Here is a 72,089-nt window from a genome sequence, read left to right as displayed (position 1 = left end):
AAGTACTCTCCTTCACACATAGAAGCTTGTGGTTGTGAATGTTTTCTATCAAAGGTGGGCAGCAGTGGCTGCATGTGACAGGTACAATTTTGGATCAGCCTGTCACACTGAAAACTTTACAGTGACTTTTATGGACGTACCAAAGTTTTATCCCCCACCCACACCAAATATAGAGACATAGCAAAGAAATTATTTTACTATAGTCAAGAAATATTTGGGCTTAGAAATGAAAAGGTTCCTTTATGACAAACAACTTCAATGAACAAACTTCACTGAAAGCATGGGGCATGACTCACTTAATAATAGCTGTTACTATATTGATGTCTGTGGTTGGTGTACTTTCTGAGTGGAACTACATTGAAAACCATGTAATCAAGAATATTGTTTGGAAAACATGGGTTCTGAATATAATTATCGTTTGTGCTTTGAAGAGTTATTAGCAGCAAATTTAAATCACCCAATATTGATTCACAGTTGAACTGGAGTCTAACAAAATGAAGACCCTCCTTCATCTTGGAGCCATGCTCAAATAACTTATTCTATATGCCTTCTGCTTTTCATTTATCTACTTCTGTGGCTACTAGTTCCTCGGTGGGGAGGCTAATGCCTCCAATTAACTTAATTCAAATCTTGTAGCTGAAAAATTAACCTGTTCTCCAAAGACAGCTTTTCACATGTTTATGCTGGTCTATTTTGTGTTGATGTTGAATTTCAGCAATAAAAAAAGTCTCATCTTGTGGGGTTTTTATTTAGATTTCTTGCTGATGCCTCTAGCCATAAAAACTGAAAAAAAATCACCAAGTGTGATGCTACATGCCTTTAATTCCAGCACTAGGGAGGCAGAGACTGACAGATCTCTGTGACTATTTAGTGAGTTCTAGGCCAGCCAGAAATATAGAGTCTCAAAATTTAAAATATCTCAGATATCTGTGAGAAATAAGCATAACTAATAGCAGCTGTTTCCTCCCAGTTAGGATAGGCCCTTGGGTTAATCATAGGTACCAAGGACTGAACCTAGGGCCATACCCACTTTAGGGACACAGCCTGGCACTTCCCTACATCCCTAGCCCTAGTCAATCATTTAATCACATACATCTTGATTGCTATAATAAAGCTCTACAAATCCCTTCTATGAGAAGAGTTATTTCATAATTGTACAAGTCCTATCCCAAGCAAGAACTGCTGGTCTGGAAAAAGAGAGAGAGGGAGAGAGAGAGAGAGAGAGAGAGAGAGAGAGAGAGAGAGAGAGAGAGAGACCCAGAAAAAAATATAAGCTTGCATACAGCATAAGGAAATGGTGTTGTGCCTGTGCTCCCCATGAGTGACAGAGCTATGTTTTCAGGTGTGTGTGTGTTACAAGCACAAAGCCCAGAACTGCAATACCTTTGGTTCTCTTTTCCAGCTAGACAAACACCAAGAGTAGTATTGACCCCACACAAAACCTGTGTTGTCAAGAGGCAGCAAACACACTGAGCAGGTGAATTTGTCCAGTGCAGTTTTCCAGGCTTGGACTGAGTAAGCCAAACCTCAATTGATTCGCTAAGACCAAAACAACTTTATTCATTTATTATTATTTTATCTTTATGTATAGAAATAGAAGATACGAAGATGACCAAGAATTCAGGCATGGAAGAGCTCTGAATGCACATAAAGTTTTATCTTGTTATTCTGAAACTGGAGGATACTGGGATCGAAGAATGATGAAGCAGTCTTCTCCGGAGACATATAATGAGTACAGGGAGTGTTGCTTTAAACTTGGAAATTTCTGCTTGGTGTAAGCACGCTGGCGGTTGGACATCCTCTGATGTGAAGTGGATGATCATGCCAGCCTTCCTTGTACCAAGCTCTGAAAATAATAGCATAGGAAGAACAAGACAATAGACGATCAGTACAGAAAAAGCAGAGGTTCTTAATAAAAACAAGATTACACAAGCGAAAATGGTTTTAAGGGTATAGTAATACTGTATTTGGAAAATATTAATTTCCCATGGAACTTTGTTGTTACATTATGATTCACAAACTTAAGAAACCTTACTCTCTAAATCTGACGACTAATTTATTTAATCCTTAAATACAAGGATTAAGTTTTTTTATGTTTAATTACACACAAATAGTTGCCCTATGTGTTCTGGGGTTTTATGTATTTTTCCACGTTTTAGTGAATTTTCCTCATTGCTTATCAATTAAATTATTTCTATGAATGAAGCAGTATTTGTGAAATACAATGTAGCTACCCTGAGAAACAGTGAGAGAATGATTCTTGATGAAATGTGCTACAGGTCCTAAAAATTCAGTTATTCTACTGTAAATGATCAAGTGTCAGCAAACCAAACTCATCAGCTGGCATATAGTATCATGTAATATTTTTCCATTTTCTGATCATTAGTAACAAACTGAACCATAATCAGAGAGAATTCAGAAGAAATAAAAATAAGTATATATATATACACATTCCAAAAGAAACAATCTTAAGAAATATTCAATATTCTAAGTAAGAGGTAATTACTATCTGGTAGAATGAATGAATGAATGAATGAATGAATGAATGAATGGGAGAAAGTCAAGAATAAAAACTTACTTATATATCCACTACTACCTACAGGTTTGGATACCAGTCCAAATGACACACATTTAGACAATGTTCAGTTAGTGAGTTTAAAAAAAAAAACAAAACACCAAAACCTAGTAGTGCATATATAAAAAAAGTAAACAATAGACCATTAATTGTTTCCTAGAACTCATAAAATAACAATAAACTTCAAGAAATAAGCTCAAGCTTGACTATAACAATACAAGAAGTGTTCATCTCAGAGTTCATCTTATTAGCCCTATGTAGTCAAATTCTGAGAAAAAAACGATTTGACCTCTAAGCCCTAAAATGTATTATAACCAGATTCTAAATCACTTATGTAACTGAAATTGTGACTGTGATTTTCCAAAACTAGAAAATCAAAAAGGAAACTGAAGTACACCAAACTTACTGTCTTGCTTTAAAGTTACTGGAAATGCTGTATTTATGGGTCATTATTTCAGTGAAGTATTTGTCTTGTTTTGTCTGCAACAATTATATGGATTAATACACAAAGACGAAGACCCATCCAAGTTCTTTTTCATTTTTTGATATGCAAAAAAAAAAATCTTAGATCTGAGAATTACCTTTCTTGTTTTACAGGGCGCACCTGTACTCCTGCTACGCATCTGTGGAGCATGGTATCAGCCAACAGTTAATCAAGGATCGCTTCCTTTCAAAGTGACTGATGAGCCACTGTTACAGCAATTTACAAAAATAACTTTTTAAAAAGGTGATTCAAGAGTTTCAGACACCTCTCACTTGTCCTGAAAGTTCCATGCTTGAAAGTTCATGTTTCAATAATAAGTAGATAGAAATTTTTAAAGGGTCTGCTAAATTTTAGAAATAAAATGTCAGTGGCAATATTTTTACTTAGATTACAAGCAGTGACAATGCCCAAGATTGGCTTTTAAAACTGTTAACGAGCCCTGGCAATGTGAAAAAGATACAGATTCGGTAGATGCGATGAAGGATGATTCAAGAGTGCAAACACTGAAAGGTGCTGCAGAAACGCCTTTCAGGAAGAGTGTAATTAGTGTCTGATAAAAGTACCTGGCAGGTAAGATTTCTGAAGAAGAAAGGTTAAGACAAACAAATATTTTATGACAAAGCTGTTTAATTTTTCCCCTTTGGTTTTCTTAATAGCCTCAACATTACACTGAAGCTCCATACATAAATGATGTTTGTGGGGTACTTGATGCAAATCTACCAGACAACCGAGTGTTTTCATTGCTAGACACGGCGTGCAGAAAATGTGCTAAAACATCTTCTTCCATTTTTGGTGTACATTTCTTTGTTGATTTATGTAATGTGGCTAATAATATGCAGCATATCCTGGTTTTAAACAAACAAATGAACTTTTTAAAAAGCTTTCCATAAGTTGCTAAGCAACTCCAAAGACACATTTTATTAATTTAACAAATAGCATTTGGATGACAAGTCCCTAAAGATGATTTCTACCTCTGCGGTTATAAAAAGGAGAAAATCCAAGCAGATTCCTTTCTGAGTTTCCCCTTTGAAGGCCTTGGGGCAAGTTAAAGATGCTGCCTTCTTCAAATAAATGTCTCTTAGTATTTTTTCCAATTGAAAATGTTACTATAATAAAAGTTAGATCCAAGGACCTATAGCTGTCCAAAGTATTTTCAGGCCTGAAGATTATTTAACCTGGGTTCCTGACAAGTTGGATAGGAGAATTTGAGGTTGTAGGGGAGTAAGCTATGAATCCTAGGGTGCTTAGTAGCACAACTCTACCCACAAGATGCCAATGATGCCCTCCAGTAGTGCTATAATTAAAATTTTCTGTAGGCAAAACCAAGATAACTGGAGAAGGTGGATACAGCAGAAGGGCCACTCATTTACAGTTGAAAAACACTTCAAATAAGTGTGGATATAAATGCTAAATGTAGAATACATCTTGAGCATCGCTGGTGATGGGGATATCTCAAGATTTATCACCACTCATCAATACCTATCATCTCCATCACCACTGGCAATGAAGAGTAAGTGGGTGTGTAACAGTGACTCTGGGGTGCACAGCTTTCCTTGTACTCAAGGCTTATGGTCGAGTTTATCATTTCAGTGTAATTTCCATTGTACAAACTGAAGTAAGAAGCTCAAAGGTTATTGTAGTAATAATCCTTTTCTAGCAACATCTTGTTTCAGAATTTCACCCAAATCTTTTCTTACTCTTACATTTTCTCTGCATTCAGTATTTAGCTAGAATGATTTCAAAGTAAGTAGCAAGGGGTTGAAGAGATGGCCCAGCAGTTAAGAGCAAATGCTGTTCTTCCAGAGAACCCAAGTTCGGTTCTCAGCACTCCTGTTGTTTGTAGGTGGCTCACAGCTGCCTCTACCCGCAACGTCTGAGGATCTGATGCTTCTGGCTTCCTCAGACACTCCCAGTTACATGCACATACCCCCCACCCCCCCACACACACATATACATAATTGTTTAAGCTGTATAAAAATGTATCTTGTAATAGTCTTGTAAGGTTCCCCACACTTTCGTCAGGCGTTTTTGATATCTTCTACTTAATACCATCTTTATCCCTCACACACAAACCGCTTGTATGCTCCCAACTTTACAAGTGATTTACGAAAGACAATTTCATTTTCCCCATGTAAGTTTTCCTAATTAATCCTTCATTTATGAACAATATCATATTTCTCTTAAAAGAATGGCATGACTACAAATTAATGTGAGGCAATCATTTTCTGACTGTCTTCAATATGCCAGACACTGAACATTGCTTAGTAGCTATTTCTATCAATTTACATTTCATTATTTATGCCCAACTAGATTGTAAGTTCCCAGAGGATAGGAACAGGTTTTATCTGTATCCCTCTGGCACCTTTTAATAATGATGCTAATAAATATGCTTTACATTTGATTAGCAATTATAACCTTTCAAATTAGTTTCATGGTTATTAGCTCATCGGTTATATAATTTCACTATTTTACAATCAATGAGAGTGGGGCATAAAATTCTCTAGGGAACAGTGCTTGGAATACACAACTGGTACTCAGTAGAATATGTATTCAATAAATAAAGACTGAGTGAATTCAGTCTCACAAACCTAAAATGGCTTGCCTGATTATTAAAAAATGTTTATGACATTCAAAAATTAAAAGTTGTTGTAAAGAATAAGTGCAGAAGACACAGCAAAGCAGTGAATCAGGTTAAAAAGTGTTCAAATATAATAAGGCAGCAGGAGAACGTGAGAAATCTTGTAATTCTTACAAGAGATTAACTTCACTTTTGTAAGCTCTTCCTTCTTAAAAAGGTAAGGTTGTTTTTAAAAGACAATAGAAATGTAAAGGAAAAAGCCTTAAGTTTAACTTCCACATTCTGAAAGTCACAGCATTTTACCTCATGTATATGAATAAAACCACACACAAAAAAATATTTCTACAACTTTACCCACACACACACTGAGGGGGGAGGGGGTCACAGCTAGATAAATAACACCAGTGTAAAACATACGTGTTTATTTGCCTTTCAGCCAAGTAGAGGGAAAAAAAAATAATACCCTATGCTAAAGTCAGCTGATCTGAGGGCATCCAAGCCTAAGGAAGCCATCCTTTATTCAGCCACCGTGCCTTTTACTGCGTGCCTGCTAAGTGCAGACACTGGTCTAGGCTCTGGAGGGAGAGGTCCAAACTTCAGTTGCTGGTGTGAATCTGTGCCCACGGTGCAGAAAGGGGGCAAGGGAAAAAGATCTGAAAAACCGGAAATGATTTCCTTTTCATTGGGTCTTTTCTTTCAGCTTTTAGCTCCTTCCGCTCCCGAATTCAAGAAGTGAAGGCATTAAAGAGAAACGAAAATAAAGAGAAGAGGAAAGGTTATGACATCCCCAGCCAGGAAGAAGATGCTACCCGGCATCCAAGCCATCCTTCAACCACGTGACTGGCGTGAAAGGAGAGCCTGGGGCGACCCCCTATGCCTGGGAAGGCGCTGGCTGAGGGTCGGATGAGGGCCTGCGGAGGAGGTGGGGACCCGCTCGGCGACTGGGAAGAGGGCCCAGGTCCGGGGCGCCGCTGCAGGCCTGCAGGGGACTGACTCCTCCAAGCTCTCCAGCGGTTCCCCAAGGCCAAGCAGGGCGAGCGCCCGAGCATCCCCTGGCACTTCCTTCGCAGACAGCGCTGGTCTGGCGAGCTGCGTCCGAGCTCGGGGAGCCGGCACTAGAGAGGTTGTTTGAGCCGGGCCCGAGGGACCTCGGACAGCACAGCGCCAACCGGTCCGGGTGGTATCCCAGCCCCCGCGAGCAGAGCGCAGAGGCCAGGCGCTGGTAGTGGAGTCCGCGCCCTCCTTCATGAAGCACCATGGAGCGCAGCAGCGCGCGGGCTCGGGCCGCGCCAGGCTTTTAAATCTAAAGCCGGGAAGAATAAGATTGTTTCCAAGATTTTGTTATCCAGAGAGTGAAAACGGAGAAACTCACGTCTGATGGCATCTTCTCTCGCCCCACCCTACCCCGAACTAGTTCTGAAAAGCCTGCCTCGGCTGCTGGAGGGGATGGAGGGAGCATCCCCTTTCCACCCCGCTACCCTCTTCCCCTGACTGCAAGGTCTCCACACGCCCTTCCCTAGCCCAGCTCAGGAGTTAGCACAAAATCCGTAGAGAAACCTCAAGAGCCCTTACACGGGCTTATCAAAATGGAAGTAGAAAATATATATTTTTGCAGTATAATGCAAATTCACCACTCTTCCTAGTCCGTGTTTGTTCCCAAAGGCCTAGGGAGGAGGGTTTCGTCTTGACAGACACTGATGATCAGGACATCCCTACCTCATTGTTTATAAGATCACTTCTAAGCTCTGCTAGGTCTAAAGCGGGCACAGTCCAGACAAAGTTGAGCCTCCTGACCCTCTGCCTCCGTGCCACAGAAACTTTATTCTTAGTCCCAAAGGCCTAATGACCTAGAGGGCCCCTAAATCAGGACCCTGACTATGAACCTGCTCCCTCCCATCCTGGAAATGAGAAGTAGTCGGGGTTCAGAGGCTGAACTGAGTATCCTAACTACGCGTGGTTGTTGACAAAGGGAGGGGGAGTGGAGGAGGGGAATGGAAAGGAAAAATGGTGTGTGTGGGGGGATGTGTTCATTTACACATTTCCTGTGCAGAACAAAAAAGTCCCACCATCAGCAAAAGAAGTCTTTTCCTCCAAAATAGCAGCCAGAGAGGGAGAATTAGAATATGCATAAAATTCCTTCATTTTCATTTGCACAGAGCATGATTTCCGGCACATTCGTATGTAAGCTGCGCGATTAATACTAACGCTTAAACAGTAATTCACTTTGCATCTTTCCAGAACTCACCTAAAGAAAATTACTGTCTCCCCAAGACCCTATTTTGGAGCTACCCTTTTCCTTTATTCTGTCTGCCAATGATAATTCCATTGAGAGAGCTATAAGTTGGCTTTTCCTGGCCATCCTTTTGTCTTTAACTGCACTGATACACCGAACCACACTTCTCTGAAAGCTAGCTGCCGGATGTGAAGCCAGGATTGCAAGCTACAGCCAAATGGAAAGTAGGTTTCAGAAATGTGCATAAAAGACAATAAACATGTGAGAGTAGATGGATGTTTCCACATACTCTTGTGTCATGAAAATCTTTCCTGGTCTACTCTAGGTAGCAGCAACTAAAATGTTTGCACATAGAAACCTCTGAGAAACAGTCGTCTTCAGAGTGAAAGAGAACTGTGCAGCCTTACTCAGAGTAAAGCTGTTCTTCGCAAAGAGTCAGCCTGAGCCCACCAAATCCCAACAGCATAACCCGATTGTCTCCTTTTGCCACTAGTTCAACTGATCTGGTTGCAATCTTCCCTGAAATATTCTGTGTTGGGAAAAACTGTTAGCATCATTTGAAACAACTTGTTCTTTTTGATATGGGCACACTTCTGCCTGTGAAAACAGTTGTTTTTTTTTTTTTTTATTTAATACATGCGGATAATGGAAAAAATTGTATGTATTGGTTTATGCTAAAAGAGACTCTTCATTCCAGAAAACTCAACTCTAATTCCTCATTACTCTCTATCCCAGTATGGAAAGAAAATCTATTTATGCTCGCAATATAAAGAAGCATCTTCAATGATTTCCTTCAGTATTTGCAGATTTCAAGTAAATCTCAACTACTGGTACTAAAAAAGCAATGCTAATATTTGACTTTTAGTTTTCATAGAACTAGAAATACTTAATACATTTGGTTTGACATATATGTAGTACATAAATAAGTATATAAATATATGGTTTCTGTTGGCTAAGGATTTATTCAAATATTAGGTTATAGAAATTATTTATTTAATTAAATGGGCTTTTAAACTTTACAGGCGCAAGAGTTTCTGCACAGCTGTTACTTCCGTGAGATAATTGCTTTCAGTTTTTATTGACATCAAATATCATCACTATAGAATCACTAAATGTAATTTCTCTTGGTTGCTCATATCTGTGTTGCTTCTGAAGGTCTCAGTCAAGTAAAATAAAATACAACACATTAGAAAGTAAGTTCCCCCAAAGCCATATTTAGGGAGTGCATGTAACAGAATTGGGAGCCAAGTTTTCTGTGATACTGACTTCCCTTAATTTTCTTACTAAAATAAATGGTACTTTGTTTCTTAATGAAAGAAACAACTCAAACAAGAATCATGGTAACAGAATATCTTCCTTCAAACATCATTTTGATTATAATTAAGTTGAAGATGGGATGTTCTCTTTTAAGTTTTACAGAAGTACACTTGGAGAAGTTTTGGGATGAACTTTGTGGGCGCTATTGAACTCCAAGCATGGAAAAATTCTGAGATGCCATTGAAGGGTAGATCAACAGAGCTACCTCCCACTGCAAACTTATGAAGGTGGGTGAGACCTCAGCACCTCTTCTGGGAATTGATCCTCTGAAATGAAAACTTCTCTTCATTTGCTGATCTTTAATGAAATAATGTTCTTACAGACTGGAAGTGTTTCCATTAAAATGAAAAGGCTAGAAGGAAATTTTAAAAAGTTCTCAGGCTCCTTCCCACAAGAAGAAATGGAAGCTGTGCCTTTCCCCTCTCTTGCTTCCTTCTGTTAATGTTTCTGATGTGGACTGGGGGTGCATTTGAGTTTGAAGGAAATCTCCCACACAAAAAAGTTTCCCTCAGCTCAGACTGGCTAGTGATATTTATGTCTCTGTTTCTGACCTTTACAAGAGTCCATGTTCTGCTTTCTTGTACATGTCCAGGGCCACATCAGTGCAGTAAGGTTACCCTCCCCTTATCCCCAAACACCATGTTGCTAAGGTCTCTCTTCATGGGGCCATAGGTGCTGAACTGACAAGGAATTTCTACCTTAGTCTCTCTTCTCCTCTCCGACAACTGCCCTTCCTTGCCCTTCCTTTCCTAACCAGCTTCTCTATCTTCCTCACAAAAGGAGGCAATTATCAACCACCTGCTTCAGGGCTAACATCTGCCCGATAAACATCAAGTCTAACTCCATACCTTTTCATTCTTTTCATTTTATTTCATTTCCCTTTTTGTGGGGGGTGAAACTGGGGCTAGGTGTTCAGGAGACAAGTAGAATGCTGGACTGAAAAGATGTTAGAGTACTACTGGTAGAGACCTACTGACAGACTCTTCCCATCTAGACCCAGTACCTAGGAGCCATTTGCTCACCTAGCATGTATACACTTCATAGAAGCATCTCTTGTACCTGAAGAAATGGGTTTTGCTTTCCTAGCTAGACTACCACCACTGAAGGCCACCACCACTAAATCTACTTCCTTAGCTACACTGTCTTTACATCTGCCTGCTCCTACATTCACTGGAAACTCAAAACCCGCTATTCTCAACTTCCTTGGCTTTTTGTTTTTAATATGGTGAGTTGCCTATGCAGCAGAAGCAATCTAGGCAGCAGGTACCCCAGTTCTCTAATCAAGAACCCTTTACATGTCTATCTCTGTTCCAGGTTCCCTCCTGCGCTGACTGCTTTGAGAATGAGAACATGCCTATAGCCTCGATGGATCAAGCATGAATACAAAAGTTCTCAATGCCATTTACAAGGCTGTCCTACAGTAGACCAAGGGAGTCTTTCTTCAGAAACCAGAGCATAGCAGGACAGGAATCATTCAGTTAACCAGTAAAACATGAAATTGGAGGAATGTCCAACTGCAGCCATGAAACTCAAATTTCAGTCTAAAATAGGTTCTGTTTTCTTCCTGTTGGCCTTAGAAATGTTTTAAAGTTATTTCTGCTACTATTACTTACATTGTTATTATTAATAGTTTATTTAGCATTATTGTTGCAGTTTTGTTATTTTTGTTGTTGTTGTTGTAGCTATTATACTATTCACCAGAAGTTTAGGAAGATTAGTCAGATTAATTAGTTTATTGGTAATTTAAAGCTGAAAACCAGTAAATAAGCCAAAAACTATAAATGATCAGGGATGATTCATACTGATGTAGGATTTGGAAGGAAAATAATCTCAATTTTGGATACTAAATTTTGCAGCTGTGAAATAAGTAGGACTTGGGAATTAAGAATATGATAGCTGATATTTTTTAGCCACCCATCCAACCACTCTCTCTCCTCTAAATTCATCTGTGATCTGTTTGTTAGACTTGTTTTTGTTTTTTTTTTTTTTTTTAAATTAAGCAGAGAACAAAGATTCCCACGAATGACCCTCACGTCATCAGATTTTTCACGTGGAATCTGTGCTCAGGACCATCCTAGCATATACGATCTCTCACCTTCAAATAGGCCCTTTCATCTCTTTGCTCTTCCTATGAGGCTTTCTGAAAAGGAAGCATCACATAAGAAAGGAGATGACTTCATCCCTCTCAGACACATTCTGGAGCATAAACTCAGCATTGCAATTCTCTCTACAACAAGCTCCTGCTCTTTCTAATACAACAAATGTTTTGATAGTATAGTTCTTTAACCACATACATACACATAAAAACAGACGCACCCTCTAGCTTTGCTGTTTGTGCATCTAAAACCAAAGTGGATGCATTCTTTCAGTGGCTCCTAAAATTATTTTACTGTCAGCACACAGACGATAACTACAGCCCAAATATTGTCGATTCTTGATACAGTTCATTTAAAAACAAGGATATTCTGAATTGGTAGTCTAGTACAGAAGTTTACTGTGTACACGGCAAAATGGTCAAACTCTAGTTTATCTTTAAAAAAAATATAGAGAAGCAGCATAACAGTATCTTTATTTTATCCAGGTGAGGCTAAATTGACACATAGGTGTAAAAACTAGTAACTATAATAACAAAAGTATAGTGACTTAGCTAAGAACTGCTTACCTTGTTTTAGGTCAAGTAGTTCACACAGTTGCTATTAGTTATAAATAAACATATGTGACATAAATGGTCAGAAAAACAGACATATAGATATGTGGCTAACAACATAGGGGTGAAGTGAACAAATCTGAGCTTCCATATTTATGTCTTCTAACTACTATGCTTTTCACATTTCAGTTTTACATACTTATTGAAATGTTAAGAACTGATAACTACACAGACTGTGGACTATGACATGCTTGCCATCTTCAGCAGAGAAAAGCATAACATCGAATCCAATACAAATATCAGGACTCATCTCCCTGCAACATCATGGAGAAGAGAAATTAGATATGATATCTGAATGTATCTAAGGTACTGGCAAGGGAAAGAAACACCTTATACATTTCTCTGCTCTGCTGACTTGTTAGAAAGAAGGTGCCGAAGACTCTGCTTTTCATAAACATTTTGAAGCTTACTTTCTTATTTAATATTCTAAATTATGATAGAAGATAAAAGGAACAAGGGAGTCCATGAAGGCAATGTTACGTGAATCTTTTCAAGAACCGGAGAGAAACAAAACTGTTTTTGACTGGAGAGTGATTCTTGAGAACCCCTAATCTTTGTCGTTGTTCTAGATGAGGCCCATTAGAATTCCTTTTTATTACTTTCCCCCAAACATAGGTGTGGGATTGACACTCCTTCACACTGATTAACATGCGGATATTAAATATTAGTTAATTTTTCCAACAGAAAAGCCCTCACAGGTGTACAGACTTAATATTAGCATGGGAATAAACCACTATCCCAGTTGTTTGGCTGCAGAAGGAAGAGTTTCTACACTTCTGATCACCACAGACGTGCGAAATATGATGCACAAGCTCTCCCCCCCGAATCCCTGATGCCCCTCATTTCTCCCCTTGTATCTCCCTTTTTGTTTTGCTTTTTCGGTTAGAAAAGACTGTGATTCTCAAATGAGGTTTTGTTTGGCTCTGGTTAATATTAAAGAAGATCACACACGGTTGAAAAAATATTGTTATTTTTCTTTAATGGGGAAAATTGGACTCCCGCGTGTCAGATCTGTGGATTTCCGAAAGGCAGTGGGAATGCTACTGACATCACTTTGCACTTTAACAATCCGATTTGGTCAGAGGACAAGTTGTTTGTTTAACCCGACAACTCGGTGCACCCGCCGTACACTTTGCACACTCATTAAAACGATTATTCACGACCTGTCGAGTGTTTTCGGGTTCATTCACAGGAAAGGCTTGCATCCAGAGAGCAATTCAAGCCAACACTGTCCACTACACCACGCACGTGAGGACTAGCTGGTGCCTGCGTGAACGACTAGGGGAGGGCTTGCTGAGGAGTGCCTTGGCTGGAAAGGCCTGCTCAACACGGGATACTCGGGAATCTCAACCTCCTAGGAAAGCTTAGAGCGCTAGCTTCCACTCCAGCCACACCACCCCCTAGCTTCAAAGACTTGACAAGGAACCGGAAAGGAAACAAACAAAGGTAGCTCTCCCTCCCTGCTCTTTTTCCCTTTCAACCTTCTGCAAAACTTTAGATCCTAGGATGGCCCACCTTCTTTCTGTCTGTGGTCCCTTTTCGCTCCATGGACAACTACTGAAGAAAAAGGGATTCCCTTTCCATCTCCCAAGGTCCCTTTGATCCCAAGAAGAAGTTGGAATACATTTGTTTTCTGTATACCTTGCATTCACTGGGAGAGAAGTGGGGTATAGCAAATGAATAAGAAAATCAAGGTCCCTGTATGCTTTTGGTAGTTGTACTCCCAAATGGTAACGACGAAGGACTAGTCCTCCATACTGAGAAAAGTCCTGCAGATTAAATATTAAATAGCCCTCAATAAGGAAGGCCACTTTTTGTTTTGTTTTGTTTTGTTTTGTTTTGTTTTTTTAAATTTTCAAGCAAAACTTTTCAATGTTTTGGAATAGCTACAGGGGACCACAAACATCTCAACTCCTTCTCCTGCCTTATACTTATAATGAACACACTGATTCAAGTTTTCCTATTTTGTTCTGAGATGAATTCTGGTACATACTATTTATGTGCTGTAATAGTGTAAGGGGTATGGCTATCTTCAAAGGATGCAATAACACATGCACACTAAGAGAATATATGTGTGTACACGTATTTAATATATAAGGATTCATAATGGTATCTTCTGCATAAGGACCCCTGGCATATTTAGGAGTTAGCACTGTTTTAAAATTCATGTCCAATATCTATATTGAAATGATTCCTCCTTGATTTTTCATAAAAGCACTGCTAAAACCTCATGGCTAGCTTATTTTTGTAAGGCTAACTCAGCCATGCCAATTGAAAATGATATCTTATTCATAAGTTTCCTTCTATTAAACCTAACATCACCAAATCATGTTTTCTGCCTTATCAAAACACATCAATACAATGTGTGAAGAGAGGAATGGTAGCTTTCAAGCAGCATGAGGTTTTAAGCAGAAGCGAGTTTCTAATTGCTAACAGTCAAGTATGAATAAACAATTTCGTAAACTGGTGACACTCCCAAAATTGAAGTATACCTTATAGGTGTACTGAAAAATGGACCGGTTACATGTGTTTCGCTTCCTACAATAAACTCTTTCATTAAAAGCAATGTGTGTTAAAAATAAAGAGGGGCACGCTGAAATATGGAAGCAAAGAGCTGAAACTTCTGCATAAATAAACACAAATCAATGTAGTAATACATAACACTATTGATGCAGAAACGATCGATTTTAGTCTTCCAGCCTGCAATCAGAGTTCGCCATGTTTAATTAACAGTATTTATTCTCAGAAAAAAATAGATAAATAAACAAGAAATACCTACTGTCAATTCTATCTAATTCTGCTTGATTATTCTCAGAATATTTTTGATAAGGTCGGCAGAGTACTCTTTTTTTTCTAAGAAAGCTTTGCCAACCTTTAAGATCACATCATTAATTATAGAAATTATCAAAGTATTAAATAATAAAATTACCACATTATTCTTGCTCTGGATTTCTCAACCTTCACCCCAGTCTTTAATTATTCATTCAGAACATTTTAATAGCACAAACACAATAGTACTTATTTTCAAAGATTTCTCAGATACTTGAATACTATTGGGTTTAAAGATTCTTTAGCTACCTCTTATAGTAAAGGAGAAAGGTGTTGATCTCTCAATATGCCATGAAAATCCTCTCCCCTGAGCCTAAGTCTATATAAGCTTTATAGAAAAAAAAAGGGGGGGGGGATCTGCACTATTTTGAGATTGTTTCTTACCATAAATGTAGAGTGAACATATGTCAGATTCAAAGAAATAGCTAGCTATACTTTAAATTCCTAGAATTTACATCTAAAACAATATTGCAGGTTTTCCTGCAGTCAATTTTTCTTCTGTGAGAAATTATAAGCCTCCAGGGGTATGTAATCCCTTTCAGATTTTGCCTCTGGACAGTAATATATTTTTTATGTTTTTAATCTACAGAAATGCTCATTCACATTCATGCTTAAGTCTAGCTTTCTCAAGCATATGTTCTAAGAATCTCCAATTTATAAAGCACAATTAATCTTGAAAAAAATTTATCTCTAACATCACTGTACATAAACCTTGAGTCTGATTATTTTTATAATAGTGCACAATCAAGAATTTTCCTTGACTCCTGTTATACCCATCTATGGCCAAGAATTCAGGGGCAACCAGACCCAAAAGGAAAATATCATCAGTTATTGTTTAGGGCTAATTTAACAGATAATTTAACTTCAAACAACAATGATTAGGTCATTAAATTTCAGAGTCATGAGAAAATGAAAGAACCAACCGAGACACAATTCTCTCTAACCCCATTCAGTTCTCAGTCTTCCTCTTCAATCAAAGGAATTAAAACAAACAAGCAAATAAACAAAATCCGCCTGTGCAGGGAGATACCATTGCTCCTTAACGCACACAAAGAGTGAAGCAGCAAGAGGAAGATGGAAAGCTATTTCAACCGCGAGATGCTAGCAAATAGGAAAATTCAACTCTAGCCGAAAATGAATATCCAAACGTGTAGTTATTGACCATGCCCTTTCATACCCACCAGAAGTTACAAATCTCGCCAAGAGCTACAGGCTCTTTGCTCCTGTGCGGCTTTTCCGCAATGCCAAAGACGGTTAAACGCTGTAGGTCACAGCGGTGTGGAGCATTCCATCTCTCCTGTCAGCTTCCCATACAGAATTCTGAGTTATTTGTTATGATCTTAAGTGACTCCTCCGATCAGTCTTGGAATTTCTGCCTATGTTAAGTTTTGCTAAAGGGCCGGAATGTAGCAGTGTGAAGGCTTAACAACTAAACGTGACTGTTGGAAGAGGGAGGTGGGAGGTGCAGGTGGAAGCATCCCTCCACGTCTTTTCGGTCCTGTTCTTCCGAAAGGAAGATAATTCCTAGCAAATCTCCGTGTTTCTGCGGGAATCTTCTCCCCAACCCGGCTTTTGTCTCCCCAACTCCTGGCTGCTCCTAGCGTTCAGAAAATTCCTACCCGGAGGGCTCTGTCCGAAACACCCGGAGGCGTGGGCAGAAACGGAGAACCAGACCGAAGTGATAGAGGGCTATTGTAAAAATCAGTTTTACCAACCACCGGGTGAGTGCTGAGATCTGAAACCGCACCTGGCAAACAAAGACTAACAACTTCTAGGGAGAGGGGGAGCGATCAAAGAAGTCTAAGAAAGAAGGGAAAGGTTTGGGACGCACGCGGCCTGGGCTCTGGAGGCCGGTTCCCCCCCGCGGCGCCCGTGCGCTGGACTAGAGCGCCCTCGCGTTGCGGCTCGCTGGCAGCGCGGCTCCCTAGGCAGGGAGGCAGGCGGCGGTGAGCCGAGCCGGGGGCCCACACCCAAAAGCCTAGCTGCCCAGCGGCCCCAGCTAGCCCGGCAGCACCGGTTCAGGCTCTGCAGTTAGCCCCAACCCTGAGACCACAACGCCGCCGGCCGACCCCTGCCTCTCTACTGGGTGTCCAGCCCGGCTCCTCCTCCAAAGTCAGTCGGAGCCCCGAGGCACGGGGCAGGCCACCCCTACACTGCAGCCCGGCCTCTCGGGAGCTCCGGGAGGAGCCAGCCAGAGTCTGGCGCGCTCGCAGCCACCCTGGGACAGCCAGACTCTGGAGCATAGAGCGCCGGCTCCTAAGTGTGTATTAAAAATCAATTATTTGCCTGAGATTTCCAAAGCCGGGAACTGAGCTATTCCCAGCAGGGACAGAGTCAAGCCCAGAACGGTGCTCATTTCCCTAGTTTTTCCAAGAGACCAAGAAGTCTCCTGCCCTTAAACTGGCGCTGAACTCGACCTGGAGCAGATAGATCCTCTTAGTGCAGCCTACCCTGACTTGACCGAGAGGGCCGTACGGGAGTGAGGCCGGCAAGGCCAGTGTGAAAAATAGGAGCGAGGACAGAATCAGAGAGAGACAGAGAGACAGAGAGACAGAGAGAGAGAGAGACAGAGAGAGAGAGAGAGAGAGACTGAGTGATGTTTCTGATTATAAAGAGCTTCATCTCGTTGCCGAGGGTAAACAATCCTGGGTTTGAACATGAAATTTCCTCGTTCTCCAAAGCAGCCATGACATTCAGAAATCTTATTTCCATTAAACGAATAACCTTACATCTTCTGAACCTGTTACAGTCTCCTGTTGCCTTTTCCATATACATTTATCTTCTTTCCTTCCACCTTTGAAATAGCTAAATCCTTTTTACCTAGGCATCCACCATGATTCCTGCCCACGTGGACAAATCATGCATTCTTCCACCTATGGCTGTTGGAATCCACTCACCAAGAACAATTTCCAAGTGAGGAAAAAAAAAAAAAAAGAAAGAAAGAAAGAGAAAAAAAAAAAAAGAACACTTAAGCGTACAAGAGCCTGGACTAAGGGTCGGTCCACAGCAGCCTGTGGGACACACTAACCACCCACCAGCACCACGTGAGGCAAAGAGGACTCTGACTTACCGATGCCGGGTGAGAGTGTTCACGGTTCTCAAGTCCTTCGCCTCCGCAGTCTCCCAACAACACCAAGCAGAACCTTGGATTGGGGGGGGGGGGGGGGGGGGGGGCACCAAATCGGGAGGGAGGAAGACAAAACATAACACTACGTCATATGTTCGCAGCCCAGAGCCCCTGGGCCTACCTCCCCAGGACAAGGTCTCCAAGAACCGACCGATGGAGTGAGGAAAAGGGTCAACTGAGGAGCCGAAAACTAAAAGATGGTTTGTTTTTAAACTATTGGTGGTTGGGGGAGGGGTTCGTGGAGGAATGGTAAGGCAGGACAATTGGGGTGAGAAAAAACGCGGGAAATCGGAAGCAAAAAAAAAAAAAAAAAAATCGAAAATGGAGTTTTCAGCGAACTGAAAGATCGCTAACACCTTTTAACTCTTACCGGTAGGAAGAATTCGGGCACATTTTTGTGAAAGAGAATCTAGATGACCCTTATTCTTTCTGTAACTCCAGGATCCGGCCTTGAGTAGAAGCATAATTCGAGGGAAATGTAAAATGCAATGTTCACCTACCCTGCTTCTTGGAAGGGCTGCGCAGAATTTCCTTTGGAGCTTTCCATCTGTCTGGCAGGAATTGGAGCGGTGCTGGGGGTAGGTTGTCTGCTGAAGTAGGAACGTACAGGAACCCCGCCCTCTAGGCACAGTTACACAACCTCAGCAGCCGGGTCTCAGCCAGCCCTAAAAGCTCTAGTGATCACCACCTTCACCCTTTGTTAACCTCACTCTCCAGCAGGCTTCCAGCCTTCAAAACAACCAACTACGTTAGCTGTTGACAAAACTAGTTCATCAAAATTAAAATTATCTCAATGCATGCAAATTTCTCAGTGAAAAGTAGAAAATACACGTTGTAAAAAAATCATACTTTCATATAGAATTCTAATGTATTTGGTTTACTCATCTGTTGGAGTAAAATATGGACCAACTTGAATAAATATTATAATCAATACACTTCAAGACATTTCCCCCCTCTCTGCCCTTGCTGTGATTCCAGGCATAGAAGACTCTGGAGGAGTACTTTGACCAGAAGGACACTTATTTTGAAAATAGTTTCAGAGTTACCCGATTCCCAATTTTGCAACTAGATGAAGAAACTCCTTCACTGCTGTATTTTTTTTATCATTCTTCTGTGTTTATGTAGTAACAATTGTGTTAACTTTCAATTAATGTCAATTGAAGTAAAATACTAAATCTGTAATATTATCATTTGGAGTTTCAATTTTTAAATTGTGATCATTTCCTTTTCCAAAATTTCAAAAAGGGCAGCCTCCATTTCTTCTTAAGCAATTGTAAGTTTGCAAGAAAATGCTCATCAAAAAGTTTTAAAGATGTCGGTCTGGAATGAACTAACTGTAACCTACAACCGTTGGTGACAACACAGTAAAACACTGTAACCACCAGTCGGAAGCAAAACTAAATGTGCCAATGACAGACCAGACTGTGGTTTTTAAAAGAGGGTATCAAGAGGGAGGGGAGCCTAGATCAGGATAAATGAAATAAGTGTTCACACACTGGGCTTCAGGAGGCCGTTACCAACTTCTCTTTCCAGATATTCTTTTTCACGTCTTAGGAAGCCTAATAAACTAATATCCAATCACATCCACTACATATGCAAATTAGACATGTGCTAAAGCACTACTCCAATACTTAGTTCCCTGAATGTAAGAAGTCTTTAAAAAGACTTGAAAGTACAAAAGGTTGCCATTGAAATTATATTTCTCTATTTTCTAGATAAACATTTCATAAAATCACCAATAAATATAGATAGTTAATTTACTTTGGCCAGAGGGAAAATACACATAAAAATGTTTCTTCAGTATCTATCTTCTAGCTTTCCTATGTGAATTCAGTTTCTTTTCAGCTTGTGCATTACTGCATTTCCTCTGTGATAGTATATAGGCATTCCATACATAAAACCTATAACAGAAGCAAGCAATAAATCATCATCTTCGCCCCCCCCCCCAGCCTAAAAGGCCTTTCTCCAAGCTAGTTTGCCTCTCAATGAAGATTTCCTGTGCCTAAGCCCACACTGGCCTTCTCCTTTTTTATTTTTTAAGCAGTAATTTGTGGTACTTTCTTTTGTAATTCACTTTAAACAACTGTTATATTTCAAGAAACATATCTAAGGTGACTCTATTCTCACATTAAGAAAACAAAATCTTGTCTCCCTAAAGTCATCTCAGTCTATTTTTGCCTATCCCTCTCTTCTAAATTTGATTCCAGCTTTTCAAAATTTCCTGGGATCTCTCTCTCTCCCCCTCTCTCTCCCTCTCCCTCTCCCTCTCTATCCCTCTCCCTCTCCACGCTCCCTTTCTTCCTCTTTCCATTTACAGCCCAGCCACCCCCATTTTCCAACATCAGCTATTCTGAATTTCAAATCAATTTTAGCCAACCTGCTTCTCCACTAGCCACCCCCCAACACCCCACTTCCCTGAGCAACTCTCTAAGTGTTTGCTGATAACATCTTAGGGACAGATTATTTTTCACTGGGCCCATTGTAAGAAGTGGCCAGCTTATTGCATTACTGCAGAACACATTTCAGACTATACAAATGTAACAAATGAACAACTTGTCTTCCACAGAATCACCACAGGATCCAATTAATTACTAAACCTTTAACTCCGGTTTTCTAATTATTTTCTGGAATTATAGCAAGTGGGCTGTCTGAAACAACTGAAAAAGTTCCCATTTTGTTTCATATATCTGCATATATATACACATGCAATGTACCTCATATATATGCATACTTCACTTAAAGCAAAAAATGATTCAATTTAAGCAAAAGAAACATGTCTGGAAATTAAATTGTACAAATATATTGAAAAGAGAATCAAACAAATACCTCTGTGTTGTAAAAATGGAGAAGGAAGATGGGGTATTTTACTCTGAATAACTAGAATTTTAAATTGTTGTAATTAAAAATTTAAATATCAATATCCGTCTGTGAGTCATTACAACAGGTGATCACTTCAGCAAGCTCTACATTGCAACTCAGCACATCTTTATTAGAATTCGTTCATTGTGGGTAAACAGCCACAAAAATAAATGCTGACTTAGAAAGTATAAATACAAATATTTAACAAAAATGTTTGCAGCATTCATAGCGCAAATTGTACCTGAACTGAAGGGATATATATATACACATATATACATACATATACATATGTATCTATGTGTACATATACACACATATATAATGTGTTCATTATTCACTTCTAACTATATACATATATTATAATTTGCCAAGTTCCATGAACAAGATACCTGGAACAATATATATAAAGGGCATTCTATCAACTGAATTTAAAGTAAGCACAGAATAAACAGCTATACACATAAAATTGAATGTCTTTTTGCTGTATATCTACAAAAACAAAGATATCAGCTGAAAAGCCTATATTTCATTTAAAGCTAGCATTAATTAAGTAGCCTGCTCCTGGTAAAATTGGTTCACAAAGCCGGGGGAAAAAAGGATACTATTCTCAGTTTTGGTCTCAGTTGAAATTAAAGGAGCAGTTTAAACTCCAACTCGGCTGAAAAAGCTTTCAAATTACCTATAAGTTGAATGGTATCTGGCAAATTAGCTCTACTTAATAAAAGAGACAAAAATATCAAGATCTATATGAATTTAGCCTATTTTTTATTTCTGTGTGTTCATAGTAAACATTTTTGTAAGTGACAAACACGGGCATACGACCACAGCATCACAATCAAGAAATTTTAAGACAACATTAACAATCACTCAAATTGATGCGGCGTTTGCGCAACACAGGTTACATATTTGCAAGGTTTACCTATAAGTACAATAGGCATTAACATTTCACTACATTTAGAAAAAAATAAAAGTGACCTGTTAGTGACCACATACATCGAAATATACACAACACAAACTGAAGGCAATCCTTAATTTTGTCCCCTTCCGATTCAATTGAATGGGCAGTGTTGCCAACTAAACAACTTTGCTTTTTCGTTTGTTTGTTTGTTTGTTTTTAATACTTAGTATACCAAGTGCATTTGCTAAAATCCAATCTTTGGTCTAAAAGTAAACAAAAGGTAAAAACAGTTCTTTAAAGAAAAGGACAAAACAATAAATGGCCAATATAATTTCTTGGGCACCTTTACTACAAATTCTTAAATACAAATTACAAGTTTAACATTTTTTTAAAAAATTCTCTCCATAATTTAGGTTGATCTCAAGGCCTACGTCCACCAGATAGCTCCATGATAACTTATAATACTGCACACATGGAAATCTGGCAGCCTTTTGAGATAGGCTTGTCAGGTTTGAATGAAATGGCGAAGCAGTCACTATTTAGATACACATTCTACTATAATTTGACGTCCAAACCTTATATTCTACAATGTATTCTCCCACATTGCACCTCGCTGACACTCCACACCTTGTTAGAATAGTAAACAACCCTAAAGACTGAACAAACGTACAGAAATGGGGGGGGGCTTAATAAAAAATACCTGGACTTATTTTTTTAATTATCATTTACAATGCAAATGTGTGTAAAACGTTCACTTACAGTCTGGTCCCCGGGATGTTAATGTATTAAAGGGTTGGAAGAAGACCCCTGATTTTGATGTGTGAAATAATCAGACAGTCCCCCGGACAGTCCTGTCGTAAAACTTGGCAAAGAGGGTCTTAAGGACTCACAGGGCAGGGTCGAGGGGGCCTGCGGCGACGTCGAGGAGGATGCGGCCCGGGCGCTCATGGACGTGCTGGTCTGCGAAGTCATTGACGGGTGCGGGACGTGGGGGAAAAAGTAACTCGTCTGGCCCGCGAGCAGGTTGACGGAGCAGGGGTTGAGGGAGTAGGTCCCGGAGCAGGGCACCGACAGGCCGCAGGGCACCGAGGCGGCGAGCGCAGCGGCCGTGAGGTGGTGTGTGGCGTACGGGATCTCCCCGTTGACCAGCCGGTCCACGCTCAGCCCGTTGGCGGTGGAGAAGGAGTGGTTGTTGCCCAGCGAGTTCTGAGTCAACACGGAGCTGTAGGGCATGGGGTGGCTGGGGTAGGCCGACGTGGTGCCGTTGTAACTCAAAGTGCTGCTGGCGCGGGGGTGGTGCAGGGACAAGAAGGGCGACATGGGCCAGTAGAGGGAGCCGGCGCGGTCCATGAAGGTGAGGCCGGTGGAGGTGAGGCGAGCCCCGCGCTTGAAGGCCAGCTTGGCCCGAGACGTGGTGGAGCGGCGCCGCAGCTTGCCGGTCGTGCCGCCGATGAACACGTCGTCGCTGGACGGGTCCAGCATCCAGTAGTTGCCCTTGCCCGGGTCGTCGTAGTGGCGGGGCACCTTCACGAAGCACTTGTTGAGGGACAGGTTGTGGCGGATGGAGTTCTGCCAGCCCTGCTTGTTCTCGCGGTAGTAGGGGAAGTTCTTCATGATGAACTCGTAGATGCCGTTGAGCGTCAGGCGCTTCTCCGGGCTCTGCCTGATGGCCATCATGATGAGCGCGTTGTAGCTGAACGGCGGCTTCTCGTACTTGCCGTTCTTCTTGTCGCCCTCCTTGCCCCCCTCCCCGTCCTTGCCGCCCTCGCCCGCCCCCTTCTTCTCCTCCCCCCCGGCACCCGCGCCTTTCTCCTTCTCGTCCGGCCCGACGGGCGCCAGCTCGGCCGGCCCACCGCCCGGCTCGCCTTTGGCTCCCAGCGCGTCGGCCTTGGCCCCGTCCAGGGCGGCGGGTGGCGGGAGCAGAAGCGGTTGTGGGCCCTTGTCGTCGTCGGCGGCCGGGGCTCCTCGTGCCTGCGGGGGCTGCGGGGCCGGGGGTGGCTGCTGCTGCTGCTGCTGGGGCGGCGGTGGCGGCTGGGGCGCGGGCGGCGGCGGGTGGTGGTGGTGATGGTGGTGGTGGTGGTGCTGGGGGTGGTGGCTGTTGTGGTGGCCGTGGCTCGCGTGGTGGTTGTCGTTCTGGACGGCCTCGGGGACCAGGCTGTTGATGCTGAACGAGGACTTGGGAATCATTTTCACCTCTTTCCTATCTCCCATGTCCAGCATCACCCAGGCGTCGGGGGGCGGCGGCGGCGGCGGAGGCGCGGTAGCCGGGTAGCGGCGCGGCGGGCGGCCGGTAGGTTCGAAGCGGGGCGCGGGGGGAGCGGGTGGCGGCGGCGGCGGCGGCGGCGGCGGCACCGAGCGCTCCGGCAGCAGCGCAGTTGGACCGCAGGCTCCGGCGCTGGCAAGGCATGTAGCAAAAGCTGCAACCACCCCTCAAGAATTAGAGAGAGCGAGAGTAGAGAGAGACGAGAGAGAGAGAGGGAGAGAGAGAGGGAGAGAGAGCTAGAGAGAGAGAAGCAAGAGGCAGAAGCAACCCGCCGCCCGGGGTGCAGCGCCCCGCTCCGTTCCGCGCCCGGCCTCCCCCTCCCCCGCTGCCTCCTCCTCCTCCTCGCGCCGCAGCAGTCACAGCAGCAGCAGCGGCAGCCCGAAGGGGGGGAGAGCCGGGCGGCGGGCGGGCGCGTCCCGGAGCGGCCGCGGCGAGGCTGGGAGACAGCGATCGAGGCGGCTATAGCCACAATTAATTTTCCGAGCTACAGGCGCACACTAGGGCTGTAAAAAAATTTTTGGTTTAACCTTTCCTACCGCTGCACCAATCAGAGCCGGCGGCGTGCGGGAGCGTCTGGCTGGCCGTCGACCAATCGGCGTCCCAGGGCCCGCCCACCCCCGCCCCGCCCCGGCCCCGCCCCCCGTGCCTGCCCCCCTCCGGGTGGCGGGGCCCGGACCCCGGAGCCGCGCGGGGATCGGCGGGAGCTCGCCCACCCGGCCAGGATTAGCGCGGGGCGTGCGCCCCGGGCCCCGGCCGCTCGCCCGCGGCCTCCTCCCTGTATGGGATTATTTTCCTTTGCGCGTCAATATTTATCCTTATTGATTAAAGTTTGTATCCAATTTTGTCTCTAAGAGCGGGGGCGCGGCGGAGGGGCGAGCTGTGAGGGTGCGGGAGAGGGCGTGAACCTCAGAGACGCCGCAGCCGGGGCGGGGGTGGGGGGAGCGCCCTCGGAGCGGCCGGGCCAGCGGCCGGGGAGAGCCGGCTTTCGGGGGAGCCTGGCCTGGGAAATGGGGCGGGGGCGGCCGCGGCCAGGCCGGTACTTACTGGTTTCTGAGGCCCTGGGCGAGCTCGGCCGCGAAGCGGGGCCGAGGGCGGCGTGCGGGGGCGGCCTTCCGGGCGGAGAGCTGCCCAGCGCGAACACAGTACCAAACAGTCCCGAAATAAAGCAGGTAACACGTGCGCGCTCCGTATGTCTCTCTTCACTCCAAGATTCGCGCTCGCGCGCGGGTGACCGGGCGGCGTTTTCGCCTCGGCACCCCACCTCCTCTTCAGCTTCTAGGCAGTACTGGAAGCTGGTAGCCGCGATCGATCACCCTGGAAATATTTTCATTTTGCTTAACATTCAAGAAAATATAACAGTGGGCGTCTACTTCCTTCCTTCCTTCTTTCTTTTTTTTTAATCCTATGTTTGCTCCTTTACCCCCATTTCACAAATGGTTTATTTCTTTAAAACCTCAATCTTGAATCATCAGTATGTCGAAATCAGCCCTTGCCCTTCCTGGATGCGTCTGGAATGCTCTTGGGAACCCGGGGAACGTGGAGTTGACCGTCCGGGCTTCTGGGGATTAGGGATGGTTTGGAGAGGAGGTTGAAATGAGTGGATAGCTTGGGATTCAAGGGCTTGAAAAGGACCGCGCGGCCAGGGCCAGGGCTAAGGCCCAGCATTTCCCAGGGATTGGAATTTAGTGCGGAGCACAGACACCGGGAGCGGCTCAGCCCTCACAGGCTCGAAGCACGCCACGCTGTAAGGAGGTATTAGCCCAAGAAAAGAGGGAGGTGGAGACGCATAGGTCACGAGTACCTTTCCCCTCCTCTTTAAGGTAAAATACTCCAGCCATGCAAGCATTCTTCACTTTGATGAGCTCTTAGCTAAATGATCTGGCAGACTTGATTTTTTTTTTTTAATGGAGGGAGAAAAAGCAGAGCCTATGTGTGACGTTAAAATCTAGCATAAAAATGTAATAGATGAATACTCAGAATAATAGGGAGCTATTCCACTGTTTCCATGCCCAACTTTGAAACGGGGCGCGGGGAGAGGGCAAGAAAGGAGAGAGAAACTTTGGAGAGAATAATATACACAATTATAAACAGGAATGTTGTAAGGGATCTTTGAACATTTGTCTCCGAATATCCTTCCACTGGTTGGTTTCTACATATCCGCTTACTTTAAAACAAGCTGTGCATGAAGAAAAATCCCAGGGTTCTAGCAGTCAACTTTGCACCCACATCCTCAGCGGCGCCAAAGGTTGATTTCTAAGCTTGGGGTTTCTCACAGAAGCCTGGCGAGGCAGTGGGCTTTGCCAACCCAGCTAGAGATCTGTGAGCCTGAGTCGTCCGGTTCACTTCCCCTGCCACCCTGTCTCCTACTCAGGCCCATTCTTCACAGTGGTTCCTCAACTGGCTGGCTTTCCTTCCTCCTCCCCTCTTCCTTCTCCGCTTTTCACTAACCCACCCCTCCTCCCTCCCTCCTTTCCTCTCCCCTCCACTCCTCCACCTACTCCTCCCCATCCCCCCAGCCCCCCTTCTCACCACCGCTTATAATGGCTCTCGGGGCTCCCTCTGAGGTGGACGGCCCGGTACGTTTTCGTAGTCGGTCTAGCGTGAAATGATTCGGTGTAACCGGATTCTTGGGAAAGGACAGGTTACGTAAACATTTACTGATGTGGAGTAACTATACTATTTGTACTCTGATATGCAGGAAGGAAAGTGTTGATTAACACAGAAGAAAAAAAAAGCGAAATTAGCTGATTGCATGCTCATAAGTGCAAGCTGTCATTGAACTGCTTTTAAAATAGACACAGCTGGGTGTTTGTGTTGAAAAATTTCTTGTGTTTTTGCTAATACTGAAATAAGCATGATTTTGTATACCAAACATTTTCAGATCATTAAAATTTGTAATCTGTGCTGGTTTTAAACACAAAGAAAAGAAACAGAATCATTTCGATGTAAAATTTGCTGATATTATATTAACTCAATCAGGTCTGTACAAATTGTGCATTGTGTCTCCTAAAATCTGTTTGATCAATTTAATACACAAAGTGCCAAACGTGGGTATTGTTTGTTAACATTGGACATTTTATTCCAATCTGAGCTCAGCAGTGAACTGGAGGAGTGTTCCTTGAATACAACACCAGCTCTGACTGATGAATTTTTAATGTTTTGAGGTGCTTCTTAGGTTAAAGCTAAGTGTGCATTGTTTTGTTACCCTGTCGAAGAAATTAGCAGTCGAAGTAAGGTTTTCTTCTGTTTACTTTCAAAAAGCAAAAACTGGGTTTTGTGAAGTAAGAGCTGCAATAATCTGATTTTATATGTCAGTGCTTATAGTGGCCTGGAAAATGTTTTTGCATGCAAATTAAGGATGTGCTGTGTTATTTTAAGGTTGCATGAATGCAAATCTCTCAAAATAGGGTGTTTTACAGTAAAAATATAGAATACAGTTTGATATAATATTAAAACTAGTTTCCTGATGCAAAGGTCATTTGTAATTTCCAAAAAAGTAAGTTTGAATCCCTTTAAATAATTTTAATTGCTCTTTATGATGAGATGGGACTATATATCAGAATGCACACAGATATATTTATATCAGCCTTCTTCAACAAAACATGCACTGTTTACTCAGCGGCTTATATTTGTATCAGCAATGGTTTCTTTTTAGATCTGCTGTTAGCTGTAACAGAGGGGGAAGGGGCTTCTGGACAAAGTATGGTGAGGCTGAAAGTCTCTGGATGGGGCTTTGTATATCCTACCAACCAATTTGGGTGCAAATTGGATTTGAAGTCCTGCCCACGTCCACCATGGGCCTCTTCTCTCAGCACATAAAGGCCTCCTCAGCCTCTGTGATTACCTTCAGAAGACAGGGCAGGCAGCCAGTGGTATCAGACCGGAAACAAAGTCCTCCATCAGGACAAGTTTCCCTCCTAATCAATTTAACCTCACACTTATGAATCTGCAAATGTGTAGTGTTCCTGAAGTAGTGGATATAACAGCATATCAGAGCAAATGCGACTTGTTGGTTTACATAGTGGTGAACTTGTAGGCCTCAGCTTTCATTCACCACCCACCTACCCCCAAAAGAGGACAAGAATTGTATGGTGAGCAATTCCAATGGAAGAGTGTCTTGGGAAATGAATTAGATTATTTCTTCTAGATTTTTAATTAACTTCCAAGACTCCACAGTGTACTTCATCTGAGCAGGGAGCAGCTCATTTTCCTTTCTGAGAGTGGATGTTACATTGTCTTCCTTGGGGACAATTCTTTGCTTTGGGCCTTCCTTGCCTTCTAGCAACCAGGGTGGGCCATATTATCTATCTCCACCTTTCCCTCGGGAGCAGGGACAAACTCTAGCTAAAGTTCTCTTCTTACAAATGCACAGGACCGTCTGTGACCCCTTGACATGTGGGAGTCAGCAGATACCATGCTGAGACATCCAGGTATTTTCCAGAGAGTCTGTAACAAATGAAGTCCGCCCTCCCTACAGCCAACTTGTCTGTAATCGCTTCCTAACAGCAGGTAATGGTGCTAACATTGAGTGATTAGAAGTTACTCTTTAGCGTGTTGTAGCCCTGTTCTGTGGGTTTTGGTTACAGGTTATACGATTAGGTTTGCGAGAACAGTAGTGAACTAAACTTCTCAGTAAGAGGTCTTCACACCAGGGAAGTGTTACTTTTCCTCAGCAGCCCTGCCTCGTTGCTTGTTAGGGAGCTGCAGGTTGTCAGAGGCTGCTCTCTGCAGGCTCATGCGCACACCCTTAATGTCCTCGAGGGCGCGCATATGTGCGGGGAGTGGGTACACACACACACACACACACACACACACACACACACACACAGCTCTAAAACTAAATTAAGAAGCCGATGATTAAGACAAGCGTCTTCTAGGCCTGTCATTTCAGCATCTTTCCATCATAACATTGTGGCACGGGCAATTTTGCTTGAGAACCTTGAGAAAAAAAAAATCTATGGGAGAGCCTCATATTTGAGAGTGGAAATGTTTAACTTCTATAAGCTAGGGAACCGCTTCATAAACCAGAAAGTTAAAAGGAGGAGGAAGAAGGGGAGGGAAGTAGACTTCATGGAAACCCATGGAGTTCTCTGGGCACATCTCATTGACATAGCCATGTGTCCCATGTGTGGTGAAGCTAGATCCACCAACACCCCAAAACTCCTGGTACCAACAACCCCAGAGAGACTCTCAGCATGTCATCATCCTAGAGCCAAGGCCCCCGTGAGTTCCTCTGAACAACTTCTCTGTAGAATACCCTGAGCACCTCTGGTGAATAGGTAAGACCTGCTGCCCCTTCGTGTGTTTTCTGTTCTTTGCCAGCAGCTTGGGACTTTTGGGAGTGGGTAGTTTAAGAAGTTGGAGCCCCTGGTAAGTAAGAAGGGAGGCTTTGCTCCACTTGCAGATCAGATCCAATTCAGAGAAATTCTCTCACACAGCCCTGAAAAGTGAGTGTCTGTATTTTCTCCTAGTTGACCAAGGAACCAGTGCCGTCTACTGTGCCAAGAGGACAGGGAAGACTGAAGAGAGATGAAAGAGAGGGCAAAGTAGTATGGTCCCAGAACTGGAAGTGGAAGACAAGGCTGTGTTTCCTAGTTCTTCCCCACCCCATCCCAGTCTTTCTGAAAAGGAAGCAAATAGACTTACAAGATCCAGCATGTATGACTATGCTGTCTTTCCTGGTTTGTCCATCAATGCATCTTGAAAGGAAAAGAAAGAAAATGATTTCATAAACACACACACACACACACACACACACACACACACACACACAAACAAACAAAAGCTTGCAGGCTGGAAAGAGTGCAGAGCTCCTATGACCCAGAGGCCTTAACTATCCCGTCACTGGTCTTAGTTTTTCGGAGCATCAGTGTGATTTTTCAGTGGGAGCCTGAATCACCTTCCTGAGAACACAAACATCAAATCCCCTGTGTTTGAAGCACCCTTCCAGAAGGTCCCCCAAACTGCAGCTGTGAAAGAAAACTTGGGTGTGTGTGTGTGTGACGAAGTTGCAACTATTAGGTGGTCAGCTCAGAAACGGCCAGCCCTCAACAGTAAACGCACACAGAATGTGTAGGGCACCCAAGGGCTGTGCGAGAGATGCATATATAATACAGAGAATAGCTAATGCCCATTGTAAGTCTGGAGAGAAATAAGGAGAGGGAAAACTGCATGCTTAAGGGTCCCAAAGCCTCCCTTAGTCCAGGAGAGAATGTACTAATAAAATGCCTGCTTTCTTACCAAAAATTAATAGCAAGCCCCCAGAACAAGACAAACAAAAATGCAATCAAACGAACACAAAAACTTCCAGGACAAACCAATGCGCACAGTTCATACCCACCTGCCTCTTCTCTCTCTAGTGCTGGTTCTTCTAGGTCCCACGCCCCACCCTACCCAACCCAAAGCGGAACAAAACCTGTGGCACCAGTGTGTGCCAAAGGTCCCGTCTGCCCACCCTCTTGGGGTGACAATGGCCGTGGGGCCGCGGTTCCTGGCGACTGAGCTTCGCCGACGGACTCGCTAGTCAGCACGCCTCTGCTCTCCTCTCCTCCCTCCGCTCTCACCCTGAGCTCCTTTGTCGTCCACGCCTGCCAAGTGCAATCCAGCGGGAGAGAGGCCTTGCTTTTAGGTTTCATCTCCAGATCCCCCCTCCCCTTCTGAAAAGGCAACTTTCAGCTTAGATGTCTGGTTTTTGCACATCAGACTGGAAGTACGCACCAACAGATCAATATTTTTGGGCTTTATAGGTCATCCGCCGTGGTGAACGCGGGGGGGGGGGTGCGGGGAGGAAACCAGTTAAAGGTTGTGAGCTTGTATTGATAGAGTGCACAACTCTGAGCTGAAATACCAGTGCTTGGTGCTGAAGTTAATTCGAATATTCAATAACAACTAAGGAGTATTGAACCCAGTGGGGGAGCGCAGTTATACACCACTTCTCTCCGGATCTTCCGGAGAAGCCACATGCAGGAAGGATTCATCCGACAGAGCAAGCTAGGTGCAGCAGGGCACAGAAGCAAGCTGCTACCGGTCACCAAATGAAAACTAAAACAGCCCAATTCCTTTTCAGAACTGACAGCGGAGGTGGAGGGGCATTTTTATACTAAACAATCCCGGGTGGATCTATTTCGCCAAGTTCGGTGTCTCCCTCCTGGGTTTGTCCTAAGACTTGTAGGGGGAAAGAAAGCCATGTCTGGGATGAAAGCTCAGTCGGGCAAGTTTGGCTCTGAGCTTGTGACAAACCGTCACAGCAAAGAGGCTCTCTGGCTGTCTCTTTCTGTCTTTCTTTCTCCCTCCTCTCTCTCTCCCTCCTTCCCTTTCTCCCTCCTCCTCCCTCCCTCTCTCCTTCCTTCCTTCTTTCCATTTCTTCTTTTCTCCTAGAACGCGAACTTGTTAGACAAGAAAGAAGAGAGACACCTAGGAAAAGGAAACTCAGAGGAAGCCCAGCCCTTGCCAGAGCAGGCGGTGTGGCTGGCCAAAGGCGGCCGCGTGGTCTCCGAGCAAGCGAGCCTGGGTAGAAAGGTTCACCCCAGTGCTTTCTCGGCCTAAGGCTTTCCGGCCGCCTGCAGGGCCAGGCGCTCTGCTCGCTCGGATTTCAGCCCAAGCAACCCACCCTCTGGCCTTAGAATAAACACCCCCAAAGAAGAGAGAAAGGCCCCCAATTAAGCTAAGTATACGCTACTAACTTTCTCACATCACAAAACTGGGCCTGAAGGTTTTCATAGAGGGAGTTCTAGGTCCCGATCACAAAATAACTCGTGAGTGAGAGAATCTGGGTATTGAGGAGGTCTGGAATTGTGCATGAAACATTATTTCCTAATTAATTAAAGTAATTCGCTTTCTCTCTTTATATTCATGTACATGCTATTGATTACACGCCCCTATTTGCTTGAAAAAGTGCTCAGAGTATCTTTAGAGCACACTGCTCTTTCTTTGTCCCCTCGAACATTTACAGCTGATCTTGCGGCTGGTTGAGATCAATTAGCACTGGATTTTGCCCCGGGATTGCTCCCCAGGGCGGACAAATGGAGCCAACTGGTCTCCAGAGACTTTATTCGCCCGTGTGTATCCGCCAGGGCTTCGTAGTCAGTTCAAAATCCCAAGCCTTGGTTTCGCTTGATTTTGTTGTTGTTGTTATTGATAAATATTGGGTCATACACAAGCCACTTGTCAGAGCCTTTGGCTCCATCTCACAGCGGCAGCTCCTAGCGGGGCGTTTAAAGATTTCCTGGGAAGAGAACTGCACATTCTCTGCTCCTACAGTTTCGGAGATGGCCCTTTGAGATTATAGTCCTGCCCGTGTGCTGTCAGGTTTGTTCCTTAATTTGCTCCAAAATATGGACACTGAGTAGAAGGGTGTGTTTCATCCATTTAAAAAAAAAAAAGTGATGATTTAAAGCAGGGTGTAAATTGATGCTACTCCTTTAAGTATGTCTGAAGCCCAAAGAAAAGCCCAAATACATCATGGTTGTAATTGTGGGGAGGTGGAGGATGAGTTGGTAGGTAGGGCACTTGAGGGTTGTGTAATTACAGTGGTGTATACAGTTTATCTTTCAGCTGTGCTGTGTATATCCCATCCCCTTGATACATACTGCATATGAACAGAATCCATGGTCGGCTTGCCTCGGCATGTTTGAAGCCCCAGACATCCAACAGTATCATTACCGGAAAGAGATAAAGCCCCAAAGACTCCATCAGGCAAGGAGGTGACTGCCTTGGGGGGAATAGGGAGTTTCCTCGGCATTGAACTTGTCAGGAAAGCACAGCCACTGCCCGGACTCCCTTGATAGAGTTCAAGTCTTCCCGATGCTGAAGTAGGTGTGTGTGTGTGTGTGTGTGTGTAACCAACTGATTTCTGACATTTCAAAGAGATTCTTTTTATTTCTCGGCATTACCGAAATGTACGTTACGGGGGGGAAAAACAGTAAAAACAAGCATAGAACTGCAATTTTCAAGAAAATAGGATCTCCAAATATAAAAATAAAAAAGTAGCAGATAAGATGTATAATTCAATCAAATTACACAAAATTGCTTGAAAATCCAGAACAGTAGCGATCCATTATGCCTCTGTTTTATTAGTGACAAGTACAATCACGCTAAAATAAAGAACACTGGTGAATATATAATTGGCTGTAATCATGTTAGTGTTTGAATAAAAATGACGGGAACATTTAACACTTTGACAACAAAATGTTCAGAAATAACTTATTTATTCAAACAGTTTTTTATTTTCCACCAAGCGAAGGAGAAACACAGTTTGCTTAGGAAAATCAATGACTTTTCCCTGCAATAAATAAATACCCCAAAGGGGAAAAACAGCCCCACACCTCTATATTATTACTACTATTATTTTTAACCACCAAGAAGCTTAATCCTATTTGAAGTCAACACTTCGCCTAGTGGTTGTTTGGTACTAAAGTCCGCCATCTAGAGGAACAGCTGTGTAGCGCAATGCCAACCCTTTTACCCCCGCGGTGACCCGGAGAATTAAAGTTAATATTCCTTTGCAAATTGCTGTCCAAACTAACTCCCCCACTCCACCCCCTCATATCCCCTTACGCCCTGCAACATCGTCACAATATTTTCTTAGTAATTGTTATGCGCAGTTGACAAAAGCACAGACTTCCTCGGTTAGTGTAAGAACTCCCGGGAAAGTGTCAGGGAGTGCGCTTGGGGAAGCGGGTCAGGGCTCGGAAGATTCTGGAGAGATGATCCACTTTCACCCGGGGTTCATCTAGAGCCGCCGATTTCAGGTCCTTTAAAGGGACAGCTTACGAGGGAATCACCACATGCCCGCTTTCTCCGGTTTTGCATAGAGAAAGCAGCCAGAACCCTGGTCCTGCTTCACCTCACCGGCTCCGCCCGCACACAAAGATCTGAGCTCCTGCCTTTACGTGATTACCCCAGTAAGTCCTTCATCGACCCAGCTAGGCTGTTGGAAATACCTATAATGCAGACTTTGGTTGTGCGGCTGAAGTCAGACCCACCCAAGAGAAAAATCTAGATTTCTGCACAGTGGTGGAGTTTCAAGAAACGTCTGGAGTGCGCGGGAGAATTTGGGGCTGGGCTTGGTGGGACTCTGAACCTTTAGCCTTTTAGTCTGGTTAGATCTCCCAGATCTTCAAGGGGGCGGAGAAGTCACTCTTCCTTCCCATCTTCTTTAATTTAAGCTTTAGGCAGGGATGCGCTAAATCCGGGCGAAGGAGGCTAGATGGAGAATTCCCTTGTGTGCGGTGCATTTTCAGTTAGCGGCCGCCTCTGCCGCCTCTGCCGCCTCTGCCGTCCCGGTGGTGATCCAGACCAGCCTTTCATTCAGTTGTCTCTGCTTCACCCCAAAGTTTGATTTCATCTGCCCCAAGTTATCTCGAATACTGTTCACGCTATAGTTCACGAGCAGGGCGACTGAATTCATTTTCAGAAATAACTGTAACAAACACTTGAATTTCAGCTGGGTTTCATCTCTCCTATGTGCCTGGCTCCTTCTCACTGTTTCTTCCTCTCTTTTAGATTCCTCACCATTCATTCACTCTCTCGTTTTCTCTCTTTTTCCTAGTCTATATCTACCGAAAATTTCCCAAGAGGAAAATGAAGGAACAGAGTGAAGGTGGTGCAGGGACTTTTTTTTTTTTTTTTTTTTTTTTTTTTTTTTTTTGTTAACTCGGGGTCTCAGATGCTCCACTCTGGAGTTTCGATACCTCTAAGACATTATTCTTCCTTTTCTTCTGGCCCAATAGAACCTGAGTCATGAACCAAGAAACCATGTTCATGGTGTATGTTTAAGTTATGTTTAAGGTAGTTAAATATGCATTTTAAAAATCACAGAGTCTAAATTGATGCTCCATAGGAACCCTGTGGCCTGAGGCCTGAGTGTACTAAACTCATGCCGCCCGCCCAACAGCCCTAAAAACTCAAGTCCTCAGAAATGTGTGTGTGTGTGTGTGTGTGTGTGTGTGTGTGTGTGTGTGTGTGTGATGCAAAACCAGCTCTTCCATTCTACACTCCCAGGTCTATCATGCCTCTCCTGCATTATATTAATGGCGTGCTAGCCTTCCTCTACGTGTGTTGGCTGCTAATGCGAGCCACTTAATGCTCATCTGTGGAGATTTTCCCAAGGCTAGTTGCAATGTTGGCTCTTTTTTTTTTCTTCTTGTTTTCTTTTCAGGGCACGTTCATCTCTCCCTCCCTCTTCTTCTTTTCTTGAGATGGGGTCTGAAAAGGGGGTCCAACAACTTTCAGGGAGTGTGTGAAGCTCCCTCCGGTTTCTGTGGCTTGTCAGTTACCCTGGGATGGACTGGGCAGCTTCTTCGGTGCTCTCTGGAAAGCCGGAGTGTCGAAGGTATAGCTCCCAATTGCATCTAACAGTAAACCTGATGTCACCCTTTCTTCAGTCCTGCTTTTCCTCTCTCCTTACCTAAGTCTGTCACCAAAGGTCAGGATGGTCCCCACTGAAACTCTACAGTATTCTCCACTCTAATACTCTGAAGAAAATGTCCCTAGAAATTGCCACGGAGATGCTCTGCACCTGTGCACGGACGGCCTCCTGTGTAGGGTACGCTTCTCTAGTTTAAAGAACTTCTCAGGGATACTTTTTGGGGGCTTGCAGGTACCCCCTCCATGAAGAGATGCACCCCGGAGATAGAAATCACCCTGTTAAACCTTACTCTCTCATATAATGCCGGCCAAAGTCATGAGTCCGCATGATTCATGTATCTAGTTTCCAAGGAGAAGATCATCAGCAAAAAGCCAAGTAAAATTAGATGTGTAATAAATGTTATATAGTGGGTTTGGTGATGGGTTTATGATTCACAGATGAAATGTTCTTGCCACTTAGAAGTTGGTGACGCGCAGACGCAGGAACTGTTTCCCAATTCTGGCTTTACCGTTCTTTCCCCAAGAATCCTTAGGAAGTTATATCACCTTTGTAGGGTTTCTTCTTCATCTGAAAAAATTGTAGTTGTTAATATATGAAGTGCCAGGTATATTCTGTTTGTACAAACTCCGGAGAAATGACACCCCAAATCATTTCCAAACCACATTTTTTTTTTTAAAGTTGGAAATGAAATCCCATTCAAATAACAGCAGTGCCATCTAGTGGCCATGAGGCTAAATAACAGCAAGGAAGTGAGAGAGTTTACTATTTTAAGGGCACAGTGGGTTTTTTCACTTTAATTGTCTGTCTTGCAAAGAGAACTCTATAATATCAAATTTTATACTATGACATAAACACAGATAAATGAAACTATGTTTTACCATGTTAAGTTTTCATCCAAGTCAGTTTGTGCTTTACTAAATTTATTTTTTGAATTATCATCAAGAATTGATAAGTTACAAACATATAATTAAAATCAAAACAAGTAGACATGTCTGGTATTTCTTTCTGGCAGTCATTTATTATTATGTAAGATAATTTAGTCCGTATCAGGAAAACATTAAATATTGGACCATATTTTAAATAACTACCTCTGTGCTTTCTCTATACCACCATTGATCAAATGTTTTGAAATTCAAAGTAACAGAATTCTTATGCCTGGACGGACTCCATTTTTTTTTTGTTTTTTGTAGAAAAGATTATAAATGGACTTGGTGGGCACAGGTGCAGTCTCAGTGATGGCAAGTTAGAGAATCCAAGGATTTTCAGAATAACAACTTTAGCATTTGCTTGGCATTTAACACTTTCGACTGAAGTAGTAGAAAAATTCATCTCATTCCCATGACTTTGTAAGCTGGCCATATGTGTGGGTGTGGTTTGTGCATGCACTCACTGAAGTGTGTTTCATATCAGCCAGGTAGCTGATGACTTCTGGAGTATAAGGACCCATGCTTTATGGTTATTAGTTTTGTATCACATTTTACTTTTGCCAACTTCCCACAATTATCCTGTAGAATGTGGCTGTCCACTGGCTTAAGAACAAGTGGATAGTCTTAAACGTAAAAGCTAGAGTACTCGCTAGCATAACGGAGAATGTGAGCTAGCCATGTTGCTTTTCCTGACCCTTGTTTCTTTTTACACAAAGTGAAAAGGATGAGCCTATTTACTACACCATATAATTCAGAAGATCCATGAGCTTATGAGCCATAAATTCAAGAATTTACCAACTTTTTTGTGTCTTCCAAGCTGAATGGCCTAAGATAAGAGGTTCAGTCTCTTGGTCTGGTTTACCTGCTATTTCCTGGGGGAAACATGCCTTGTTAATCTTATATAGCACCAGCACCTTTAAATCCCAAGTCCTAAATCTGAAACACTCTCAAGTCTAAAAGTTTTAAATGCCAATGTTCCATTTTATGTTTTGGACTTTAGAGCATTGGGGATTTCTGATTTCTCAGATTAGGGATCTTCAACCAGCAATGTTGACGATCTTTTCAAGATGCTTTTCTGATGCCAGCAATGTTGCTTGTAAGCCCTCTTTCCCTGAGATGGGGACATGGAGATTCAGTATTAATTCTGAATTCATCCAACAAGCATTTTTTGCCAAGAATAAGAATTGATAAGCCTCACTTTTCTTCCTGTTTCTACCATACCCTCCGTTTCTTTCATTTTTTAAATAGCAAAAACAATTTTTCTACTTCCCCAATCAATATTTACAAAGTCATTGGCATGCACTCGACTCCATCTTGCTGTCCATCATAAAACTCATGTGAGGATGCTGATGTGACTGAACACACAGCTGAGGCAGCTGTATCTGAGTTCTTCTACCATATTGTCAACATGATGATAAATTAATATTAATATTCTTAGATACCAGATCCAAAGTAGTCTGACTGTAAACAGCCTACATCTCTCCTGGCTTCTATGGCCCTTTGAATGAATTTCTTCAGAAACTGACAGTCAGATGTTTCCAGCTTCCATCTGACTAGGAAGGTTATTGAACAAATTTAACAAGGAGAGGACTGTTTGCAGAAGGGACACATCACTCAGGATATACATATGCTCTGCCGCAAGAGGCTGCACACAGACACAAGGAATGTCATTTCCATACTGCCTGGGGTTGATAGAAAGCATAGGGTTTTGTGAAGAAATTACAAGGAAAAATTAAGAGGAAAACTTGGGGTCTTTCAAAGGGTTCTTCCTCAGGTGCTGTTCTGTTTCCTAGATATCCTTCTGCTCCTCTAGTCCTGGGAATGGCAACCAAAATACCTTGTGCCCCTGCGCTTGTGCAGGGTGTATTTATCCCAAATGCTTGGGACATGAAATGTCACACATCTTTGGAAAATTTATATAGACCTTACTGGTTGAAGATCCCCAATCTGAGAAATCAGAAATCCCCAATGCTCTAAAGTCCAAAACATAAAATGGCATGTTGGCATTGAAAAGTTTTGGGCTTGAGAGTGTTTCAGAGTTAGGACTTAGGGTTTAGAGATGCTGGTGCTGTATAAGATTAATAAGGCATGTTTTCTCCTGGGAAATTTTAGGTAAAACAGACCAAGAGACTGAACATCTTCCCTTAGGCCATTCAACTTGGAAGACACAAAAGAAGGTTGGTAAATCCTGGTAGTCCACACTACTGTCTTCACTTACCCATTTGGGATTGGAGCCAGCACATTAGGAAGTGGGACCATTTCACCATGGGGAGTACTTCCTGATGTGCCCCTCAGTAGGATTCTACCTCATATATTTGAGGACTCAATTTTTAAAGTGTTGGAACCCCTTGCAATGTGATAGACTCTGTGCTATGTTTTTTTTCCTCTTTTACTTCAAGTTTTTATTTTTTCAGATTATAATAACAATCATTTTCTTCTTTCCTTTCTTCCCCCCAACACCCCTCAACCTTCTTGTCTTCAAGATTTATGGCCTCTTTAATTTTTATTGTTATGTGTATGTGTATTCCTAATACATAAAGACAACCAGTCCAGTCTGTATGATACTTGTATGTAGATTTTCTCCCTTTCAGGCTAATGATTAAATACTCTATTTACAGGAGGTGTCACCATTACAGAGAGATTGTCACCACAACGTCTTTGCTAGTCAACCTGGGAGGTAAAACTTTGGAGATGAAAGGAATCTTAGACATCATTCAATTTAGCACTTCAGGAGAGGGGTGACTGAATCAAGGACTTCTTGGAACTATGCTAAATTGAGTCCAGAATATTCTGAGTTTCCTGCCATTGTTTCTTGTCTCCATTGATACTTAATGTCCTTTATTGATGTATTTGGTTACTCGTTTCTTTCTGGCTGTCTTGTTGACTTGTTTTACAAATGGGCTATATCTTTAGCTGCATACAATGGCAGAGTTGTGACTGATCTTGGATTCATTTTCTTCCAAATTGCTCTCTGGTGCCCTCAATTGGTAGTTAGCCACCAATGCAGACACGCTATCTGCCTTCATGTTAAGCCACAGCATTTTTGACTCCAGAGGAGATATTGGAAGATTATTAATCATATTACAGAAGATTTTTTTTTTTGCACAGGACAAATGGAACCAAGGGGTTTTTTGTGTCCACCTATTATTCTCCATTTCCTTACTCCAAACACATTTGCTTAAGATACATGAAGAAAAGTATTTGGCTTTTTCCATTTTCAAATATTTGTAACAGAGTATTTGGAAAGACTACTTAATTATCAAATCTAGATGCATTTCAGCTGCTGTAATATCTAGCATATACTTCTATAATTACCCATAAGTGAGATTAAGTATTTTATCTCTAATGATATAAAGAAACAGAGAATTATATAAGGACCAGAAATGGTGGGTAAGTGTTCTCTTTGTTTTGACAAATTTATATTGTGCATATGCTGTATGTCAGACAGCATTATAAGTGCCGAGAATATAGTACTGATAACAGGACACAAGAAACCCATATGCTTTTGTTTTTTATTTCAGTTTTTATTAAACATTACATGGACACAGTGTGCTACATAATATACCACAAAACCTTCCAGAAGGAGCCAGTGACCATTAGTACTTTCTTATCCTTCCAGAAAATGTCTTCTTAAACTGTATTCTCCAAGCCCTGGGACACATAGTAATTACTGAATCCAGAGATGTACCCATCCTTTCCCATTAAGTCCATTGATATAGAAATAGGGATATAGAAACAGGCATCCCTGCCCTGTATCTCCACTAGTGAACTTGTGGATGTATGTAGTGGCTACTCCAGGAATGAGCAAGCACACTCCCATGACACCAAATCCAGAGAGAATCTTTAACTAAATCTACATATGATTATGTAAATTAAACCCCCACATGAATGCAAACTTGTACAGCCACTATGGAAGTCAGTGTGGCAGTTGCTCAGAAAGATGGGAATTGATCTTCCCCAAGATCCAGCTATACCACTCTTGGCCATAGACCAAAAGGATGCTTCACTCTACCACAGGGTACTTGCTCAACTATGTTCATTGCTGCTCCATCCTTAATAGCCAGAAATTGGAAACAGCCTAGATGTCCCTCAAAAGAAAAAATAGATAAGAAAAATGTGACACATCTAAATAGTGGAGTATTACATAACCATTACAAAAATGAAATCACGAAATTTTCAGGTAAATGGATGAAACTAGAAAAATTCGTACTGAGTTAGTTAATCCAGATACAGAAAGATAAATATGGTATATATTTGCTTATATGTGAATAATAGCCATTAAGTAAATGATAAGCAAACTACAATTCTTAGACCCAGAAAGGTTATATGTAGGGGAGGAACTGGAGGAGGACACATGGGTCTCCCTGGGAGAGGGGCATGGAATAGCTCTTGTTGGTGGCTGGGGGTGGGGGTCTTGAGTGCGTTATTGATGTGATAAGACACATCCTAAAACTGGGTAGCACCGTTTCCATGGGTTTGGATCCTGAAGAGTAGAGAAAGAGAGCTGGGATACTTTAATTTTTTCTTTGCTCTTGATTATGCATATAATTTAACTGTTTCAAATTCCTGCTGTTTCGACTTCCCCAACTATAACCTGGAAATGTGAAGAAAAATAGAATTCTTCTCCTATAAGTTGTTTTTTGTCAGGTTATTTTTTTTTTTAATCAAGGCAACAGAGGAAAAACTAGGATGATAATATAGTTGTCTTCCAGTAGACAGTAGACAGACAAGCCATACCTTCTGCACAACATGAGTGTGCATAGCAGATCAGCTTCACATATCACACGGCTTAGAAATGAGCAAGTGAAACACTTTACTATTAATTTTTAATTTATATGTACAGGTTGTTTGCCTACAGGTATGTCTATGAACCATGTGTGTACACACCTGGTACCTGTGGAGGCCAGGAGAGGGTGCCAGATGTACTGGAACTGGAATTACAGATGATTGTGAACCACCACATGGGTGATGGGGATCAAACTCATGTCTTATGGAAGAGCAGTCAGTGTTTCTAACCACGGAGCCATCTCTCTAGTCCAAGAAATATATATTCTTGTTGACAAATTATTTGAAATAGCTTCCACTTTTGTTGACTTCAGTTATTTATTTACTTGTTTATTTTATGAAAGAAGTAATTAATTGGCTTATGACTTCAGAGGCTTAGAATTCATGATAACAAAGCCAAAGAACACCTGAGAGCTTTCATCTTGATGCACAGCTGGTGGATAGAGAGAGACCCCTAGGAAGCTTTTCAAATCAAAGCCAGACTCCAGTGACATATCTCATACAACAAACCACACCTCCCAATCCTTGCCAAACAACTTCACCACTTAGGGACCAACTATTCTAACATATGAGTCTATGGGGCCCATTTTCATTCAAATGTTCAAAAAAAAAAGCAAGTAAAGAAATAGAATCAATCAGCTCTTGATCATCTTGTATGGAAATATCAACAAATCTATTAACTCTTATTTCTTTTTAATAAAATTACTTTTCTATTATTTTCATTTCCCCAGATTACTTGTAGGTTTTATGGTGGAGGATTATGTGTTGCCTATTATGCATCTCTAATTATTATTGCCTGACAGAGAAAATAACTCATATTGAGTTAAAAATCATTCTTAATATGAAAAATTTCAAGAGTCAATTCATTTGGATCAACTCATCCTTTCCTAATGAGGTGAGTCTATAAAAAGTGTGAACACCCTTTGTCTCAGCCACCAACTCCTCAAGGCATTAACTGGAAGCCTGCTGGCTACCCTGAACAGGGAATCGTTTAGACATTCTTCTAGCCCCGCTTCTCCAATTTCAGTTGCCCAGACTTATCCCCAGCTCAGTAGCAGACCACCTATTATAGAGAGGGTCTGTGCAAATCCTGGTGGTGCACCTAGCTTTCCTCCCACCAGTGAACACTCTCAGCCACTTCCTTCTAGCCCATCCCTATCTTGATATTGTGGGATGACTCATCCCTAATAGGCTTGAGGGCCAGCCAGCCCAAACCAGTAAAAAAAGATACTTTCTGAGAGCCAGCCTGGGTCTGCCTAAGGGCCTTAGCAACAGTAGCTAAGACATGATCTGGAGATGACCTGGACCAATGAGAGGCAGCCATGTCACACCATCAGACCTTCCCCCAGGGTGGGGTGGAGGGTGTATAAGGCTTGTCTCTTCCTGAATAAACTGAACTTGTTGTTTCGACATTCTCCCAGAGTCTGTGTCGGTGACTCTGCGCCTACTTGGCCCCCTCCCACAAAGGGAACAACAGCACAGGACCCTGCCACATGTTATCTTTTATTTTCAAAAATATTTTCCTTATTAAAGATAGATTTTCTTTTCTTACATAATATATCCTGATTACAGGTTCCTATTCCTTTACTCCTTACCTCCTCTTCCATATGGATCCACTTCCTTTCTGTCTTTTGTTAAAAAATAATGAACAGTCTTCTAAGGGATAATAATAAAATAATATAAAATGTAATAAGATAACCAGAATTGAACAACACAAAGCCAGAAGGAAAAGAGCCTAAGAAAAGGCACGAGAGAACCACTTATTTGCACACTCAAGAATCTCATAAAAACACTAAACTGAAAGTCACAATATATATGCAAATGACCTGGTCCACACCAGTCCAGGCCCTGTGCATGTTGCCTCAGTCTCTGTAAGTTCATATGTGCATTGCTCATGTTGATTTAGAGGGCCTTGTTTTCTTGATTCCCCCAAGCCTCCATCTCTTACACTCTTTTTGTCTCCTCTTCCAAAGGTTTCCCAGAGCCCTGAGTGACTCTCAGCGGACTCTGCTCCATACACGACAGACCACTGTCCACTCGCCTGGCTGCACAAACTCGCATCCAACACAGCTCCTCTGATTGGTGAGTTACCCACTTTTTGGCTAGTGTAAAGGGTTTCCTGAATCCGTGAGAACGACTGTTGAGCGTCCGGCAGCTCACTGGTTATTCTTGGAAACGGGGGAACCCCTGACCACGGTCTTCACTGGCTATGGTCAGCCCCTATTGCAGGCCTAAATTTCTAGCCATCTCCCACATCTACAGCTTGAGATATTTCTCACAATTGAACCACCACCATCGGGTGTGTCTGGGCTGTGTGAGGACCACACGTTTTTTGCACTTGACAGAGCAGTTAGACGTTGGTAAGGATTCCCAGGGAATCCTTGCTTTACACAGTGGGGCCCCCCACTTCTCGGCTGATGAGCCAAGCCATTAAGTGGCCTGTGCCTGCGATCCGTCCTTGGCCTTGGGGACGCCTGGGGCCTTGACTCCAGATCACGTTTGTTTTTTAAATTTTTATTTTTCTGCCTCTCTGCTGCAGACATGGGAAATAAGGCTTCCAACCCAATCAGTCCTTCCTCTCCCTTAGGCTGTCTTCTTGAGGCTTTAAGACCTCTTACCTTAATGCCTTACTTAAAGATTCCTAAGCTTATCTGTCTTTGTACTAAGAAATGGCCCAAGTATGCTTTAGAAAATAATAAAAAATGGCTGCTGAGCAGCTCCTTGGATCCCGATATTTTACAGGAGTTATCTAATTTCTGCTAGCGAACAGACAAATGGAAAGAGTTGCCCTATGTTATTGGTTTCCTTTTTCTCAATGCTAAACCTTCTCTTCTGGATTCCTTCTCTCCTGCTCATGTGCTCCTAGCTATGCCTAAACCGGAAGATTCTCTGACTCCAGAATCTCTGACTCTAGATCTTGCTAATGAACCTCCACCTAGCTGACCTCCAGCTCCCACCCCTACTCCTAGGGCGTCTGTTCCTTCAGCTCCTCTTCCAGATTCTTCTTCCTCGGCAACAGCCATTTCCAGAGGCCCTGCTCTGGCTCCAACTTTCACTCCGCCTACTACATGCTCTCAAACTTCTAAAGTGCCTGATTCCAGCCATCCAAACCCATCCACTGTTCTCCCTTTGAGAGAGGTGGCTGGTGTGGACGGACTGATTAAGGTTTATGTCCCATTTTCTCTTGCAGAACTCTCTCAGATAGAAACTAAGCTGGGTTCTTATACTTCTAATTCTACTTTCTTTATTAAACAGTTTCAATATATAATTCAATCCTATAGTCTCACCTTTCATGATATATGCATGATACTTTCTATTAATTTACTTCCTGAGGAGCGCAGGCAGAGTATGGGAACAGGCTAGAACTCATACAGATGAAGTTCACCAGACTAACCCCTCACATCCTCCAGGAGCCGAGGCAGTTCCTGACCAGGAACCACACTGGGACTATAATACTCATCATGGATCTCTAGCCAGAGATAGGTTTATTACCTGTCTCCTGACAGGCCTCTGTAAGGCTGCCCTAAAACCAGTAAACTATGAGAAACTAAAAATGGTAATTCAGAATAAGAATGAAAATCTGTCTCACTTCTTAGACCGGCTTATCAAGGCTCTACTTCAGTTCACTAGCTTAGACCCAGAGAGCCCTGAGGGCAGGCAGCTCCTAATGACCCACTTTGTCTCACACATCTTCCCGACATTAGGGATAAACTTAAATGTTTAGAGAATGGCCCTCTGACCCCACAGGCAGATATGCTGATGATAGATAGCATTTAAGATGTACCATGAAAGGGATGAAAAAGCCCCCCCCCCCAAAAAAAAACACTATCAGATGCTGGCAAACACTGCCCGACCAGCTCCCCAAAAGCCATCTGGTCTCTGTTTCAAATGCGGGAATGAAGGCCATTAGGCCCCGGCTTGCACCACCGCCCCATGAAGGGCACCAACAAGGTCTTGTCCAAAATGTTACCAAAAGGGTCACTGGTCAGCTGACTGTCCTAATGTCCTAAGTGACATAGGAACGCCAGATGAAGACCACCGTCCAGCTGACTTTGTAGGCTTGGCTTACAGCGACGACTGATGCAGCCTGGTTTCTGCCCCGGCCACTCCCATCTCACACAGGGAACCTAGGATAATGATAAAAATAAATGGGCGCCCCATCTTGTTCCTTTTGGACACAGGAGCTACCTACTGTGTCCTGAAAGAGTTTTGGGGGCCTACTTCTCCTTGTCTCCCTATTGTTGGCGTTGGGGGACAGCCTTATCTACCTCACCAGACAACACCACTCAACTTCATTTTCAGAGGTATCCCTCTCACACACACATTCTTAGTGGTGCCCAGCTTCCCTGTACCTTTAATGGGAAGCGATCTTCTAGCTAAGGTAGGAGCGTCCATTTCTTTTGCTCCACACATTCGCCTCATCCCAGACGCGCCAGCAGCTCCTCTTCTTCTCCTAGCCACTCACTCTACTGACTCTAACAATTCTTTTCCTTTGCCAGCCTCTCAGGTAGACCCAAAAGTCTGGGATACCCAAAACCCTTCTATTGCTAGACACCACCAGCCTATTATTATCCAGCTACAAAACCCTGCCAGATATATCACCCAAGCTCAGTACCCTCTCTCACTCCAGAGTCTAAGGAGACTTAAGCCTATCGTTTCTGACCTTCTCAGGAAAAACTGCTCTGCCCAACCTCTTCACCTTTTAACACCCCCGTACTTACAATTAAAAAGTCTAGTGAAACCTACTGCCTGATTCAAAACCTCCAGCTCATTAACTCTGCAATGGTCCCCCTCCACCCTGTAATTCCTAACCCTTATACTCTCCTATCCACTATCCCTTCCGGAACCTCTCAATTCTCTGTTCTAGATCTCAAAGACGCTTTCTTTTCTATCCCTCTCATTGCTCAGTCTCAGAACATCTTTGCTTTTACCTACACTGACCCTGACACTCACCTGTCCACACAACTGACCTGGACTCTTCTGCCACAGGGATTCAGAGATAGTCCACACCTATTTGGTAAGGCTCTGGCCTCTGACCTGCTTTCTCCGTCTCTCCCTGACTCTAAACATTATGCAGATGATACTTTACTCTGTAGTCAATCCTTACAGGTTAGGCAAACTAACACCTCTGCTCTCCTAAATTTCTTATCCAGCTGAGGTTACAGGGTATCTCCTTCTAAAGTTCAGCTGTCAACTCCCCAGGTCACCTATTTGGGTCTAACTATTACTCCAACCCATAAAGTTATTACTGTCGACAGGAAGCATCTAATCCAGTCTCTTACAGTCCCTTCTACTAAACAGGAGATTCAGTCTTTCCTAGGAATAGCTGGCTTCCTACGGTCGTGGGTTCCGTCTTTTTCTCTCCTTGCTTGCCCCTTATGCGAGGCAGCTCAGGGCTTGCCACATGAGCTCCTCCTCCATCCTGTCACTAAACCTTTTCAGAGGCTTCCAACAGGTTCTTCTTCAGGCCCCAGCACTTCATCTTCCAGACTTAACCCGTCCCTTCTCCCTCTACGCAACAGAGAAAGAGGGATTTGCCTTGGGAACACTAGGGCATCAGCTGGGACCCTCCTTTGCACCTGTAGCCTATCTGTCAAAGAAGTTAGACCTTACCAGTCAGGGCTGGGCACCATGCATCCATGCCCTAGCAGCTACAGCGCTCCTTATTTGGGAATCAAAGAAGCTAAGCTTTGGGTCATCCATTACTGTCTTGTCTCACCATAATCTGTCCCATCTCTTGACTTATAATGGCTTACAAACTTTACCTCCTTTCCAGGTTCTTTCTCTCCAGGTGGCATTACTAGAGGATGCCACACTTACTTTCCAGACTTGTGCACCTCTTAATATTTCAAACCTCCTCCCACAACCTAATGCTGACTATTCTCCTTCTCATTCCTGCACTGAAACCTTAGAGGAACTGTTACTTCACCCTTCACACATACAGGAGGGCACATTGCCTCAGGCTACTTATACCTGGTACACAGATGGCAGCTCCTTTTTATATGAAGGGACCCGTAAAGCAGGTTATGCCATAGTGTCAGATACTAAGATAATAGAGGCACAGGTATTACCCCCCCACACCACTAACCAACAGGCTGAGCTGATAGCTCTCACCCGTGCCCTTCAATTGGCACAGGGACAATCTCTAAATGTTTACACAGACTCCAAATATGCTTTTCTTATCCTTCTGTCCCACACTGCTATTTGGAGGGAGCGTGGCCTTCTCACAGCAAAAGGGGGATCCATATCTAACTCAGGCCAAATAATGGCCATGCTGGAGGCTTCCCACCTCCCCAAGGCTATAGGACTTGTCCACTGCCAGTCTCATCAGACCGATAGCTCTATCATCTCTAGGGGAAACAACCGAGCTGACCAGGCAGCCAGAACAGCAGCCCTCCAGGGCCAAGTCTCACCTCACCCACCACAGGGAATCCATATAGTAAAGCCTACACCCTCATAGGGAACTCCTGACACTAGGCAAATTCTCTCCTATCTACACCAGCTCTTTCATCCTAATAATCTTGCTCTGTCTCAAATCATAAAGACCCACCTGCAGCCCACCTCTGAGGACTTACAGTTCTTAAAAACTATTACTGCCTCTTGTGAGATCTGCCAAAAAACAGATCCCAATACTAAGTACAGGAGTCAGCCTTTTCCCACCCACAAGGCTAGAGGTTCCCTTCCAGGGACTGACTGGCAGCTTGATTTTACCCATATGCCCACTGTCAGGAAAGTCAAATATCTCCTCGTGATGGTAGACTCATTTTCAAATTGGGTGGAGGCATATCGGGTTTCTAATAAGTGGGCTCAGACAGTTACAGATCTCCTTCTCCGAGAAATCATTTGGGTTCCTGCTTCTCTTCAGTCTGACAATGGCCCGGAGTTCACCTTGCAGATGTCTCAGACACTAGCTAAGGCTCTTAATATCCCTTGGCATTTTCATATCTCATGCCATCCTCAATCCTTAAGGAAAGGTGGAGTGTACCAACTGGTGTTAGGGACCAAGATTTCAGGAACCAAACATGAACCATGAAAAGTACTAGCTAAGCCAGAGAACAAGTCATAAGCCCACTGCCCTTCCCCAGAGCAGTAACACCTGTTTACTAACTGGAGGCTCCCAAAGATAAGAACATTCCACAGTCAGGTGCCATGGCAACCGAATGTAAAGAGCATTCCATGGTCAGGTAGCCTAGCAACAGAACAAATGGCCCCTGACCAGTGACCTTAGCTGACATCTTGCAGTTGCATGACCTGCATGTCTCCCACGTTCTGCATGCCTTCCACATCTCTTCCCCTTCCCCCCTTCTTACCCCCTCCCCTCCTATGCTATATAAGCCTTGCAAAGATAAATAAATATTGCAGCTTGATCAGAATCTTGTCTTGCTGTCAGTCTCTCATGTCCCTGTCTCTCATTCGCTCCCACAGGTGGGTCATCCCTGTTGAAACCCCGCTGGCCGGGGCAAACCGGTCTTTAAAAACCATTCTTACTAAGATATCACAGGAACTTCACCTCGACTGGGTAAGATTATTGCCTCTAGCTCTTCTCAGGCTCTTTCTAAAAAGCTTCTTTTAATTTCTCCATTTGAACTAATGTATGGAAGGCCAGTTCTAACACCAGGTCTTTTATCCAACCTTCCAACTGTTCCAGATAGCCTGTTAACTCCTCTCTTATGCCACCTAAGGTCTATTCTTTGGAGCTACACAGACTGGTCATCACCCCAGCCATGTGACAATCATTGTCCACCTCCAATCCACATCAGGGACCAGGTTCTTCTCTTTCTTCCAGGCCAGCACCCTTTACCCCTTTCCCCTAAATGGCAGGGACCCTTCAAGGTAATTCTTGTGACTCCAACAGCCGCTAAACTCGAGGGCTCTCCTCACTGGGTCCACCTGTCTCATCTAAAACCTTTTATCTCACCTTCATCCCAGAAAAAATCTCTCCTCATATACAGTAAAACAAACAGGGTCTTGCACTCTCAAGCTCCAGAGGACATCAGGATCCACTGCTTTGTCACCAATTCCAGAGGAATAAGGTATCCCTATAGTTAGAGTTTTCCTGCCTGGCCCACAGTCAAGACAAATCTCTCTTACTCGCCAGTCCCACAGTCACGCAGACTGAACCAAGTAAGCACACAGAGACTTATATTGCTTACAAACTGTATGGCCATGGCAGGTTTCTTGTTATCTACTTCTTTTATCTTAATTTAACCCATTTCTATTAATCTATACTTTGCCATGTGGCTTGTGGCTTACCGGTATCTTTACATGTCACTTGTCATGGCAGCGGCTGGAAGTGTCTCTCTCAGCCTTCCACTTCCCATAATTCTCCTCCTCCTTGTCCTGCCTACCCTATCCTTCCTGCCTGGCTACTGGCCAATCAGCACTTTATTTTACCCAATCAGAGCAATACATTTGACCTACAGAACATCCCACAGCATATCAACCCTTCCTTTCCCAACTAGGGCCACACAGAGCCGGAGGAAAAAGGACCATCAAAATATCCAGGCTGTAAGGATATAACAGTCTATCACTGTTCAATACTCAGCAACTGATCACCTGTGTTTCCTAAATGCTAAACTAATAAAACAAACAGGTGCCTTAAATAAACTACCTCTAATAAGGCTTGTCTCAGGTAAAAATTAAGCAGAGTACTAAAACACCATAATAATCATTAATTTTTATCACAGCCACCTTTTTAACATGTCTCTATCTGGACAGGCCAGATCTACCTCAGATAAATGTCAACTCCAAAAATAAAATAATAATGATTCTTTTCTCTAAGCTTTTTATGTCACCAGTATCTTGTCAGACAGAAGGTTCCCAGCCACACCATGAAGGATGGACAGTTGCAGGACAAGGGATGACAGAACTTCATCCCAGGACTTCAGGAGGCAGCCTCCCCCATTTCCCCCAAGAGCCAACCACCCACACCACTCAGCCTGAAGCATTCGTTGAGAGAAATGGCACCCCATACCCACTGATCCACATTTTTTTTCCTTTTTTTTTTTTAAAGAGAAAAAATAAGTCAGGGATGATATGAAGTCACAACATGCCCACATGGTTGGGCATGTCCAGTGGACCTAGACACTTCCGCCTAGTTATTTCCGGTTCAAAATAGCCATTTCCGGGTCAAAACATCTTGCATGACTAGGACTCTGTGGCTTTGCATGGTTGTGTAAAGCACATGCAGCCATGTGATCTACGCACATGTGTGGAGGAGCCACATGACTTCCTGTACACATGCGCAATCCACCCTTTATAAGCTGGCACCATTTTGCTCTGGCTTCACCTTTCCCTCTTGACTACTTGTGTTTTCCACAGGCCTGTTCACGTCTGTCTCTTTCTCTCCTATCTTAATAAAAACTCTTCTGTGGATTGTCGTGTTTCAGACGTTTCCCCGCAGGGTAAGAGTGCTGCCAAATAACTAACACTAAGGGAAGGTAAGGTATTTGATGGAGATATCCCAGTTAGGGCTGAGTGTTACAAAGTCTCTAACTCTCCTTATAATGTCTGGCTGTTGGTCTTGTATTTGTTCCCATCTGCTACAGGAAGATGCTTCTCTGATAATGCCTGAGCAAGACACTGATTGACAAGTATAGCAGAACATTTTCTGGAGTAATTTTATTGCTACTTGAAAAAAAAATTTTTAAGACCAGTAATATTTGGTTTTACTCTCGGTCCCTAGGCTATCTAATTTAAGGTTCTTGGTCAAGCAAGAAGTGTTAGATATGGGTTCCATGTCATGGAGTGGGCTTTAAATCAAAGCAAATGTTGGCTGGTTGCTCCAACAATATTTATGCCATCATTGCTCTGGAATATCTTGCAGGCAGGGCAGTGTAGCTGGGTTGGTTTACTTTTCTCTTTTTGTAAGCATGCAAGTACCTACCTCCCTGGACCAAAGATGCTAGAACATAGGGGTGAAAGCTCTATGTAGGCATTAGCTCAACATTTCTATGCTCAATGACCTGGGTGGATATTGTCTTTAGCAATGGGGCCTTGCCTTCAGTTTGTGGAGAGCAACCTATTGTCTTGGCAACAGCCTGGGTTGTTTGGGGGATTCCCATGGGACTCATTTGGCCAACAACTCTATTAGACATAACCCAATCCCAGTACTGGCAGCTTCATTTGGTGACAAGAGATGGCCAGTTTGGGCTCTGTTGCTTCTATTATTTGGTGAATTCATTTAGAACATTTTCATATATTTTAGGAAGCTTCTACTGTATTAGGTGTCTTGGGGTCTTTATTACTGTGAAGAGACACCATCACCACAGCAGTTCTTATAGAGGAAAACATTTAATTGGGGCTGGCTTATGGTTCAGAGGTTTAGTTCATTATAATCATGCTGGGAAACATGCTGAAAAGCATAGCAGCATGTAGGTAGACATGATATTGGAGAGGTAGCTGAGGGTTTTACATCTGGATCTGCAGGTGGTAGGAAGAGAGAGTGAGCCACTAGGCCTGGCTTGAGCTTCTGAAACCTCAAACCCCCTTCCCCCAGGCCACAACTTTTCCAACAAGGCCATACCTCCAATGATGCCACTCCTTATGAGTCTATGGGGGTCATTTTTGTTTTGTTTTGTGTTTTGGTTGGGAGACTTTTAATGACTGCTTTAATATACTAGATGTTACAAGTCTGTTCAAATTGCTTATCTGATATTGATTTAACTTTGGTAAGTTGTTGTTGGTTTTTTACTCTTTTGGGGGGTTCTGCCACCCAGCTCCCAAATACATCACACACAGAGGCTTATTCTTAATTATGAATGCCCAGCCTTAGCTTGGCTTAGTTTCTATCCAGCTTTTCTCTACTTTAGATTGTCATGTCTACCTTTTGCCTCTGGGCTTTTCCCATTCACTTACTTCTGTAAATCTTACTCTTACTCCATTGCTGGTTTTGTAGCTAGGTGGCTGGTCCCTGAAGTCCTCCTCCTTCTCCGGCTGATAGGTTTTTTTTTTCTCCTCCCACTTTTCTCCTTCTGTATAATCTCTCTGCTCGCCAGCTCCACCTATCCTTTCTCCTGCCTTGCTATTGGTCGGTTCTTTATTAGACTACACAGGCACAGTAACACAGCTTCACAGAGTTAAACAAACGCATCATAAACAAACAAACAACAATAAAAAACCACACCTTAAAATAATATCCCACTCCATTTCTTTTAGATTTTCCAATTTTGTGGAATACAGGTTTTTGAAATGTGTCCTTATGATTCTTTGGATTTCCTAGGTGTCTGTTGTTATGTCCTCCTTTTCTTTGCTGATTTTGTTAATTTGGATATTCCCTATCTACATTTTAGTTAATCTGGATAAGGGCTTGTCAACCTTATTAATTTTTATCAAAGAACCAATTCTTGCTTTTGCTGATTCTTTGTCTTTCTTTTCTATTTGTAGATTTCAGCTTATTTCTTGCTATCTATTTTTCAGTGTGATTTCTCTTTCTTCTCCTCCTTCTTCTCTTTCTTCTCCTCCTTCTTTTTCTCCTCCTCTTCTTACTTCTTCTCCCTCCTCCTCCTTCTTTTTCTTTTTTCCTAGAGTTTTCAGGTGTGCCCTTAAGTTGAGATCTCTTCAATTTTTTTTTTTTTAATGTAGGCACTTAGTGCTATGAATCTCTGTTGTGTACCATAAGTTTGGGAATGTGTGTTTATTTTCATTCAATTCTGGAAATCTTTAATTTCTATCTCTACATTTTTTTTTTCATTCAGTAGTGCATTTTTCAGTTTCATTGAGTTTGTACACTTTCTGTTGTTTCTGTTATTGTTGACATCCAGCTTTAATCCATGGTGGTCAGATAGGATGCAGACTATTATTTGGATTTTCTTGTATCTGTTGAGAATTGCTTTCTGTCTGAGTATGTAATCAGTTTTGAAGAAGGTTCCATGAGATGCTTTTGTGTTTGGGCAAAATGTTCTGTAAAATCTGTTAAGTACATGTGGTTTATAATGTCTGTTAGCTCTAACATCTGTTTAGGTTTTGTCTGGGTGACCTGTCCATTGGTGAGAGCATGGTATTGTATATCCCATTATCAATGTGTAAGAGGGTCATGTGATTTAAACTGTAGTTGTGTGTCTTTTATTAACTTGGCTAGCCTTGTGTGTTTGGTGCATAAATGTAAGAATTCCAATGTCCTCTTGGTGGAATTTCCCTTTGATGAGATTATAATGTTCTTCCCTATCTCTTCTGATTAGTTTTGGTTTAAAGTCTGTTTTGTTGGACACTAAAGTGCTTATGCCAGCTTGCTTCCGAGGTTCATTTGCTCCAGGTGATATCTGTCCTTGATGGTAAGGTGTGTTTCTCCGATGCAGAAGAAAAATGGATCCTATTTTCTTATCCATTTTCCTAATCTATGTCTTTTTATTGATGTTGAGTATTATCATTGAGCAGTGTTTGTTGATTACTGTTATTAGTTGTTGCGGTGTATGTGTGTGTGTTTCCCTGAATTGTTGTATAGGAATATTTATTTCTTGTATTTTCTTGAGTGTCGTTAATCTTCTCAGGTTAAATTTTTTTCTAGTTCTTTCTGTGGGGCTAGATTTGTAGACTGATGCTGTTTAGTTTTTTTGTTTTGTTTTGTTTTTCCCCTCTCAAACGTCTTTTTTTCTCCACCTACTGTGACTGACAGCTTTTCTGAGTATAGTAGGCTCTTCCGACTTTAGGTGCTGCGGGCCGCAGGAATGTTTCATAAGAACTCAGCTGGTTATGGCAAAGTCACTACCTGGAGGAATCAGGGAATTCCTCCAGAGGAAGCCAAATCCCAAGGAGTTTTTGGTGTTACTTGGCTTGTTATATATCAGCTGTATTCTGTTAGGAAAATCATGTGTGCCTTCATAGTTTTCCCAATTGACTTTTCCCCTAGAAGGGCTAACAGTGTGGACTGATCACTCTCTGGACATAGACATTCCAGGAATTTGGAGAACAGCCTCAGGAAAGGCTTTCTCTGGAATCAGATCTCTCCCTTAGCCACTCTCAAGGACTACAGGAAGCACCACCCAGGTGGGCGCCCAACTTCTGAGGACTAACAATAGCATCCCATGTGCAAGTCTCCTGACTTAAATTCCACAAGGAGACACCACCCAGGTGGGCGCCCAACTTTCAAGGACTAAAGGTGATAGCAGCCCACATACAAGTCTCCTGAATTAAGGTAAATTCCACAGGGGGCCACTGCCTAGGTCAGGTGGACATTAAATAATACCTATATACATTTTAGTTCAGATCCTCCCTTTATATACTATGACTTCCAGAGCACAGGATGGAGAAGAGAAAAGAGAGTGGAAGAACTAGATGGGTAAGAACTTGAGAGGAACAAACCAAGATGGGGAAGAACTAGATTGAAGGACTAGAAGAGAGTACTAGAGGAATGAGATGGAAGATGAGGAAGAGCCAGATGGGAAAGTACTAGCTGGGTAAGAACAAGCTAAAAAGGCCCTAGGTGAGGCAGAATTAAGATGAGAGAATTAAGATAGAACTTAGAGGGAGCAGTAGATAAGTATAGAGAGAAATCAGGCAAGAAAGGAGCTAGACACGAGAACAGAACTGAAGCTGCATATATAGGATGTTATGCCAGAGGAATTAGAGCAAGTAGACTATGGAGTTTGGTGTGCTGAGATTTTATTTCCCGAAAATAGTCCTCGCTGTTAGTAGTTCTCTCTCCTGAGCCCCTGGGATGTATAATATTGAGGCTGGTCCCTTTAATATTATACAAGATTTAGGGTCTCCATTGAGAAGTCAGGTGTAATTCTAGTAGGTCTACCTTTATATGTTACTTGGACTTTTTCCTTTTGCAGCTTTTAAATGTTCTTTCTTTGCTCTGTATGTTTAGTGTTTTGATTATTATGTGGCACAGGGAATTTTTTTTCTAGTCTAATCTGTTTGGTGTTCTATAAGCTTCTTGTACCTTTATAGGCATGTACTTCTTTAGGTTAGGAACATTTTCTTCTATGATTTTGTTGAAAATATTTTCTGTACCAGGCATGGTGACACATGTCTTTAATTCCAGCACTAGGACAGTAGAGGCAGGCATACCCCTGTGAGTTTTATGTTTGAAAAATTTATTCTTCTCTCATACTTTTCATCCCAACTACTTTCTCTTTCCTCCTCTCTTCCAAATCCCTTCCCCTCCTCCAGATCTACTTCTTTTCCACTTCCCTTCAGAAAAGAGCAGGCCTCACAGGGCTATCATCCAAACATGGCATAACAAGTTACAATAAGACTAGCACAAACTCTCCTATTAAGGCTGGAATGAGGCTACCCCATAGGAGGAAAAGCATACCAAGTGCAGGCAAAAGAGTAAAAGACACCCTACCCACACTGTTAGGAGTTCAGCAAGAACACCAAGCTACACAACCATAAAATATATGCAGAGGACCTAGCTCAGATCTGTACAGGCTCTATGATTTCCACTTAGGTCTCAGTGAGCCCCTGGGAGCCCTCAGTGCTGTGTTCTCTTGGTGTCCTTGACTCTACAGGTTCCTACAATCTTTCCTGCCCCTCTTCTGTGGGGTTTCTCTGAACTCTGCCTAATGTTTGGCTTTGTATCTCTGCATCTTCTCCTATCAGTTGCTGGATCAAGTCTCTTTGAGGATGATTGGGCTAGGCACCTATCTATGAGTATAGCAGAATATCATTAGGAATCATTTCATTGACTTTTTCATCATGTTAGTTAAGTTAGTTAATGTAGGTAATCTTCAAACACTTCAAAGGCCCTTCTGCACAGTGAGACACATCTGTTCCTGGCAGTACTGATTTACTTTAAAGAGGAAGATGGGCACTGAAGACACTTCATATGGAGTTTATCTCTTCTTGGCAAAACTGGCCATTTGGGTAAGAGACTGCTTGGGCCTGGATTGCTTGATAATATGTTGTATAAACTGGATATACAGGACCCATATGAAAATGACCACTAAATTTTGCCAAAACAAAGTGAAATGGTCCTTCAATTTCCTGCTTCACAGAGACTACCAGACATTCTACAAGACACAGGGAGAGACCCTAGTCCTATAGGCTGAAGATGGATGCCTTGATATTACAGAGGAATTTTGGGTGACTGTCCAGGCAGCCAGTTGTCTCTGTCATTTTAGATTTTTGAAAGTTGTTTACAATGCACTTCCTGTTTAACTAGGTAATATTATATCCTTCTGGAGACTTTGATGGAGTTGAAGACTAGATAGTTATAATTATAGCCTTTCCTTAGTTATGATAAAAGATAAATTAGATATAAGATTTTAGAGTCACAAAATAGGATAGATGGTAGAATATTTTATAATTTTTCCAAATATAAATAAACTAGATACTGTAACTGTAATTCTTCTTGATAACTGCTTTGTTATATATAATTTTTACTATATTAAAATTAAAACCTTTCTTTTTGATTAGACAGAAAACGGGAAGTGCTGTAGGATGTCTTTCTGTATGGTTTTAATATATGCTGATCCCATTGGTTAGTAAATAAAGCTGTTTTGGCCAATGGAAAGAACACTTACAGCCAGGAGGGAAATCCAAGTGGAGGGACAGGTAAAAGAAGGGTGGAGTCTGGACAAATGCCAGCCACTGCCAAAGGAGGAGCAAGATGTCAGCAGACCAGTAATGCCACAACAACATGATCACTTATAGATTAATAGAAATGGGTTAAATTATAAGAGCTAGCTAGCAAGAATCCTTCCATAGGCCATACAATTGGTAATTAATATAAGCCTCTGAATGATTATTTTATAAGTAGTTGCAGGAGCACAGGTGGGACCAGAGAAACTTCTGGCTATGCTTGTATGAGATTATCTTCTGTATTTTCATGGATGTAGTTAGCTCCATGTAGTTGGGGTTTTCCTTTTGGTACCTTCTGTAGGGCTGGATTTGTGAATAGATATTGCTTAAATATGACTTTATCATGGAATACCTTGTTTTGTCCATCTTTGTTGATTGAAAATTTTGCTCAGTATAGTAGTCTGGGCTGGGTTCTGTGGTCTCGTAGAGTCTACAGGACATCTCTCTAGGCCCCTCTGGCTCTTAGAATCTCCATTGAGAAGTAGGATGTAACTCTAATAAGTCTGCCTTTGTATGTTATGGATCTTTTCTCCTTGCAACTTTTAATACTCTCTCTTTGTTGTATGTGTTTAGTGTTTTGATTTTTATGGGGTGAGGGGAATTTGCTGGTCCAATCTATTTGGTATTCTGTGTGTTTCTTGTATTTATACAGTCATCTCCTTCTTTAGGTTAGGAAAATGTTAGTCTATGATTTTGTAGGTCTTGAATATTTTTATTCATTTCTTTCAACAGTTTGTTTTTGTCAGGGCTTTCTTAAGGACTTTATTCACTTCCTCTTTAAGGACTTTCATAAAGTTAGTTTTAAGGTCATTTTCTTGTACTTCAACTGTGTTAGAATATCTAGGGCTTGCTGTAGTAGCATTGGTAGGCTTTGGTGGTGACATATTGTTTATTGTGTTCTCATGCTGGCCTCCAGGCATCTGGGTTTGGGGGTAATTATATATCTAGATGCTGATTTCTGAGTTTGTCTTTGTTGAAAGGGTGTTTTGTTCCTTGGTTTCAGTTTCCTCTCTGGTCTTCTGGCCTGTGTGGCCTGTGGTTGAGCAGGAGTTTCCCTGCCCAAGCTGGGGGCTGCTCTTCTGTGTTCTGGCCCCCAACTCTTTCCGAGGCACTCTTCATGACCAGAGGCTACACAGGCCACTGGGACTCCATGTATGCTGCCCACCTGTAGCCCTTTCCCCCACCCTCACTCTTGATTCACTCCAACCTCTCCCTAATCCACCTTTCCTCAGCAACTCAAAAATATATTTTGGTAACAGGGAACCAAAAAGGAATAAAAAACAGAAAAGAAGGATTCAGGTATTAAGTGCTACTTCATCGGGGACTGTCTATTTCTGGATCTCTCCAGGAAATCCATGAAAATCATTTCAGTAATTGCTATTTTATGAGTAAATGTCTCAACATATTATTTCAAAATGACATAAATTAAAAGGCAATCAAATCATCTTTTGAAAGTAGGCAATGAAAACAAGTAAAAAGTAGTATTTGTAAATTTTGATTTCATATACTTCTATGTGAAATTTTCAGTAAGAATAAAGAACTGGTAAATCTATAAGATTTGGTTTTTAAATTATGATTAAGTTTTTCTACAGTGAAAAGTATAGATCTTAGTTGTGACAGCTCCATCTCTAGCTCATGGTTCACTTATATTGTTGTGTCAGGGATGCTAAATAATACAGACTGTGTTCAATCTATAAATATTACTCTCAGACCTGCATGCCCATACATACACATTCACATACATGCATGCATACACTCACATTTACAGGCATTCACACACACATATAACTCTATCATCAAATTAGAAAGTATACTGGCTACTAGTTTGAGAACATTTGTATGTTGTATACAAATGTAAAATAGGGATATCTGAGAGGAAACAGAACACAGTGATGAGGATGTATTGGAAAACTGGAGGCAGAGTGGCAAGGCACTGAGGGTATGTGTGTGTGTGGGTCTGTAGGCTTATAGCCTAACTAGAGTTCTGACAATCTGTGTGGCCTATGATTGAACAGGGTGCTTCCACTGGAGTTAGGGGCTAAAAGAAGTCTTTCATACTATGATAGTTTGAAAAAAATGACCCCTAAAAGGAGTGGCACTATTACAAGATGTGGCTTTATTGGAGAAAATGTGTCACTATGGAGGCAAACTTTGAAGGTATTATATATGCTCAAGCTGTGCCCAGTGTTACAGATCACTTCCTGTTGCCTTTGGATCAAAATGTAAGGACTCTCAGCTCCAGAACCATGTCTGTCTACATACTGCCTTGCTTCCCACCATATTGACAATAGACTAAACCTCTGAACTGTAAGCAAGCCACCCCAATTAAATGTTTTCCTTTATAAGAGTTGCCATGCTCATGGTCTCTTCACAGCAATATAGAAACTCCAATTAAGACTCACACCATACTTTTACTCTGCATTTTATATATCTAAGTATATTTAGATTTAAGTACATTTACAACCACCTACTATTGTATTTTATAGTTCATCAGTAAAGTAACGTGCTATAAAAGTTTACAGCCCCAGAGCAATAAGTAATACTGTATAGCTTAGGTGCATAATAGGCTATAACATCTAGATTCATGTAAGTATACCAACCACATGATGAAATAGCTCCATGATGCGTGTCTCAGAATACATCCTCATCATTAAGTCATGATTCATGTCTGTATGTTTTTTGAAGGATTCTAAGGTGTAATTATGAGTAAGTAAAATAAACAAAAATATACTTCTTGCTAGGTTTTAAAATAAACTTGTTTTATTTTTTCTATCAAATTATTCAAATGAATCATTTAAAACCTATTGACATTGCCATTCCTTCCAAATTAAGCTTAGAATGAGGGTCTTTTATTACTGTTAGTACTGTGTCATTGCTTTCTTGATACTGGTAGGAGGCCACTGGAGATTTCACCTGAGGGTTCTCTAATTTCTCTGCTCACTCAGCTGAGTTCTTTCTTCAGATAAGTAAATTTGACCAACTTAGAAGTTGCCTGGTTTTGATACAACTTATCACAGATTTAACTGATTTACAAGTCACTCCTGATTTAGGCCTAAGAATGTATGTCTATTTCTTGTAGCTAAAAGGGCCTAGAGGCCAGCATATAGTGGAAATCTCTGGAGCATCAGAAGGCTCCAACATCATACTTCATTTTATTACTTAAAAGTTATTTGATGCTGAGCTTCATTTTTTTTTTTTATCATCTTTGTGTGTACCTCCTAGCTAAAATTCAGGTTCAGTTGGATGTAGTGCTGGGTACTTGTGATTCCATTTACTTTGGAGGCAGAAGTAGAAGGATCCTTTGGAGCACAAGACTTGGCAGCCAGTCTGAGAAGGATACTGAAAACTCAGCTTAAAACCATGAAGTATGAATCATCTTCCAGTCTAAGTCAAATTTGTTCTCAGTAGTAAATGAAATGTAAGTGATGGAAGTGTATAAATAGAAAATGTAAGATTCTAATTTTGTTTCTGAATTTGGTTTTTGTTGGGATTCATACAAACCTTTGAAAAGATTAGACTATTAATTGTCATTGGCTCTTTACCTTAATTTTAATTTCTAATATATTCTTCAGGTATATTGCCTGGTGTGATTATTTTATTCATTGTGGTGATATTGTGTTCCCCTAAATATTGTGCACCTTAATAAACTTATCTGGGGTCAAAGAACAGAACAGCCACTAGATGTAGAGGCCAGAAAATAGTGGCACACATGCCTTTAATCCTAGCATTCCATAAGCAGAGATCCTTCTGGATATCTGTGAGTTCAAGGCCACACACACACACGTGTGTGTGTGTGTGTGTGTGTGTGTGTGTGTGTGTGTGTGTGTGTGTGTGTGTGTGTGTGTGTGTGTGTGTGTGTGTGTGTGTGTTTCCCTTTTTTGGTTTTGCTCATGTGAGATTATTTATTGCCTCTGTTTTCGTGGGTGCAGCTAACATTTTTGAGTTGGAGTTTTCCTTCTAGTACTTTCTGTAGGGCTGGATTTGTTGATAGGTATTGTTTAAATCTGGTCTTGTCATGAAATATTTTATTTTCTCCATCTATGATGAATGAAAGTTTTGCTGGGCTAGCATCTGTGGTCTCTTACTGTGTGCAAAACATCTGGCCAGGACCTTCTGGTTTTTAGAGACTTTATTGAGAAGTAGGTATAATTTGATAAGTCTGCCTTTATATGTTACTTGAACCTTTTCCTTTGTAGCTCTTAATATTATTGTAGCTCTTTATTTCTTTATGTTTAAGGGTTTGATTATTATGTGGTAAAGGGACATTTTTTGGTACAGTCTGTTTGATTATCTGTAAGCTTCTTATACCTTTATAAGCATGTCCTTCTTTAGGTTGGGAAATTTTTCTTCTATAATTGTGTTGAATATATTTTCTGTGCTTTTGAACTAGAATTCTTCCCTTTCTTCTATCCCTATTATTCTTAGGTTTGGTCTTTTCATGTTGACCCAGATTCCCTGGATGTTTTCTGTTAAGAATTTATTTGATTTAACATTTTCTTTGACCATTGGATCTATTTCCTCTATCATATCTTCAGTGCCTGAGTTTCTCTCTTCTATCTGTTGTATTCTGTTGGTGAAGTTTGCATCCATAATTTCTGTTTGCTTTCTCAGATTTTCCACTTCCAGACTTCACCTGGTTTGTGTTTTCTTTATTGCTTTAATTTCAATTTTCACATCTTGAACCATTTTCTTCACCTATTTGAATTTTTCTTTTTTTGGTCTGTTTTTTGTTATTATATTTGTGTTTTAATTTTACATATCAGCCATGGGTTCCCCTGTCATTCCCTCTTCCACTCCCGCCTTCCCCCCAGCCCCTCCCCTCCATTCCCATCTCCTCCAGGGCCACTCCCCTGGGGATTCAGCTCAACCTTGTAGATTCAGTACAGGCAGGTCCAGTCCCCTCCTTCCAGGCTGAGCAAAGTATCCCCACATATGCCCCAGGTTCCAAACAGCCAGCTCATGTACTAAGGACTGGTCTGGGTCCCACTGCCTGGGTGCTTCCCAAACAGTTCAAGCTATTCAGTTGTCTTACTTATCCAGAGTGTCTGATCCAGTTGGGGGTTCCACAACTTTTGGTTCATAATTCATGTGTTTCCATTAGTTTGCCTATTTGTCCCTGTGCTTTTTCCAATCTTGGTCTCAACAATTCACACTCTTACCATCCCTCCTCTTTCTTGACAATTGGAGTCCTGGAGCTCCACCTGGGGCCTGGCCAAGGATCTCTGCATCCATTTCCATCACTTGATTTTTTTTTTCTTGACTTTTTTTGGCTTTCTTTAAGGGATTTGTTGATTACTTCCAATTTTTTGTTTGTCTTTTCCTCGATTTCTTTGAGGGAACTTTTCATTTCCTCTTTAAGTACCTCTATCATCTTTGTAAAGTTATTTTTTAATGTCATTTTCTTGTGCTTCAGCTGCTTTGGAATGTTCAGGTATTGCTTTTGTAGGATCACTGGGTTCTGGTGGTGCCATATTACCATTTCTGTTGTTGAATGTATTCTTACACTGGCATTTACTCATCTCTTATTCCAACTGGTATATGCTATATCTGTGCCTATGTAGTCTGCTGGAGTTGTGGGGAAGGGCTGGCCATGGGGACATTGACCAGGTTCTTAGGGTTGGGTGGATATCTGCCCATTTTAAATTCCATCTCTTTTCCTGCTTTCCCACTCTTCTTTATAGCTGTACTCCATTTTTCCTCACTGTTTCATCTTTTAGTTTTCTAACTGAGCAAAATAACTTTCAAAGAAAGAAAGGGCGTTCAGTAAATATAGATCATATTAACAATATTTTATATTTTATTCTGTTCATGGTTTGTGCAAGTGTGTGTGTGTGTGTGTGTGTGTGTGTGTGTGTGTGTGTGTGCACTTTTAACTTTTAATGTTTGGGATGAGTATATGATTCTAATGCAAAATGCTTCTTTATAAACTTAAAGATATTGATCTGTTTTTTTGAACATTCAATAGTGGTAATAAGTTTTATTTTATTTTGCTTAAAATAATTTATTGTAGTTTTTGCTCATTGGTGTTTTGCCTGCATGTACATCTGTATGAGGGTGTCTGAAGCCCTGGAAGTGGAGTTACAGACAGGTGTAAGTTGCCATGTGGGTGCTGGGAATTGAACCCAGATCCTCTAGAAGAGCAGACAGTGCTCTCAACCAATGATTCATCTCTTTAGTCTACTTGCTAACCTGTTTATAATTTCAGAAAATTTCATGTTTGTTTCTAGATACAATGTACTTGTCATTTATCCTTATTAATTGTTCTATCTTTCACAATTTATTTATTTATTTTACTTAATTAATATTAGTGTTTTATCTGCATGTACATATATGAAGTGTATTGGTGCCAAGAGCCAATGGAGGGCAGAAAGGACATTGAATCCTTTGGAACTGAACTTACAGATGGTTTTAAACCACTGTGTGGGTGCTTTGAACTGAATCCAGGTGCTCTGCAAGAACAATAAGTACTTTTAACCCTTAGTTCAGCCCATGTTATTTAATTCTTAATAATTTAGTCAATTTTCTGTTAACTGTCTATCCTCTACTTTCTGTGTTTTCTCATTTTGAATTTATATTATTCACATATTGGAAATTTACATTGTCCTTTTCTTTTATGATTTTCCATTTCCTCTATGTACTTCATTTTGTGTTCTGAATGTATGTCTAATTTGTTGATAATCTCTGCTCTATATTCTTATGCTTTATATTAGCTGTGACTTTTTAATGTATGTTTTCATTTCTTTGTGAACATGGGAAGAGTCAAGAAGTCACACTATTTCACTGATAGCTAATATGAGTTTAGAGGAGAAAGTATAAGGAATTTCAAGAATAATCTGGGTATTAACAATAAAATGTATCTTGTATACATGCAATTAAGGTTTGTAGACTTTGTCTCTCCTGCAGTTCATCAGACTGTAATGGTACTATAGTATCATGCAAGGGAGTTATACTTAAAAAAATTAAAGTCAGGCTATATAGTAATGGAGAGACTAGAGTTAGAGTATTAAATGTGGTGAGAACTGGAAGAGAGGGGTAAGGAGGGAATATAGGAGGGACAAATAACACTCAGGGTTATCTGAGGGACCATGTAAAAACACAGTGTAGAAGATTCCTAAAATATATATGAAAAAATATAAATGGAATCACCAAATAATGGGGGAGGCCATGTCCCCACTACATTTTACGTTAGCAAGCAAAACCTCCAGTGTCAGGAATGGGTTACATCTAATTGAGTCATTGACCAAAGATTACCCATGAAAACCCCAAAACATCTCAGGATATTGCCAAGGCTACTGGTTGCTTTCCACAAACTAATTGTCAGGATTTATTGCTGAAGACAACACTTACATACCTCACTGAACCCAGTGCTGCAGTTGATGAGAGGCAGGGACAGCTCTCCAGCTCTTAGGACCTCACGGCCAGCTCTCCACCTGCCTTAGACATTGATGGGGCTGGGGGTGGGGGGAGAACATCTCTCTCCTGCCCATACCACCATAAGGCAGATAGGGCCTGGGACTGGGCTTCCCACACTCATTCTGGTCTCTGGGTTGGCTCACCTGTGCCCTCATCAACAGGGTCAGCTCCACTGTACTGCCCTGATGAGGTTCAGGGCCTGCTTTCTTGAGTGCTGCAGCTGGTAAAAGGGTCAGTTCTCTCACCAGCTAGAGGTGGGAGGGACAAGGTGGGGAAGCAGCTACATGTTTTATCTCATGCTTTTTCGTTGGTTCTTTTTCTTCTGCTTGTTTGGTTGCTTTGTCCTAGTTCAGTGCATTTGTTTCTGTTTTATCTAGTTAATTTTATTATTATTCTTTAGATTCCTATTTTTTAAATTAATTTTTTATTAAGAGGTTTTTCTATTCATTTTACATATCAAGCACAGATTCCCCTGTCCTCCTTCCTCCCACCCCCCAGCCTTCTCCTTCAACCCCCCCCACCCCATTCCCACCTCCTTCAAGGCAAGACCTGCCTCAACTGAATGTGCCAGGCCTATTTGTTTTCTAATAAGAGACATATAGGATGTAGATTTTCCAATGGGAGGGGAAGTGGGAGGCCTCTCTGAGGATTTGGGGAAGGGGAAACTGTGATAAAAATATATTGTATGAAAAATATCTATTTCAATAAAAGGAATAAAAAGAATACATTGTACAATTTTTTTCCAATTAAAATGCAGAAAGAAAAAAACCTTAAAAGTTCGAAAGGATATTTCAAAGGCAAGTAAAGGGCTCATATCAGTGGTGAGATTCTTCTTTAAAGAGAAAGATCTGAGAAAAGATCATTTAGAGGAAGATATTTTATACACACATTTTAAAACTCAATCAAAATCTCCAAATGAAAAGGCATTAAAGTTTAAAATCTAGACACAAATGAAACACACTAATGAGAGAAAACCTGCAATGTTTGTCTTTTGGGTCTGGGTTGCTTCCCTCATAATGTTTTTCTCCAGCTTCCTCCATTTACTTACAAATTTTTAAATTTTGTTTTTTCCTAACAGCTCAACAGGGCATATCTGGGAGGAGTTAGAAGAGGGGAGGAGTGAATATGATCAAAATACAGTATATGAGGTTATGAAATAATAAATGGAAACCTTAACATCAGCAACTCAAAGAAGAAAACTTGAAACTATGTTATTCTGAAATGAGAAAATGAAGGCAGAGTGAAAATGTTAACCGTGGTGATACTTTGTTTGTGATCTAAGAAATAAAGCTTGCCTGAAGATCAGAATGTATAGCTAAGCCACTAGTTAGCCACAGAGGCCAGGCAGTGGTAGCACACACCTTTAATCCCAGCACTTGGGGGCAGAGGCAGAGGGATCTCTGTAAGTTCAAGATCACCCTGTGCTACAAAAGATTGATCCAGTCTAAAAAAGAGAAACAGAGCCAGGCAGTGTGGCATACACCTTCGATCCCAGCACTTGGGATCATACACCTTTAATCCCAGCACTAGGGAGGTGGAAACAGGAAGTGATGTGGGTGGGCAGAGAGAGGTATATAAAGCTGGAGAAGACAGGAGCTCAGGCTCCTTTTGGCTGAGGAGTTGATGAGGTAAGAAGTGGCTGTGGCTTGTTCCCTTGTTTCTGATCTTTCAACATTTACCCTGATATCCCAGTTTTTGTTAAGATCAATTAGGATTCATACTAAAGTTAACTCTCTTCTTAATGTGAACAGAAAACAGTGAAGGAGCAACCTTAAAAATGCCCAGACAAGCTGGGCGTGGTGGCATACACCTTTAATCCCAGTACTCCAGAGGCAGAGACAGGTGGAATTCTATGAGTTTGAGGCTATCCTGGTCTACAGAGAAAGTTCCAGGACAGCCAGAGATGTTACACCCTGTCTCAAACAAACAAAGAAACAAGCAAAACAAAACAAAAAGAAAAACAAACAAACAAAATCCATCAAAATTCTCAAAGACGTAACCCAGCTTTTCACTAATCTAAGTATTTGACTTTGTCTAATGCTCTGTGTAATAAATAATGTCACTGTTTATTACAACAATACTTTCCTAGTATAATATCCAGCTGTATAAAGTAATGAGAAAGATTTCATAGTGAAAAACTCCCACATAACTAAATTCATAATCAGGATGTACTTATATGGTCAATTTGTGAAATGAAGTAGCAGGTAGAATGGCTAAGATATTTAAAGACTCACTGCTTAACATATATTATGAGATTATAAAGATATGGTGATATTTTATTTGTGCTGAAAGGTGATTTTATTTGTATGTTAATAAATAAAGTTGCCTGGAGATCAGAGGTAAAAGTGAGCCATTAAGCAGAAGTCTGGTGGTGGTAGCACATGCCCTTAATCAGATCACATGACAGGCAGAATCTCTGTGTGGTATAGGACACAGCCAAGTGTGGTGACCCAAGTCTTTAATCCCAGTACAAACCTTAGAGACCAGGAAGTCTGTATAGATAGGCAATGACAAGGAAGTCATGTGTCTGGGAGCCAATGAGAAGGCACAAGAGGAAAGTAATAAAAGACGAGTCACACAAGGGAGAAGCTCTCTCTCAGGGGAAGTGATGGCAGTGGGTGGTCTCTTGGGCTTTTAACTCTGTATTTAGCTCTGTGTTTCTTATTTAATAAGACTGTTTAGAATTTTGTCTACATAAAGATGTTAGTGAGAAGGCTCAGCAGTTAAATGCATTTGCTGCTAAGCCTGAAAACCTAAATTCAATTCCTGGGGCCCACATACATGGTGGAGGAGAGATCCAACATCTGCAAGTTGACCTCTGTCCTGTACATGTACACACCAAGCACTTTTATCCACTGAGTCATATCTCCAGCCCCAAGAGTGTCAAAATTCTATAAAAAGATAAGTTATAGTACTTTAATATAGGGGCTATGGTGTTTTATTAACTTTTCTTTTCCTAGTCCTTTGTCTGGAGTAGAGAATTATTAAACATAGAATTCTTTGATAGGTTCACAATTCCTTGATAGGTTCACACACTATATTACTTCAAAGGGAACATTTTCCTGTACTCTGTGCTAAGGAAAAGCAGTAGTAAATAAGACAGTTTTGTGAGATGAATATGGAGCAAGTACAAACATATAGTGGTGAGTACCTGAGATAAATGGAAGCAATGTTTTGGAGAGGCAGAAAAGAGGATACTGACCCATCTGGAGGGCTGGAAATATCTTCTGATGGATGCTATGTGTCAGACTTTCAAAAGTGTTTATATAACTACCCTTTAGGTAGGAAGACAGTCATGGCAAAATACACATTCCTTGAGCTCAGTGTAATTCAGAGTATTTCCCACCTCAGTCTGAAACAACCAGGCCAGGTTACAGCATGTGATTTATAGTCTGTGTTAGTGATTTTGTTCTTAAGTTTTATCCCTCAGTGCCTCCACACAAATGTAAGCTTTTTGATAACTATGTGTTGCCTTATAAATCTTATATCTCCTGCTACGTTTACATGTATTCTTTAACAAATTTTGATTTATATACGCAATTTTAGAAATTTTTATTTTAATTTGAAAAAATACATTCAGTAGTCTGCAATAATTAAACACATGTATACAGGGTTTAAATGACCAGATGAGGGTGGTTAACAAACATATTCTTAAACTTCAAAAGAATGTGATTAACATAATTATTCGTTATCTATGGAGCACAGTATAGAACTCTAATACATAAATACAGTGTACTGACAAAAAATGGGCAGTAAAGGTTTCTATCTGTTTACTGTTTTGTGTTTACATGTAATAGGCACAATAACTTATTCTGAATTATAGTCACTCTCATGTTGATGAACACTAGGACTTAATACCTCTAACCTATAGCCATTCCTAATTGGTCCAGCTTCCCTCTGTCCTTTCTTCCTTGGGCTTACTGTCTTCTGGTAATCACATTACACATTCTTCTTGAGTTTTCCTTAAACGTCCACACACGGCAGAGAACATGTCATATTTGTCTTCTTTGCAAACAATATTTAAAAAATTTTTAAATAATAACTTAGAATGTTAGTAACTATATTAGAGCTGTTGATTAACATGGAGCTCCCATACATGATATATAATAAAAAATGTCAAAAATAGTAATTAAGAGTTAAGGCATTCTGGATAGAACTGTTGTGTTTAGATACTGGCTTAGTTACCTTCTAGTAGTAGGGTCTTGTCAACTTTTTAGGAATGAAGGCTTTTGTCTTATCATCTATAGATATTAATGCTAATGATGCTAATCACATTTATCTTATAGAACTATGTAGATTAAAGATAATTATAAATACTCTATTATAGTCTACTTCTCATTCTTTTGCATATGTATTAGTCTTTGCTATACTTAACCAATAAATTACAACAGAAATGAATTTCTGGGTCTTTTGAGGCTATATTACCTGGAGTTCTGAAGATTTTGTTTACCCTGTTCTAAATGTTTTTCTTAAAAATTCTCTTGGAATGCTTAGGGCCTTTCTAACAAGTTTGACAAGGAAAAATGAGATTCTTTGCTGGAATCAAACAGCTGCTACTCCACTTAACTCAGCATCAATTGAGCTCTTTCATGAAATATTTCATCCAAGGCAGCTGACATGTGGATTCAACCTCTTGGATCTTTCATGGGTCATCTACTAGCTGAATGTGCTCTAGAGTGCTCAGTAGATTTCATGTATAGCATTGGTACCTCTATCTAATCTCACCTGATTTTTTATTCAATTTTATTAATCATGAGATATAATAAATGATTGTTCTATTAGGAAACAAAATTTTGGGGTAGTTTATTACTTGTCTAAAATAAATATTATGCTGTCATAAAAAATTGAAAACCATGCATGGTGGTTTACCATGCCATCCTAGAACTTGATAATACTGAGAATGCAGTATTACATCCATTTTGCTCACCTCAACAGCCCATCTAAATCTTCAGTTCACCCCACCTTTGAATTTCAGATGTAACAATTCAGCTGCTCACTGAAAATATTCCACCAGCATCTCTTGTTTTAATTGCTTTTCCACTGCTGTGTCAGAGTACTATTATTATTTCCAGCTGCTTCTGTAGTCACATGACTGCATATGCCCTGTCATCCATCAAGCAAAATGCTTAGACATCCAGGGCCTTATGTCCCATGTAATTCCTGCATAGTGTGGTCATGTAATCTGCATGCAGCTTGATCACATAATCTTTGTGCATGTGTAGCATAGCTACATAAGACCATGTACGCATGTGTGAGGTGACCTATAAAAGCAGGCTCTACATGTCTCCCCACTCTCTCCCTCTCACCAGAGATAGCATACCTCTCTCTCCCCCTCTCCCCTCTTCCCCCACCCCTGCATTCTTCTTTTCAGTTAATCTATCCATCTACACCCTTTCCCTTCTCTAATAAAAACTCTTATAATGGGTTCCGTTGTACCTCATGTTTTGTCAAACCCAGTAAATAACGTTGCCAAATAAATAACAACCATGACCAAGGCAATTTATGAAATAAACACTTAATTTGGGGGCTCATGGTTCTGAGCGTCCATGGCCATCATGATGGAGAGCATGGCAGCAGGCAAGCAAGTGTCATGCTGGAGCAGAGACCTACTGGTTACTTGGATAGCTACCCCAGCTTCCTCCATGGTCTTTGGGCAGAGGTCCCAGGGCAGCATTAGTCTTTGGCTGTGAGGCCCAGAATATCAGACAGACTGTTCTGTGGAGCAAGAATTTAGTGGGACTAGCCTACCTTGTCTAGGCAAAGTGGTGTAACCAATTTCTCCAATGTCCTGCTTGTCCACAGTCTGGACAAGGTCCTGGCAGCAGTTGAGGTGAAGAGCAGTTTTTTTCACCCATCCAGTGGCCAGCCTTGCCATATTTAAAGCAAGCTGCAGGTGGAGGTTCTTATGTGTCCATCATATTTGGAGGAGACAGGGGTGCTTACTTCTAGGAGGCAGCGTGTCTCTCTATCATACCTCTTTCATTACTCTCCCCACCATCCAGGCCCCAGTTCAACCAGCCCTATCCCTCACATTCCCATTTCCCCACTCCCCCACTTCCCTCATACCCCCAGTTTACTCAGGGGATCTCATCTATTTCCTCTTCCCAGGGAAATCCATGCATCCCTCTTAGGGTCCTCTTTGTTACCTAGCTTCTCTGGGACTGTGGATTGTAACCTGGTTATTCTTTGCTTTATATCTACTATCCACTTAGGAGTGAGAACATATAGTGTTTGTATTTATGGGTCTGGGTTACCTCACTCAGAATGATTTTTCCCTAGTTCCATCCATTTGCCTGAAAATTTCATGATGTCATTGTTTTTTTACTGCTGAGTAATACACAATTGTGTAAATGTGCCACACTATTTCTATCCATTCTTTGGTTGTTTCCTGGTTCTGGCTACTCTGAATAATACTACTATGAACATAGTAGAGCAAGTGTCCCTGTGGTATGATTAAGCATCCTTTGGGTATATGACCAAGAGTGGTATTGCTGGGTCTTGAGGTAGATGATTTCCAATTTTCTGAGAAACTGCCATACTGATTTTTAAAGTGGCTGTACAAATTTGCACTCCCACCAGCAGTGGAGGAGTGTTGTCCTTATTCCATATCCTCTCCAACATAAGCTGTCTGCAGTGTTTTTGATCTTAGTCATTCTGACATGTGTAATATGGTATCTCAGAGTCATTTTGATTTGCTTTTCCATAATAGCAAAGAATATTGAACAATTCTTTAAGTGTTTCTCTGCCATTTGAGATTCTTCGGTTGAGAATTCTCTGTTTAGATCTGTACCCCATTTTTAATTGGATTATTTGATATTTTGATAGTTTCTTGAATTATTTATATGTTTTGTAGATCAGCACTCTGTCAGATGTGGGGTTGGTGAAGATCTTTTCCCATTCTGTAAGCTACTGTTATGTAATATTGACATTGTCCTTTGCCTTAAAGAAGCTTTTAAGTTTCAAGAGGTCCCATTTATTAATGGTCAGTCTCAGTGTCTGTGATACTGGTGTGAGATTCAGGAAGTTATTTCCTGTGCCAGTGCATTCAATGCTACTTCCCACTCTCTCTTCTATCAGGTTCAGTGTAACTGGATTTATTTTTAATTCTTTGATCCACTTATGATATAGATATAATAGGATGAAAGGGTAGATTAATGAACTTACTTTTAAAGAACAACAACTTGTTTAAAATGTCTTACATTGGTATAGATTTTAGTCTATTGATACAAACTTAATTACAAACAAAGTTAATTTTGTTACACTGTATATATATTTCTACTCTCGTTTGAGGTGTTATGTTTATGCAACTCATTTAGATTGTAATGGATAATTAAGAAATACAGATCAATTAGTCTTCTATGATAGTTAAACTTATAGTCATGTTAAGTTTTCTAGGTATACATAGATATATTTCAGATAGACAGGTAATCTTCAAATACTTCAAAGACCTTCAGAATATGGCATTTAAAATACTTTTAAAATTTAGACTTTCTGGACAGTGAGACATGTCTGCTCCTGGCAGCACTGATTTACTTCAGAGAGGAGGATGGGCATTGAAGACACTTCATATGGAGTTTATCTTCACCTTGGCAAAAATAGCCATTTGGGCAAGAAACTGTTCTTGCCTGGACTGCTTGATCGACTGGACATGCAGGACCCATAGAAAGGTGACCACTAAACTTTGCTTGACAAAATGGTCCTTCAGGTTCCTGCTTCTCAGAGGAAACTGCCAGACATTCTACAGGACACTGAGAGAAGTGACCAAGAGACTCTAGCCCTGTGGGCTGAAGACAAATGCCCCAACTTTACAAAGGAACATTAGGTGACTGTCCAGGCTGCCAGCTGTCTCTGTCTACCCTGCAAGACTCCCGAAAGTTGCTTGCATCCTTCTCCTGGTTCTCAGGTAATATTATATCCTTCTGAGGTCTTTGATGTGGTTAAAGACTAGATAGTTATAATTTCCTCAGTTATGATACAAGATAAGTTAGATATAAAACTTTATATAAGATAGATAGGATATCTTCTTTAATATTGTAACTATAATTCTTGCTTGATAATTGTTTTGTTATATGTAATTGTACTATGTAAAAGTTAAAACCTTCCTTAAAAAAAAAAGAAAAGGGGAAGTGCTGTGGATATTGCTCTGTGTAAATAAAGTTCTGATTGGCCAGTGGCCAGGCAAGGAAGTATAGGCGGGAC

At 41.7% G+C, this 72,089-nt stretch overlaps 1 protein-coding gene and 1 long non-coding RNA gene across 2 annotated transcripts; one reads left to right on the top strand and one right to left on the bottom strand.

The window, feature by feature from the left end:
* Nucleotides 1-21,445: 21,445 nt before the first annotated feature.
* Foxg1 (forkhead box G1) lies at nt 21,446-23,889 on the bottom strand. Its single transcript, XM_036206446.1, has one exon. The coding sequence runs from the start codon at nt 23,825-23,827 to the stop codon at nt 22,385-22,387; it is 1,443 nt and encodes a 480-aa protein (XP_036062339.1). The 5' UTR covers nt 23,828-23,889; the 3' UTR covers nt 21,446-22,384.
* Nucleotides 23,890-38,786: 14,897 nt separating this feature from the next.
* LOC118595701 lies at nt 38,787-48,399 on the top strand. Its single transcript, XR_004946543.1, has 4 exons — nt 38,787-38,841; nt 41,681-41,844; nt 42,923-43,031; nt 48,375-48,399. It is a non-coding gene; the product is annotated as an uncharacterized LOC118595701 (long non-coding RNA).
* Nucleotides 48,400-72,089: the final 23,690 nt, after the last annotated feature.

This window comes from Onychomys torridus, chromosome 14 (assembly GCF_903995425.1).
Source record: "Onychomys torridus chromosome 14, mOncTor1.1, whole genome shotgun sequence".
Taxonomy (NCBI): domain Eukaryota; kingdom Metazoa; phylum Chordata; class Mammalia; order Rodentia; family Cricetidae; genus Onychomys; species Onychomys torridus.
The sequence above is the reverse complement of the archived record's forward strand: the minus strand, read 5'-3'. Positions and strand labels throughout refer to the sequence as shown.

Coding starts and splice junctions, on each gene's coding strand:
- Foxg1 (XM_036206446.1), bottom strand. CDS start 23,827: ATGCTGGACATGGGAGATAGGAAAGAGGTGAAAATGATTCCCAAGTCC.